The sequence below is a fragment of the Drosophila busckii genome, chromosome 2R, assembly GCF_011750605.1.
Source record: "Drosophila busckii strain San Diego stock center, stock number 13000-0081.31 chromosome 2R, ASM1175060v1, whole genome shotgun sequence".
Classification (NCBI taxonomy): domain Eukaryota; kingdom Metazoa; phylum Arthropoda; class Insecta; order Diptera; family Drosophilidae; genus Drosophila; species Drosophila busckii.
In genome coordinates this window covers 23,867,188-23,928,135 of record NC_046605.1, presented here as the reverse complement: position 1 = coordinate 23,928,135, position 60,948 = coordinate 23,867,188, and the positions used below count along the sequence as shown (strand labels likewise).

Genomic DNA, 60,948 nt, shown 5'->3' with positions numbered 1-60,948 from the left:
ATATTTGTATAAAATGATTACGTAATCATTGTCCAAACCCCCTCCCTCCTCATGTAATCAAACATAATCATTTCCTTCTAAAAACGTAGGCAGACAACAACGCAATGAACTTTGGCGCAGCCAACTTTGTGATACAGGAAAGATTAATTGTTAATGTTGTGTGCCATAAATCTCTAAACACAGCTGTTGCAATAGCAAAGCATGTGTGTTTGAACGTGCTAACTTTTGTGTGCAATTTATAAGTACATCAAAAACTAGCAAATACGCGATAAAAGTGAAATTTTTTAAATGCATTCAAAGTGTTAAACTCACTCTTGCTGTTCCCAGAATAATGAGAAATGCGTTGGCTGTCTTACAAATAAAAAATTTCATTATGTCTCAGTTTTTAAAAGAGATTCAAAATGAGTCCAGAGGAGCCCATCTATGAGACTTACTCTGTTTTGTAGATTATTTAATTCTCTTTTAAACGGATATAGTTAGAAAAGCCAAGAAGATTTGTGTGGCAAATGGCGTGAAACGGTTCGGAAAAACACAAGGGAGGGTTTTTTCTAATTTTTTCACAGCTACCATACCTGAGACAGAATTAGAAATTCAAAGAAAGACTTTAATGGATGAAATCAAAAAATGTTGCTATCAATTGAGCACAATGTGATAGCATTATAAATCAAATTTTAATTATTTTAAAGCAGTGGCACGCCCATTGTCGTCAAAAAATAAACTAAAAAATTATTTTAGCATGTGTTATATTATTTTGACATATTGTTTTAAAATTAAAAAAAAAGTTTTTTTTACCTAAAAGGGCGGTGCCACGCGCACAATTTTTTTAGCTAACCGAACTGTAGCTAACCGAACTGAAATATCTTGCTCCGTTCTTGTTATTTTGGGCTCTTTATAATTTTGGGTTCAGAAGCTGGTCAGATTTCGCATAGTGCTCTGTTCGCAGTTACGTTTGCATGGTCTTTACGGAACTCATGTGCATGAAATATTTTCTGAGGGTTCTCATATTTTCGGCATAGGTCGAAGCTTGTCTATCCTTTTTTGTTTTAATTTTTCCCTTAAATATTATGATTGTAAATCGGGTTGTTTCAATTTTAAATTCGGATATTAGAGTTGGGGGAAGGGAAAAAAGCGGAAATACGTCTTACGCTTACTAAATGTGTCACTGTACCCATGCATTTAAAATACAATATTCTTATACAAGAATCTCTGACACGGCCACCCTGACAAAGCACACGTCCTCGTGTGGTTCTATATGATCTAATAAATTACATTTTCATTACATTATTCACTGTATTGATTTTGATATTTTTTTAATCTATGTGACTATACATTTCCATCTCATTTACAATGTCGTCTAGTATTACAACATTCTATTGATCCCCGCCATAGCACGCCTCTGCTGCTATGGTGCGGTCACTGTTTCAGATATTCTGCAAGCCCCGCCATAGCACTTTTACTTACTACTTTTAACATTCTCCGACTCGGACATTCTGACCACTTACACATCCCGTATAATACAAAACAGAAACTCTTAAAAACATTCGCTTCCAACTTTATTTAACAAACTTCGCTTAGTTATTAGTTACAATCTTTCATTCTCTTAGATCAAAATAATAAGATACCAAATTCTCTCTTATTTTAACAATATCTTTTTCTTTAAATAATCTCATTTTCATTTTTATTTAAATAATCAATGTTGCGCTAGCGACTTGTCGCTGTATTGTTGCGAGTCACGATTTAACGCCTAAATATATGTATGTTGGAAAGCCACGAGAATTTCTTTATAATACTTATGTAGATTTATTACTGCCTTCTGCAGGTTTAGTTTTACTTCAGGTTTACAAGTAAGTTCGAGTATATGTACATATGTTTATACGGGATGGCCGGTATATTTAGTTAACACTAAAGCGAATAGATTGCGATCGACGATCAAAAGGTAAGTGAGCTCTTACTAATGAATAATTAAAGACACGGCCGTATTAATTATTATTAGTAACTAAAGTGATTAAAGCGATATGCCAAGCGGCGGTATGACCGGCTTGAGAAAGCGAATAAAGTTCGACTTGTTAGTTGCGACGATCCATTGTAAGTGTTTGGAGAGAATTATAGGCCTTATAATTCTTAGAGATAGATAAGGTCATAGAAGATTAGTGATAGCGAGAAGAACTTAATTAGAACGCACAAAGAGAGTGCGAGCTTTTATTAGTGCAGTGCCAAATGCACGCACAAAGAAGAGACTGCGTAAGTGCAAGCGCAAAAGGAGAGCGCGTGAATACAAGCGCAAAGAAGAGAGCGCTCGAGCTTCTTCAGCGCTGTGTAAAGCCAAAGTGCGAGCTTACACTAGATCAGCTATTCGTAGCTGAGGAGTCACATTTATTGGCCTTGCATGACCAAACAATCAAATTTTTATTTACTTTTCTTAAGTAACCTAATTTTAATTATTCTTTAAATAACATAATTTTCATTTTATTTTCTTAACCGATCCAGGTACCGCCTCGTAACATCGACAGCACAGCAGTGCCACACTGGTCTCTACAGTCTTTTTCATCCGTATACTTTACTAGTGCTACACTAGTCACTACGGTCTTCTTCACGCGTTTCACTCTCACCAATGCCACATTAGTCATCACGGTATTCAAACGATTCATCTAATGAACTTATTTCTTTTCTGTCGATATCCAGTTCGCTTGGTACCTGTCCTTCTGGTATTTTTCGTAAACTTTCGTGAGGATATTTATACTGTCTCTTGCTTGTTAAGGACATCAAAGTGTACCTGTCTTTGTTTACCAATATCAACTTCTCTCTCCTCATCACAAATAGGAACTAAACATAACGTTCGTGAGAACTTGCCTATTAATACTTCTAGAGGACTTGATTTCGTAACTCGATTAACTGTACAATTCAATGATAACTGTATGTTCCCCAAAGCGTCCTGCCACGACCGATCGCTAGATTCAACTACCGTCAACAAATTTTTCAAGGTAATCATTATTCTTTCAATCTTTCCATTGGCGCGACTAACACCAGTTGCTATTAAATGAAGCTTAATTTTCTGTGAGGTACAGAACTCGACAAATTTCGCTTCGGCACAGCTTCTGCCTTGGTCAGCCGCTAAACGAAACAAACAAAGCTTCTATATACCTGTTAGCATCAAGTTTAAAGGTATGATAGAGATGCAAATATTTCGTAAAACCATCAACCTGAACTATGATGTATTCTTTCCGATCGCTTTTGCCACTTATTTTGCCGGTAATATCTATGTGCAACGTGTGCCAAGGCCACTGGCTTTTGGTTTGATTTTGACACCCTACCAATAACACAACTATCTACGAACTTTCTAACCTTTTTTGCCATGCAGTTTAACCAGTAATGTTCATACACTTTGTCGAGAGTTTTCTTTCATCCAAGATTCATGATTGAGTCATGAACCTAACTTATGACTAACCACCTAAACGAACGTGGTACAATAGGCAAACAACGAGTCTTGGAATTCCTCTGAATTTTCCGATATAATATTTCTGCTCTCAATTCGTAAGTCTTCGCCATATCATCGGAGAGATCATAATTTTTAGCTTTGCTATTATTTCCTTAATGTCCTGATCACGCTGTTGTTCAGAAAATAGCCAGCTTTCAGAAATTTCCGTTAAGCTTATCCTCTTTTCAACGTGTTTATTGTGAGCCGACCTAATCTCAGGAATAAGCGGGTTTCTAGACAAAAAGTCTACAGCGCCATGCGCCTCCCTTCCCGATATTGTATTACGAAGTCAAACGTCTGTAAAAACGACCTCGAACGATAAACCCTAGGCAATAGCTGTAGCTTCTTTTGCAACGCTTTTAGCTAATTGCAATTTGCGTATGCGTATCAAATATAATCAACACTGGTTTTTGTGGCCATACAGTTATTATTTTTAATCGTAACAAGGTCGATGGTTTTCATTGACGTAAGTCATACATACATACCTCAAGCGTCTCCGAAAATTTCGCAATGCCGGAAATAAGAATGCTTGTATCTTACGTGCGTTGGGCCTAATTTCTCCATTACTTATTTGATACTCTATGTTTGTTTTGAGAAAAGAACATTTGGTTACGTTGAATGAAAATTCAGATTAATACTTCTAGTACCATACACGATCGATCTACGAGCCCAAACCACTTTTAATTCATACGGTAACGATATTTTGGAGTGTGTCATTTTCAATGCAATCATTAAAAAGGTTATTTTATTATCTTCACTTCGGTATATAACAATATATATGTTTTATATAAATAAACCTGAAATATAACTAAACTATAACTCCAAAATAATGCACAAAGCTCGTAAATACAATGCAAAAACGAATCAATGCAATTATTAAAAAATAATGAACACAAATAATTTACTAAATAATATTGGGTTCCGTACAATTAATAATGGTCACATAATGTCTGATGCCACAAAAAAAACTAGCTTTATTCCAAAATAGACTTAAATCATTTATTATATAAAACATGGTATTTATTATACCCAAAGTGAAGATAATTTAAAAATAACCTTTCTAAGAGTTGCGCTCTCATTCGTTGCATTAACTGTTAAAATTTTGACTTATTTACCCTTTGCAAAGCATTATACAATTTTGTATCATTTCCTTAACATATAAAATGCAATGCCAAAGCATGCAAATGCTATTCCATCAGTGCTGCTGTGCTATTAAATATACATGTCATGAGACGCAGTTTTAAACTCTTAAACTTTAACGACTCTCAGTTTTGACCTGCTAACTCTAAAAAAAACTAATTATCTAAATTGTAACTTCCAGTAACACTGTTACTCCGCTTACTCTAGCATAGTTATAAATGATGACGAGGCTGGTTCCGTCATCTAAAATTGTTAGAAAGATTGTTAGGTCGCCGCCCACTCTAAGCCCTTATTAGCAGTTCCTATAAGGAAACAAGTTTTTATTTCTAGGCTTCACCCGGATATTTTGGTTGAAGATGTAACTGCTTAGCAAGCAAAGATTCCTAGCCCCTTAATAACTGTAGAAAAATTAAATTTAAATATTCTAGACAAATATCTTCATTTAAATTAAACGTGCCACCGGAATTATTCGACTCTATTTGTTGTAGTTCTTTCTGGCCACAAGACTTGCTTATTTAAGAGTTTACGTTAAAAAGTAAAAGCAGACCAAGTGTATATAAATATAAAATCGCGATACTTTAAAAAATATAAGCGTACAGGGAATAGTGTTGATTTTTCACGATATTCAACTGCCAAGTCTAATTTTATTTTATTAATTTAGTAATTTAAAACAGAGACTGTAATCATTATAAGTTTTTTTTAAAAAAATTACAACTTAATGATTATTTTTATAATCTCACAGAATAATGATTAATATTAAGTTATATTTTAAAACTCAACCAGTAATCATTATGGCTGAGCAAAAAAATATAATTCAAAAAATAATGATTATTTTGTGAGTTTTATTTTCCGCTCAAAAATAAAACTCAAGTTACTCTTACAACATTTTTATAGAGATTATTCAATATATATTCTTGTTCCTTAGGCCAAGACCAACAAACAAAAAACAAAAAGAACAACAAAAAATTAAATTTTTAAATTAAAAAAAATTTTTATTTTTCAAGTCATTTAATGTTGAATTTATTTGTTTAATTTCACAAAAAGCAATTTTTGCAAAGAGTTTTGCGAGAGGTTGCACCACAGATCGGACAATATTAATCTGAGGAGCAGAAAATGCCCTTTCAACGCTAACTTGTGTCGCCGGAACGCAGTGTACAACTCTGGCAAGTTGATATAAATTTGGGTATTCATACTTTTTATTTTCCCAATACTGCATAATACTGAATGACTTCCTAAATCCGATTGAGGTAGCTTCAGGTGACAAATAGTTAATGGCCATTATCAAAATAAATTAAAAATGGCTTTTCTTGAAATAGATAATTATAATCCAAGGCAATTGATATAAATACTGATATTATGCAGTATTTGGAAAATAAAAAGTATGAATACCCAAATTTATATCAACTTGCCACAGTTGTACACTGCGTTCCGGCGACACAAGTTAGTGTGAAAGGCATTTTCTGCCCCAGATTAAATATTGCCCGATCTGTGTCCAACCTCTCCACAAAACTCGTCTCAAAAATGCCTTTTGTGAAATTAAACAAAATAAAATTCAACATTAAAGACTTAAAAATAAAATTTTTTTAATTTAAAAATTTAATTTTTTTTTGTTCTAAAATGTTGGTCTTGGCCTAAGGAACAAGAAGATATATTGAATTGTTCTATAATCTCTATAAAAATGTTGTAAGAGTAACTTGAGTTTTATTTTTGAGCGAAAACTCACAAAAAATCAATTATTTTTTGGAATTATATTTTGTTGCTCAAGCCATAATGATACGGGTTAGTTTTAAATATAACTTAATATTAATCATTATTTTTAATTTATTAATAAAATAAAAAATTTATAATAAATGAAAAACATAGTTTAAAAAATATAAGCATACAGGGAACATTGTTGATTTTTCACGCTATTCTACTGCCAAGTCTAATTATAACTTATTAAACTTACAACTTTACAGCGATTACTTATGTCGTTGCCGGCTTCAGTTTGCTTATGATCCTAAACAGTTCTATAATTTTGTAAATTCCAAACAAAAATCTTCTTTAATACCCAATTCAGTTACATATGAAAATACGACGTCAAATAATGATCAGGCATCAGCCGATCTATTTGCAGACTTTTTTTCAAACAACCTTATTCAGTCACTAACGACTCATCAATTCCCTATCCTTATAACGTACAAAAAGCTAATTTTATTCCAGAGCCTGTGATTACCGAAGAATTGATATTGCGTGAACTAAATTTACTGAAACCTGTGTTCAACTCCAGGACCAGATACCAGGTTGCGTACTTATTGTTAGATATTGCGCCGGTTCCATATACTTAATTTTACATAGACTTTTATGCATTGTCCGTTAAATCTTGCTCATTGCCTTCAGTCTCGAACGAATCATTCATTATTCCGTTACATAACGAATGGCCCTAAAAGTCACGTAAACAACTATAAGGTATTCAAAATTGGTCTCCTACACCTAAACTCTTTAAAAAAAAATTATTACATCTCAACTTATGCATTTCTGTAGTTCAAGCATATCACCTTATCAGCACGGTTTTGTTAAACAAAAGTCTACCAACACCAACTTACTTGAGTTTTCTTCAAGGGTGGTTAAATCTTTGCAAAACAAAATGCAGACTGATGTTATTTATACTGATTTTAGTAAATCATTCGATTCCGTTAATCACCGTTACCGTTAAACGTTCTAATGTATGCTGATGATGTGAAGCTATACCTATCGTTTAAGACATGTCAGGTATACTTATGCAGACAGATCTTGACCCTTGTCAATTGGTGTAAATACAACTTATTAAAACTTAACTTTCTAAATTAAATAATCCTTCCATAGACATCGCCCTCACATAGTCGAGTACCCACATTGATCATTACTGCAATAGATACAGAAAATGACTTAGTTATTCTCCTTGATTAGTGCTAAAGTTTGACAAGCATGTTTCTCTAACTGTCAGTAAGGCAATTCCTGCAGTTCTCAGCTTTATCAAAAGATGAAGAATTTGATCACCCTTACACAACTAAATTACTTTACACCTCTTGTTCGTCCGATTCTGGAAATAGTCTAACTACCAGAATAGTATTGAATCTGTCGAACAAAAATTTTTATTATTTACTTTGTGAGACTTTAACTGGGTTCCAGGAATTAATCTACCATCTTATACTAATTAATCTCCCATCGTTAGCTAACCGCCGTATTATGTTAGGCGTCGTTTATGATTAAATTTATTAATGGGGAAATTGACTCCTCATACTTGTTGAGTCAACTTAATTTCTCACTTAACGTTTGTACAACTAATTATTCACTGCATGAACCACTTCGACAAACTTTACTCTGTTATCAACACAGAGGCCTCTGATTGTATTACTATAAAATCTATTTTAACTTTTTTAACAATTAATAATTTACTAAAAGATTTATTTTAACTTATCTAAAAACAAAAACATAATTTTAAAAAATTTTTAAATTTAATTTTTAATATTTTTTGTAAGGAAAAACTGCTGCAGAATCTCACAGATTTTTTCTGTCTTAGGAGATAATAAACTATCGATTCAAGCCGCTAAACAATGGTTCATGCAATTCCGAAGTGGTAATTTTGTCACCGAAACACCCATGCCCGCCGGACGATAGTGACGGATTAAATCATAGAAAAGATCAATCGAGATGGTCATGTACCTATTAGAGGCTATTAGAGAGATCACAGAGAAGCTCCAACTAGGCACTTAAAGTCGAAAGAAAGAAAAAAGAAGCTAGATGTATGGGTGCCTCATGAGTTATCACAAAATAAACTTTCGGACAGTGTTTCAATCTGCCTATCTCTGCCGCACCGTAATAAACTCGACTTATTTCTGGACCAATTGGTCACTGGCAGTGAATAATGGATCACATATGACAACCCCAAGCATAAACTATCCTGATGGAAGCTCGGTGAGTCGTCTCAATCGATGACAAAGCCAGGATTGATGGCTAGAAAGGTTTTGCTGATTATATGGTGGAATATCAAAGAAATTATCCATTATGAAGTGCTGCCCTATGGCGAAACCATTAATACTGACCTCTCAACAACTGGAGCAATTAAAGATCGAACTGGAACAGAAGCGGCTAGCCATGGTGAAACATAAAGACGTAGTGTTCATGTGACTCGTCACAAGCTACGGGGGCTTGGTTAGAAAGCTTAAATGCATCCACCAGACATCCAAGCCCCAAGCTATTGCATTTTTTTTTTTTCAAAATTTTTTTGATGCTAGAAATTGAATTCAAAAGATTCTTGTAAAAATCGACTGGCTGAGTTTATTGCCCATTGGATTAAGGACTTATTCAGGAGAGGCATATAAATATTACCGTCAAATTGGTAGTAAATTAACGAAGAAAACATAACAACTAAAGTTGAAGGTACTCGCCAATTAAACATTTGTTATTAACATATTGGTATCAATGAAAAGGTCTTCAAAATCCCTTTTTAATGATACAAAATATGTCTTAGCCCATTGTATACACGTTGAAAAATTTGAATTTAAAAAAATACTGGTTTTTGAAACTTTTTTCCTAGATTATTGAGAATAAATATAGGGATGCAAAAAGTTGCTGCAATGAATATTAATAGTAACTGCAAAAAAAAATTTATAACATCTTTTTGCTTATATTTTTTATGATTCTTTGAAAAAAATTCTTTAGTATGAGAAGAAGGAAAAATTAGTCACTTCTCAAACACAATAATATTTTTCAAAAAATCATAAAAAATATAAACAAAAATATTTTTTAAACTTTTTTTGCAGTTACTATTAATAAAGATAGAGGCAACTTTTTGCATCCCAATATTTTTTTTTTAATCTAGAAAAAAATTTAAAAAACCTATGTTTTACAAAAGATTCAATTTTTTAATGGGTACTTAATGGGTTAAGACAAATTTTGTACCATAAAAAAGGGATTTTGAAGACCTTTCCATTGATACCAATATGTCAATAACAAATGTTCAATTGTCGAGTACCTTCAACTTTAGTTTTATGGCAATACTTTTGACTACCCATGTATATTTATTAAATTATTTTTACTAATATATTTATTTACTTTTGTTGTATATGAATTATGATGTTAGATTAAATAAATATATAATATATATATATCTCCCTGTAATGTTAATTATGTTATTTTTATACACTTTTGTATTTTTATGAAAAATGGGAGCTGTGCAAATGTATGTAATAGCGAAAAGCAAGCGTGGCAGACCTCATAAAGTATAAATATTCTTGATAAGCATGACAAACTGAGTAGATATAGTCATGTCCGTCTGTCTGTCCGTCTCAACAACTATAAGAGCTAGATCAATCAAATCTTGTATGAAGGTACTCTTATACCCGAGACAAATCACTTTTTTTCTATATTTTTCCCTCCCCTCTCCACAACAAATCGAAAAGAATGATTGATTAAATATTGTGGGTGTAACAATATTTAACGGAAAAGTCTAAAATAAATAACAAAAACGCTCCGCCATTTGCTCGACCGATGCGGACAATTTCAGAACGATCGACATGTTATCTATATAAATATTCAATATAGACAGCGGGGTGTGCTTGCGAACGTAGTCAGCATCACTGCCGGCGCTACAGTGAAAATGAGATGTGACGCGTTAGCTGCAGCTATGGTTTGTTTTCATGCGCTTGTGAGTGAGTGCGTGTGTTTGCTACGATGCCTTAGTCAACGTGTATATAAAAGTTGGTTGCGCCCAACATAAATCCGCCCACTTGTGCATTATAAATAAATATGTATATAAAATATAATATTAGTTCCACTCCCAATTTAACTTTTTAATCAAAAAGTATTGATAATATATATTATATTTCAAATTTTAGCGCGATATATTATCTCAAAAGTTCGGTAAATCGGCCACAACAATTCGCCGTATGAGCGAAACCTGAAGTGATATTACATCTGACTAATTTTGTGTTGCAAATGGTTCTGATATTACCCAAAAGGTATTTAGATAAAACGCGACATATCGCACAAACAATTGCACATGTTATTGCTTTGATTCGGACACTTCCAATATACTTTACACAATTGTTAAGAATTGGTGATTTATTTGATTATATTTATAATTATTTGTATAAATATAAGTTAATGTTAATGCAGCTTGATGTTTTTATTTTATCATGTGTTTGTATGAGTGTACACGTTATATTTGAAATTATTTTTAGACTTGTATGTAGAATTCAATATTTTTTATTATTTTCTTATTAATTGTCAATTTCGGATTGCAAAAACTATAAATTTTTTTAATATCCCCAACAGAAAATATTACATTTCTATTGCTCTAATTGTAGTGTGGTCTGTGTGACTTCTGTATGTGTCTGCTAAGAACAGCCTGTATAACTTTTATTCCGTACTACAAGTCGATGCGCTTTTATTGAATGTGGTCTTAATCTTATTGGCTTTCGCACATATAGTTTTTGTTGTTGATTTATATGGTTTATAACATACAACTGTCCTTCAGACTGTTCAATTATGATTAAGTGCTGCTGATGCTGGTGACGCTGGGGTTACTGATGTTGTTTCTCTGACAGTAAAGGTTTTATTCATATTTTACTTCACGATGTGAATCCTCTCTCTATTGCTGGCTGTTTGGATTCACCTGACCGTTAACGATCGGTAAAAAGTATGGGTGCGCCATTGCCTCTCGGGCCGTAAGGCGGTCCACATGATCATAGCGTAATAATTTATCAAGGAAGTCTAATGCTTCCGGTGACACCAGATGTTGATTATCAGAGTGAACAAACCGCTCCCACCTCTTACGTGAGTGACGTTGCAAAATATCGTGAAATCGCGGATCTAGATCAATATTATATTTATCCAGATACGCATACAGTTCTTCGGTGCCCAGCACCTTGGCAATGCGCACTAGTTGATCATAGTTATCGTGACCATGAAAAAAGGGCTCCTTGCGAAAAATCATGGATGCAAGCATGCATCCCAAAGACCACATATCAAGTGAATAATCATACATTTGATAATCTACCAGGAGCTCAGGGCCCTTAAAATAACGTGATGCGACGCGTACATTATACTCCTGTCCCGGATGATAGAATTCAGCAAGTCCCCAATCGATAAGACGCAGCTTTCGATTCTCGTGATCAATCATCACGTTATGTGGCTTCACATCACGATGCATTATGCCCATGCTATGACAATAATCAAGCGCCTTGAGCAGTTCAAACAGATAATATCGAATTTCATAATCTGTTAATGTTTGGTACAGTTGCTTAAAGTCTGTATTATTAACGTGCTCGAAAATCAGTGCTGGTGTACGGGACACAGGGTCCTTGACAACAGCTAACAGGGTTATTATGTTGGTACCACCTCGTAAGTTTTCCAAGATTTTGATTTCGCGCTTAATCTTCTTTTTTTTAACTGGCTTTAGTATTTTAACAACACACTTTTCAGTGGTTGTTATGTTGATGGCCTCAAACACTTCAGAGTACTTCCCACGGCCTAGTTTGCGAACCAACTGATAGTCATCCTGGTTGCCCCAATCGACCACATAATTCTCATAATCCCAGTACTCGTCTGGTTTGTGAGCGTTCACGTCTGTATAAACACGGGCGGCGCTTGGAAGTGTCATCTTTTTTGAATTTTTGTCCACCGTCTGATCCTCACCCGATATACTTTTCTGATCAGTTGATGATTCTGTAGTACTGGGATGCGCCCACACAGCAAGGTTGAAATTGTAAAATTGGCTAAAACGAAAATCGATTAAAAATTGCTTTTAAATACTAAATTTTTGTTTAACTAAATTATTACAAATACAAAAATTACAAACCTGAGATGAATAGGATGGCTATAAATTAGCTTTTGTGGATTGCACTGTGGTCCCTTATGGGACCCACTTGACGTTGCAAAAGAATGTCTTGAGCTGGAGCTTCGGCCTTTTCCAGAGTTCTTGCGGCCCAAACCAAAGAATGTCCCCAAACGCGGCGGACGTAATTTGCAACTTAACGCAAATTGACGACAGACCACGACAAGCACGTTACCTTTAATATGGAGCTGTAATTTATGTAATGTAAGATGTATTTATATATAGTTTTTATTTTTTTTTATAAGCCAAACAAAAACACCTTTTATTGGATAAATTTTATGCCTTTTTATATGTATATACAAGCATATATATTTGTATGTTGGTTGCTCATCTGTACAAGTCATGCATATACATATCTATTTACATATACATATGTATGTTCGCAAGTATGCACACTCGTCTTCATATGGCAGTAAAGTTATAGTAATGTTTTAATATATCAATTTGAACATACATCTTAAAAACCATTCATATTTTAACAAATATGAGTCCTAATTTAATTTTATCACTTCACATTTATGGAAAAATAGATAATTAAGCTAGTTGTGTCACTGGAAAACACAAATACAGCAAGATAAAAATTATTTCGGCGTAAAAGCGGAACGTTTTTCACCATTAACCAATATATGATGGTTTATTACAAATTGTTAATAAATAACAAGGCTATTACACATAAGTTTTTGTTACAATATACATATGAAAAAAAGGTTAAGTAAGAATTATCACTTTTAAGTACTTACATACTTTATGGCAGACAGCGTGGATGACGTGAAAATTTCCTTATTTTCGTTGATGAACCGATATCACGTATTAATAGTTCTTTGAACTAGATCAACTGCTTCTGCACTAACTTACATCTATGCGCATAAATATTTTATAAAAATTTGTGTTTAAGAATACACAATATATTTAAGCCAATGTGTTCATTTATATTCTGCAATTTTTTGATATTGCAAATATTATTAGTTTTGTAACCGACAACTTTTTTACCAGTGAAGGATAATCGAAAAATATATCGTTTAGTGCTTAATCTATAAGTAGTAACTGCTTATAGAACAGGCCAATTTATTGTTATTATTATCGATACATATATTTTTAGCTAGAATTAACAATATTCTAAAGCTGTAAATAAATCGATTACTTCTTTCTGTACGCTTATTCTTATACTGCTAGTATGTTGAAACACAATCTATAGTAGGCCACATCAATAGTGACAAATAATATTTTAAGTCATCGACAATAATTAATAGCATGACTTTTTTCTCACATATTTAAAACAGGTGCAGCGCTAAATGGCGTGCTGACACCTTATTTTCTGTGTGTGTGTTGGTCTGGGTCTAACATAACTATAACACAGCTTAAATACCTTCCCATAAAATATTTATAGATTTCACAACGAACTTACATTAATGGTCTTTCACCCTTAACTAATGGATTAATATATCTGCGTATGCTGATTTTCGATAGTATTACCAAGTGTTAACTCTAAGTAAAAAAAAAAAACACGACAACTACGCACAGCGGAATAATTTATATGTATAAATAAAGAGTGGAAAAGAAATCACTCGATATGCCACAAAATTCTGAGCGATTTAATGTCTGTCAGCTGATTATGGGCGGTCTCAATTTATAAATTATTAAACAGCGGAAATAAATTTTAGTGAAATTCAAACGAAAATGAAAATGCTCTCTGTTCCTTCCCTATGTGGAAGTGCATCGTCTGACTGAAAGGTGATTGAAATCTTGTCTTGCTGAACAAAAGAAGTCAAAGGTTATTCAAATGCACATATTTTTAAACGATAACAATGATTTAAATAAATTGGATATGTTTTCATAAAATTCATGTCAACCAACAAGCCCTTATAAAAATCACTATCTGCTATGCCACAAAAATCACAGCTGATTTTGGTTTAAGTAGAAAAAATTCTCTATAATAAAACAGTAGGAAACACAGAACTTACAGAGATTTAAGTTCTCAGTTTTAGTTTAGTTACTTGCACAAAACGAAAATGGCAATAAGAATATCATTCTTATAAAAAAAAAGTACAAATATTTGTTTAGTCTTGCAAGACCAATATATGAGCTCCTCAGCTACGAACAGCTGATCTAGGCCTAATATCGTATTTTGGCTTTGCACAGCGGTGAAGAAAGCTCGCGCGCTCTATTCTACAATATTACTTTCTATATACAATATTACTTTCTTTATACAATATTACTTTCTATATACAATATTACTTTCGCAATGTTTTTAAAAAAATTCTATAATTAATATTTATAAATTTTATTGAGCGAAAAATATAATAATTTAATGCGCCAAGTTACCATAAGATCAATGATTTATCTCTTGTTTTTACTTTTGATTTGCAAATTGCATATGTAAAGAAATTATAGATACAAATTATTCATATTGATATATAGCGTTGGCCTTTTTGATCAATAGATAAATAATTTAGACTGTAGCCAAGAATCAGCGTACCAGCGTACAAAAACATTCAAAGTAGAGGTGGAGAACAATCGATGGCACTATCGATGGCTGGGCGCTATCGTGCCACCATCGATGGTAGCAGAGACGCTCGATTGTGGCCTATCCACTCTAAAGATTCAATAAAGAAACGCCTTTCCATTTATGAGGAAAGGACAATCTGCAGATTGGCTACTATACTATATCCACGCTTTAAAAAAAATGGATTCCAGCAAAGATCAAACGGTGAGCAAGCATCCTCACTTTTTGAAAATGAACTTGTAAATATCGCTGTTAAAAAAGCTTCAATTAGTCTGCCCGTCGTGAAGGAAACTAGCTCCCAGGACTCATAACAGAGAACGGCAATTGTTTGTGCGGCGCACAAGCAGCGCACAAAACACCCAGAGAGATCCGAGAAAAAGTCCGTTGTGTTTTTACCCACAACGTAGCAAGCGCAAAGGAAATGTCCGCGAGTTCGATCGGCTAGCATATAAGCATAATGCGAGAAACAACATCGCTGCATTCTCGCCTGTCTGACATGCACGACGCGACGCGACAGCAGGAGCGAAACAGAAGCACTTCAGAAAATATTTTGACCCTTTTCTTGTGTTTTGCTTCGGGAAAGAATTGCCTGTGCACAAAATGCTGCTGAAATCATTTTTTCTACGCACAAGTAATTGCATTGTGGTCTGATCCACAATTTCGCTTGTGTGTGGCAGTACTACCATGGTGTACGCGTTGTGTTTTTCGTGGTGCGTGCACTCTTGCCGTTCTCTGACTCATAATACGTTTTTTTTTGGATGAGTCAGCCTTGGAAACGCCCGAGTGGATGCCATTTTAACGAACAGGCAATATTTCGAGAGGGCAATTGCCAGTCAAGTATGTCTGAAAAACGAATTACAGGTTCTATATAATTAAATATATTACTTTTATTTCAGGTGAATCAAACTGACTTTCCGGCGATAAAAAGCCTCTTTTTCAAATATCTTTGCATTCCCACTACGTCCGTTGAATAGGAGAGAACATTTACAAGGCAATGTGAACTCCCTTTTATTTCTCAACTTAAACTTTTGGCAGAAATAAATAAACAACAATAATAAACAATAATTTTCTCTCAAAAAAAATTTTTTTTAGAAGTCGGGCGATAGTATCGCGGACTGTCGATGGTTCAAAATTTACTATCGTCGAATATCGATGGCATCCTCTATCGATGGTTTTCCACCCCTAATTTAAAGATGCCACCAAGCTAAAAATAGGAGTGCTCAATAATTTTGGATAAACGAAATTGAACTCGTCGGTTTTCGAAGCTGTGAATGCTGAATTAATTTATTCCGAATCAATTTATATTATATAAACACCTCTGAATCGAGATTATTTTGAAGTATATCGGCGAAACGTATTGTTTAGTCGATTTGTCTTACAGATTTTTTTAATTGAAAATCATAAAGTAGGTTAGGTTTATCTGACACCTTACGGTGTCACACACAGACCATTTTTGGTCTTTAGTGTTGCCGGAGTCAGTCTGTCAAAAATAACATGTTACTAACATGTTGACATCCGTACACACAACTAAAATCGTGGCTGAAGGCAGCCTATGCTTATTGCGCGGCTATTTGATGGGCAGCCTACAATTTTGTGATGTCAAACAGACATCCGTCGAAAGTACGCAAAAAAAGAGGTCATTAAATTTCTTGTGCTCCTTTTATGTGCTTCTCTTTCGCCACCTGCTATCGCGTCGTCGCCGCTGCCAGTGCAGACAGAGCGAGACAACAAGCGAGATTTTTTCTCGCTTATGCTTATATGCCTGCCGATCGCATTTTGTTTGCGCGCACATTTTCCTTTAACCTTGTTCTTCGGATGTTTGAAGACATCCCTTCCGTTTCTTTGGATACGCGTATTCGTCTTTGCTCATGTCTTGTGGATGTGTGTATGTTGCTTATAGCCTCGTGTTGTGTTCGTGCGAATGTACCCATAACCATGTCTTGAGTATGCTACCACGCTATTTTACCTTTCAAAACAAAATGCGATCACTTTTATCTGGCTCATTCTTCTTTTCCACATACTGCCTTAACGGAATAATACTGTCAACTTATGTCAACACAAGTTGGGACATTTTATTCTGCAGAAATGTAAACATTTTATTTCTTCTCACATAGTGGTGTTGCAGGTAGTGTTGGAACCTATGACCACTAAGCATACAACATGCTTAGTGCTATGACGAAGCGTGGGATCTCATTTGCGAGTTTATGTCTATTTCAAGACAATTTTCAGCTTAGTCAGCATTAGAAAAAGACAAAAATTTACATCTTGTATCGACATGTAACTGTTCTCATTTCGATAGTAAAAGGCCACCGTTGTTTTTGTGTGACTCCGGAACTCCGTTAACTCTGCGCCTTTTTCAGCTACTCAGTAGCAACAATGGAGTTGCTCTTAACTAATGTAAAATAAGAAGGTAGTAAATTGACTGTGCGCGCAACATAAAGCAGATGTTCAATTTTTCATGGACGCATAATTCTCCGTCACGATTGTGCCAACTTTTTGATAGATGTTCCAACTATGCAAAAACTGCTAAGCGACACCGCAGTGTGATTTTTTGCCTTTAAAAATTTATGAGATGGCAAAACTAAAGATTTAAGCTCATAGTCATTGTTAATGAAAGGGCAAGTAACGGTTAAGTATCCTTCATTTGCGCGAAGTCCAACAATCGGCTGTTATAGCTAGGTGTTTCAAACTAAATTCCGTTTTTAACTTTTGTTTTAATTCGGCGTACTTGACTGGAAGGACCACATATCTCAGGTGCATCTTACTAGGTAACTTGTACCTTGGATCTAGTTTTGGTATTAGCTCGCGCACAACGTATCCCTTTCAAGGAACTCTTCCATATCAGAAGTCTCAGAAGGGTATCACTATTCACATAATCGGGATGTAAATTGCGACTTATATTTTAAATAAATATCCACGCAAACTTTAGCAACTTGCCTCCGCTTCTATGAAAAAAATAAGGGTCGGAAAAAAGGCGAGAAACAATCAATGAGGCCATCGATTCTTTTCTAGCTCTCTTTGTCAAACCACCCGACAATTATTTTAATGAAGAACTTTAATAACTTTCTCTGATTTAATTTGAACGCATCAAACACTTAAAAACAAAAAAATAAAGTTTTTTTCTTTTTGGCATAACATACTCGTATTTTAAAAGATGTTAATATTTAATTATGGAAATGTTGGACTCCCTTAGAGCAACCAAGTTGTACACATACATACGTGTATGTACATGTATATGTATTAACGAACCAAATCTTCAGGATTAAACATACCCTAAAATAATATTTATGTTAGTAACTGTTATATATAAATATGTACATATACATGTTTTTGTATATACAGTAACTTACACGAGCGCGTCTTAAAATCGAATCCTTGCTAGCATCATATGGATGGTCCTTAGAGGGAATTTCAAGAACAGCCGGTACCGGCGAAGTGTGCGCGTCAATTACATGACGAATAAGTTCAGCGTATGTTTGATTTATTAAGATTATGTCGATATCATCACGTTTTAAGAAACGTTTGAAACAATCTTCTATTTCGCTTACCGCAGTATCTAGAGTTGATAAAAAAACAATAAATTTATATACATATGCTTACACCCAATATGCTCATAAAGTGCATGGAGTATATGTATTGTGTATGTATGAAAATGCACGTTAATAAAATCAACTTACTTTTGTCCACTACCATAAAATTGGGATGGCGATTTTTGTTTATTTCACCGACGCCTCCAAGCAAAAACCCAACACAAGTATCCTTTGAATACATTAAAAATTAAAATATACATATGTATGTACATGTTTTTACACATATTAAGGGAAGTCCATATACACATACATATGCATGCATGTATTCACAACGGTGTCAAAGTGCGATATAGACTTGTTTTTACTTTCAGAAATATTCTCATTCTGCCTTTTGACTAAAATTAGTTATTTATTACCTCGTCTCCAATAACAGATATTAATTTTCCCTTAATAGCCGAATGTAAAGCCATTTTAAAATCCTTTCTTCAAACTACGTCTATTTTAATTTTCTTTACTGAATATGTGTAAGTCAGCTGACAAGTATCACGGGACGACAATATAATGGCCTAAAAATTCATATATGATGGTAACCCAGTTTTTATTTTCGTAGTATATGCTAATCAAAATACTGTATTCGTATCGATAAAATAAAATAAAAAGTTTATCTTAAAATTCTGAATGCACATATTGTTTGAAATATTAAGAAACAAATAAAGACAAAGTAAATTAAGTAAAGAAAAAAATTTATTTTCCGTATACAGAAGATATTTTATACAATATAACTACTATCGATGAAAATTTATTACAATACACATCTCTATCAAATCTCGCACATGTTTTTTTAAAATGTCCGGAATTGGAAGTGTTCTCGTATCTATTGCAAACGCAAATATTGACGTGCAGAATGCTTACCTAAATGCTCTTGATTTGAACTTTCGAGCCACAGTATGTAACATAGAATTCTAACTATTCTATTCTATTAAATGTAAACATATTTTAGGAAAACTCCATTTCACAAGTTCACACAATCACTTTGTTGCTTTCACGTAACAAAACTAGACACTTTGGGTTAAGATTTTTGATTAAATTTCTTAGAAAATGTCCTGAAAATGCTTTTGTCCAAAAAGTCACGTTATGGTTAACAACAACCATCAAGTGCTGTAATCTAACAGAAATTGCTTCATACGGTGAACTTATTTTCGAGTCGTTGGGTACGTTAATATCGTAAACATTTTATTTGTTGTTTTTCATATTATTTACTTTGTAGCGCGGCTTCTAATTAAAATAAAAAATATACCCGATGTGTCAAAGTGGTTTGCATCCACGTGTCTTTTAAAATTTTATGGGACCCTTAGGCTTTTGAAGAAGCAAACTACAGTGTCCTGCACGTCAGCAGCGCTAAATGCTTTGAAACAATGTATAAAACAGTATCCTGGTCCCAGTAAATCGGGCAAACCTATAATTGTGGAGTATTTATTAACGTTAATAGATCACAGTGATTCAGATGTTATATATCAATGTGGAGAATGTTGGCTATTGCTACAACAAGTACGTGGATTTTCTGATCACCTTAGAGGATTCAATGAAAAGACAGAATGGCTGGATTACCAAATGGGATTACTGGATAGCGTCCATAGTCTTTTACACGATTCATTTCCAAGCCTTTATAATGAGCTTGTTTTACCACAGGGTAATAAGAAATTTGAATTTTTTACGATAACATTGGTTGGAGATCCCATTGTTAGGTCTGCGCAGGCATTCCGCAGGCTTTGCAATCTCATTGAATATTTTAAAATTGCTCTATGGTAAGCTGAGCAATAACATTTTTACATTTTTAAATGATACAGTGAAAACTATTATTTTAGTCAACCATATCCCTCAACTAAACTGATTCGTCCCATGCCTATCTTGGAGTTTATACAGCGTGGCTTAGAATTAAGTTACGTTGATGCTGCGAATAATACAAATTTGGACGATTTATGTTTGGGGATATTCCTACCTCAAATTCATGTTAAGTTACTCGAGCTTTTAGAAATGTTGATTGACATGTAAGTAATTTTTAGCAGCTCAATGTTTAGTTTGGTATAATTTGATTAATTTAGCTGCCAAACTCATTTACGGATGAACTTCCGAATGATTACCAATATTTTGGTGGAGACACTTAAAAGAACAAGGAAGTCTTCATTGGGCGCAACTCACATTCATTTGTTGTAAGATTAAACTGAACAAAGGTTTTTTAATTGCTCTTCGTGAACTACAAATTAATTTTTTTCTCGTAGAAATTTGCGATCTAAGGTCTATAAAGTCTTCTTGCTTTGGATATCTGTTATCAGAGAGGGAAGTGGCTGCGAGCAGATTGTAGAATGTCTTGTAAAAGAAATAATGGAAGATGTCAAAATCAAACGAAAAGATGGTCATACTGTGGTAAATATTTAAAAAATTAATATATTCAGAAATCAATATTAAGTTATAATAATTATTCTTTAATATTTTAGAGTGTTTCAAAGCAAAAAGATACCGCCGGAAATAAACGTAAACAAAACAATAATGCGAAAGTAGAGACATCCCAAAAAAAAGAAACAGAACTATATTTAGACAAAGTTATCGTTTGTACTGAAGCTTTACGTTGCCTACAAGCAATTCTAATTTCTTCGAGCTATTTATTGAAGCCCCATGTTCTTAAGGTAAGCATTACATAATGCTTAACCGCATAACACAAATAGTTTTTGTTTTCAGGAGACCTATTTGACGATCTTTGAAGTCTGTGCCTCTAATTACGAAAAACGCATAAGTCTGGATAATATGTACAATAAATCGGAATGCCGTCTCGAAATGTATAGAGCATTATTTACACTAACAAAGTTAAGAAATCTTTGTCATCCCCCGTGTACGGAACTGATTCTGTATTTGCTTGACGCAGCTTGTACAAAAGATTCATGTTCTATCATACGTACATCCTGTAAAATTATGTTAAGCACAAGTGAATTAGTGATACATCCACATAAGGAAAATTTCGCATTTAAAACGAAACTGCAAAATACACTTACTGAACATCCTCATCTAAATGCTATGCTACCGAATCCCATTCATTCCGAGGAGATGCGGAAATGTCAAAATATGTTTACATCAAGTATTTTAAGCAAAGATGATGAACAAAAGTACACACAAAACTCCGGGGATAATCAAAATAATGGCATACGAATAATAACTAAGAATATATCTTTACAAAACGACCAGATCACTGTTGAAGATGAGTTTGTTGCAACCAAAAATACAGTAATCGACACCAAAATACCTGTATACACTTGCTCGAAACATACAAAAAATGAACTTAAGAGAAAGGATAATATTATTATACAGCAAACATTTCCTGTTTTGATTGGGGTTGAGAAACCAATTGAGCGTGAGGCGAAGATTAACCAAGAAGATAATGAATGCATAGATGAGTTGCAGGGGATGTTTGTTGACGAACTAAAGTAAAGCTTAACAAATGGATAAAATAAAAATAATTGAATTGCCATCCTTGTATTTTATTATGTGTTAACATACATTAACTTATTCTACCTATTTTTTGTATTGACGTTTTTAAAAATATTTCAGTTGACACTTGCTTAGAATCTAGAAATTTATATACCATCTGTGGTAGTTCACCTATTCTCTTTTTAGAATGCTATATATTTTGTATGTTGTTCAGTTGCCTTACTAAAGTGCTCGGATTTATTTGTTCTTTTTTATCCCATATATTTAAACTGTGTGATCATTAGATATATATAAATCAACAAATTTCATAATTGAAGTTTATTTTGAATATTTGGATGCTGTGAGATCTATATATTGTATGATACTATACATATATATTAATATAATATATATATAATATATATATATACGCATGTATAGAGTAAATGTTTATTTGTGTAATATTATTAATAAAGACATATATGCATATTATGTTTACGTTTAAGTGCTAAATGGGGTTATAATAGTTAGTATACCATTTATTATATATATATATATGATATAAATATTTGTGTTTATTAAAATGTAGCGAAAATATAAAAAATAATTTAAAATATTATTTTTTTTTTGACAAACCATTAATGTTGTTAAAATTTATTATTAAGCTGCAAGCATTCTATTCTATTCGTTCGTTAACAATAATATTTTTTTTAATTGTATTAACGTATTTTAAATGTATTGTATCAGTGTAAGCGGAATATCTTACAGTATTAATAGCAAAACTTACTTTAACCCTATGTTACTGTCTGCGCAGCAGTTAAGTTGATTAAATAGCTTTGCTTTTGCTAAAACCATACCGGCGTTTTCAGTGCGTAGACGAGCGATAGAATCACGACCTTTGTCTTCATCCAATATGGCCGAAACCTTAGTAGAAAAGCATCTGGGCTGGAATTTCGTACGACGCATTGGTGTCTGAAAATTTTCTTTGCTGTTGCTTATTAAATTTACTGTAGATACGGTATGAAAAACAGATTTTGACATTTCAGGGATTTGAATTCTTGAGCTCAATTTATCACATTTTTTTGATATAGGTGTTTTGTCACACGATAAATTTTTGAAAAATGATTCAGCTGGCAACCATTGCTCACAATCAATATCTTTCTGTAGCAACGATATCTGTCCACTCGTTTTTAAATTAAGAAGATTCACATTTTTGGAAACCATTAAATCTTCATGTTGCTCAGTTGCTGCGCTAATGTGCCAAGTTTTATTTCTCACTATATGTTGTGTCTTTTGTGGTGCCTTGATCCTTAAGCTAGGTGATCTTTTTGGATGTACATCGGTGTTTTTGCAAATTTTGAGTTTATTGTATAGCCTTTCCGTCAACTCGTCTGCTGGTGTGAAATTTGTCTCTTCAAATTCATGAAGAGTATTCCTACGAGTTTTATTTTCTATAATACTGTCCAAGGGCTCACAATTTTTTAATGAGTTTTCATGCCATTCTGTTCTAATAGGCACTACCAATCCCGTTTTACCATCACATGTTTTTTCCATAGTACAATCCTTTTTTGGGTCAACTGCTTCAATGGCTTTTGCTACGATCGCATTTGATATGAATTCCTTATCATTAGGACTGACGTCCTTATCCAAAATATCAGAAATCGATGTACAAAGTTTGTTTACCAGTTTGTCTTTCTTCTTATACTTAGTCCATCCTGAACTAGACAGGCTCCACCTTCGTTCCATGATAGTGTTTGCATTGTTAGTTTCAGTCCCGGCATTGTTGGTTACCTGTTTACCAGTTGTACTTTTTGTGGGCACCTTGATATCTCTATAAATATAAATCCAGATGAAAAATAGCTAGCACTAAAATACAAACATATACCTTGCATACATTTTTTTAGCTCTGAATGCATTTAGGGGCTCAGCGAATTTTCGTTTCTTCAGAAGTGCAACTTCAGTTTGTATAGGTAAATTCCTTTGTGCCTTCCTATTTGCTGCTCTATTCGCAGTGTTTGCACAAACTGTTTTAAGGGAACAGTCCAACTGATCAGAGCTTCCAAGGGTTGATCCCACAATCGTTTTGAAGCCATTGAAAATTTCTAAATAACTTTTATAGTTAATTCACTTAAAAGACATAATAATAAACTTACGACTTCGGCGCTTCTTCCTATTGCTTGTTCCACCGCTATTATCATTAACTTTTCTCTTAGGCGTCTGTGAAGCATCCGCTCTTAGCACTGTAATTTGAAGTTGATTTTCAATGTGCATAGGAATGGTGCCAATTAAATTTGCATTTTGAATAAGTAGTTCCACCAATTTAATGTGATTTTTAAAACGAATACTGTTTATATCACGGTATGGCATTACACTTGGTGAAATTACTATAGCCAAGTTCTCAGCACTCATTTTATTGACAGCTACATGTGTAGAGACCGTGTTAAGGAATTGCATAAAATAAGCTAGAGTATGCAATGTAAGTGGTTGCGACAAGAGACATGTGAGCTGAATAGCCCGTATGCGATCACGCTCCTCTATTTGAAGGCATCTGACAAGAGTGTCGTGGAGAAACTTTGGAATAAGTGGTTCGGGCAATTCTCGAAAGAAAAAACTTAAAATGTTAGCAATATCAATAACTCTGTGAGATTTTCCAAGTGGCAAGCCGGCTTCCAAGCAAGTCTGTAATATCGTATTTTATAAAAAATGCATTTTGTTTTTTATTACATGAAAGGCCTACTCGAATTTCCCTTTGTTTTACGGCAGAGCCAGCCTTACGAAATATTCCTTCTGTCTCACTGTTCTCCAGAATATAACTGCATGCTTCTGTGACAAACTGTGGCACTTGGACCACAGACCCATTTGCAAGAAACGCATCAGTCAATTTTAATTCTTGCAGCCTCTGTCGAAATAGTCGCTGCCCGGATGCATTCTAATAGTTACAACAAAATAATAGCTTATAACAATTTATCTGGAAAAAGCACTTACCGGAACCAATTTTGTTCGCTTCTCCTTATGCTTAATACCAATGTCTTTTAATTCGCTTAGAACTAGCGTTGACAAAAAATTTAAATTTGACATTGCTTTAACAAAAATATACTTGGCATTTAATCGAAAAAGATTTTTTAAAATGCCAAAACAAATCGAAAAATTGTCGATAGATGTAATCTACTTTAAAGATATTAGTGTCATTCCAATATAGATTTGAATGCTTTAAGATTATTAAGAAAAATATTCGTTCACTTTTATTTAAATCATATGTTTATGTGATGTATGTATACATAAAAATTTAAATATATACATTTTGTTAAATATTCCACAAATATACCAGATAATATTTAATTGCCTTTGGTACCTTGACGTGCCTTTTTAATTTCTAAAATACCTTTTCATATATCGATATATCGAATAACATATCGTTTTTATTCCATCAACATAAATAAAAAGTAGTAGTTACAAAATATAAAAAATAGATATTAAATATAAAAAAGTAGCTAAGAATGGCAAACAGTATTGATTATTCGTCTCTTGGCGATATAGAAAAGAAACTTAACTCAGCAAAACAATCTCTAAGTTCCCTCAATGAGAATATTCGCAGATTTGTTGGTCGAGGACCCAAAGACTCTAGGTGTGTGTTTTAAATAATTCCCTTTCTTAAGACGTATTATTTTATATGTTATGTTTAATTTTAGAATAGAGAAAAATGGTCCTGATGGAGACGGTAAAAAAAATGAGCAAAATCTAGAAAGAAGCGTACAACGCCAGTCCTTAAAACCTAAGCGGCGTACCCACGATTCAAGTAGTTTATTAAATCGAATTATAAAATCAGACAAGGATGAAAGTTGGTCTTCAAATACTCCCCGCGTAAACTCTCGCGTTATTCGTGAGCTGCCCTCGAGGGAAGAAATTGTTGAAGCTCAAGGCGTCGACTCTGAATCGAGAGCAAGAAATCGTCGCATGTTTGGTTCACTTTTAGGGACATTGCAAAAATTTTGCCAGGAGGAATCAAGACTAAAAAAAAAAGAGGACAAAAAAGCTCAGATCGAAAAAAAATTGGAGAAGCAAGAGATGCAAGAAAGAGAAATGTTCAAAAAAGAACGAGAGTCATTATTTTTACATAGAAAGCGTAAGCAGCTCGAGATCAAATGTTTAGAAAAAAAAATGGCTCGTCTGAAAGATTTCAAAATCTGGGAGTCGTCAATGATTTTTCAAAAACGACAGATAAGAACAAAAACGAAACCCCACATATTTTTTCAACCTCGTATTTACAATCCCCAAATGGAAAAGCTTCTTTCAAAAAGCAAATTCGAGCTACATGGTATAATAGAGAAGCGCCGAGAGGTATTGCAAACTGAATTGATGGATATTGAAAGTACTGAAAATATTGATGAGGAGTGTACATTGGATGAAAGCAGCATCTATGAAAAATATTTGGATTACGAGGAACATAGAATAGACAACAGCAATTCAAAAACATGTATGTATTTCTAAATTTTGTATATTATATTTACATTTCGAATATTTCCTAAATTATTATTAATTGCTATTAATTTGTTTTTGTGTTCCATTGCAGGTGACAGTAAAGTAAAAGAAAATATTCAAACGTCTATAAAGTTGGACAGATCATTTAATGGAAATACAGAAGGGCAGAAGACATGAAGCTTTGTTTTATAGGAATTTTTCTGTTTGCAAATTTTAACAATAAATAGCTTTTTTTCTCGAAATAATTTTAAATGGAAACTATAAATTTAATTTTGAGCATATTATGTCTTGAGCATATTATGTCTTTTATGTCGCGATTAGTATTGATATGTCAGGGGACATCAATATGCTAGTTCCGATAATTTTAAAAATACCATCACTATAATTATAGGCGTCGCTCGTCTCTACCGAAAATAACAGAATAGTACTTGGTTAAAAGCAGTAATTTTACGAGCTGAAATGGGTACGCTAACGGATTTTGGTCAAATTGCCTTAAAATGGGATCCAAAGAATTTAGAAATCCGAACAATGTCAGTGGAAAAAACATTGGAGCCTCTAGTTTTGCAGGTTACAACTCTTGTGAATACCAAAGGGCCAAGCAAGAAAAAAAAAGGTGAGTACAATGGTTTGTGGCAATCAATCCACTCATACATATACATATACTATGTATGTGAATATATCTGTAGAGTCTACAGTGGAAAAACAAATTTTCAATAAATAAACAATATTTAAATGTGTAATGGTGCCCTAATAGAAGCTTTCACTAATTATTGTTTCTAAATATGTATAATTTAACTTAAAATATATGTATATAAAAACTTATGCATAAATGTATGTATGTATGCATCTGTATGTACACGTATGTATGTATGTGTATTCATAATGCAATGTATGCAATATTATATGTACATACAGAAATCTTTGAACATTAGAAATTTGAAATAAGAACGTGAAGCTAATGTGAGTTGTTTTATATGAATGAAAATTAATAAATGAAATGTGTATCTTATCCATGCGGTGTTGTAGACTTTTTTTTTAACAGGACTGGTCCTCAACTAACTTTTCTGTGGTGAATGTCTCCGTCGCCCCTACATTACGGTATTGCTATAGCTATACCTATTTTAGTGGACGTGTGCAGGGACCAAGCAAAAAAATATTTTTGTTTTTTTATAAGCGACCCTGATAACAATAGGTTCCGAATGAATGGGAATATGTTATCCTTATTAGAATCCTTATTGTAGAACTACACTCTTACGCATGATTATTCATCACCAACCCAGGAAGCAAGTAACTTAGCCACAACGGCTTATAAAATGGGACTCAACTCACTATTTTAAGAAACCCGAATAAAATAAACATAAAGGCAATTGGTTACTCTGTGCTTATATTTTTGGGCAAGTAGTCCAAGCAAAAACAGCAGGGGACTCACTTAGATGGAGAGGCGGCTGACACGTCCAGCTCGATGACACGCTATAGGAAAGCTTAATAAGAGATTTACTGTGAAATGCAATAGTCGAGGTTCAGCTCTCGTCGTGATTATAACTATGCTTGGGCTTCTCTGCTAAACCACAGGGGAGCGTAAGATAAATACATGTGTATATGTATTTATTACGTTTGTACATACCTGATAGTACTAAGTACTGGTATATACTTACTACAAGAAGCGTATAGCATAATTACAAATATATGCAGCTAAAATGTTTGGCTAATTAATTTTGATGGAAAACTTACTAATTGCTGTATCTGTTTTACTTAAAATAATTCAAAAATGATCTAGGGAAATCAAAGCGTGCAAGTGCCCTTGTTGCAGCTGTTGAAAAGGCTACTGAAAATTTTATTCAAAAAGGTGAACTTATTGCATATGAAAATCCCGATATAACCCAAGAAATGCTGGCTGCTGTTGACGAAGTGCGGAAAACGGGTGATGCCATGAGTATAGCAGCTAGAGAGTTTTCTGAGGATCCTTGCAGCTCTTTAAAACGTGGAAACATGGTGCGCGCAGCAAGAAATTTGCTTTCAGCCGTAACGCGCTTACTTATACTGGCTGACATGGTCGACGTTCACTTACTGCTTAAATCGCTGCATATCGTTGAAGATGATTTAAATAAATTGAAGAATGCATCTAGCCAGGACGAGCTTATGGATAACATGCGGGTAGCGACTAAATCCATATTTATATGTTTTTAAGACTTGCAACATTTGTTACAGCAATTTGGACGTAACGCTGGGGAGCTGATTAAACAAGCTGCTAAGCGTCAACAGGAGCTAAAGGATCCGCAACTCCGTGATGATTTAGCCGCCGCTCGAGCTATGCTGAAGAAGCACTCAACAATGCTGCTTACAGCTTCTAAGGTTTATGTTCGTCATCCAGAGTTAGACTTGGCTAAAGTCAACAGGGACTTCATCTTGAAGCAAGTGTGCGATGCCGTGAACACAATTAGTGATGTAGCTCAGGGAAAATCGTCGCAGCCAACCGACGTTTACAGCGGAGCAGGAGAGCTTGCTGCAGCTCTAGACGATTTTGATGTATGTTCCAGAACTAAATACTTTAAAATTGTGAAACCTTAAAAAAAAATTTTAAATATAAAAACTTAGGAGGGCATAGTGATGGATCCAACATCGTACAGCGAAAAACGGTCCCGTCAACTGCTTGAAGAACGTCTGGAGAGTATTATCAGCGCTGCCGCTCTAATGGCAGATGCAGACTGCACGAGGGACGAGCGACGTGAGAGAATTGTTGCCGAATGTAATGCAGTTCGTCAAGCATTACAGGACTTGTTGTCCGAATATATGTCTAACGTAAGTGTAACTGTAACTAATAAGTTCATATGTTAATCGTTTTACACATTAGATGGGTCAGAAAGACCACAGTCCAGGACTAGATCGGGCAATTGACCAAATGTGTCGCAAGACCCGTGACCTACGTCGTCAACTAAGAAAAGCTGTTGTTGACCACGTCTCAGATTCATTTTTGGAAACATCAACTCCACTGATTGATTTGATTGAGGCAGCCAAATCTGGCAATGAGAAGAAGGTTAGAGAAAAAGCCGATGTATTTACTAAACATGCCGAAAAGTTGGTCGAAGTAGCAAATCTTGTCTGCAGCATGTCCAACAATGAGGATGGCGTGAAGATGGTTCGATATGCAGCAGCTCAAATTGAAAGTTTATGCCCCCAAGTAATAAATGCAGCATCTATACTCACAGTGCGACCGAACTCAAAGGTTGCTCAAGAGAACATGTCAGCTTATCGCCAAGCATGGGAAGTCCAAGTTCGCATTTTAACAGAGGCCGTGGATGACATAACAACAATTGATGATTTTCTAGCCGTTTCGGAAAATCATATTCTTGAGGATGTTAACAAATGTGTGATGGCTTTGCAAGTGGGTGATGCCAAAGACTTACGTGCTACCGCTGGATCTATTCAAGGGCGTTCGTCGCGCGTATGCAACGTTGTTGAAGCTGAAATGGATAACTATGAACCATGTATTTATACTAAACGAGTTTTGGAAGCAGTAAAAGTACTTCGAGAACAAGGTTAACTCTCTTCCTAAATATTTATTTCTTATATTTAAGCAAACGCTGCTTTAATAATTTCAGTCATGATCAAATTTGAGCAACGCGTAACCGCTGCCGTGGAAGCTCTCTCCACAAATACAAACAAAGATGTAGATGAGAATGACTTTATCGATGCATCTCGTTTGGTTTATGATGGTGTTCGCGAAATACGTCGTGCTGTATTAATGAATCGAGTAAGCTAATTGGAGATTCGTGTCATGGCTAAGAAGAGTTCTATACCTTTTGTTTTCTTTGTAGAGCTCTGATGATTTAGATACTGACACAGAATTTGAGCCAGTAGAAGATCTTACATTGGAAACACGCAGTCGATGTAATCTTAATTCACCCAAACAAATTGTTTAGAGAATACTAATTTTCTTTTTTTTTTTTTTTTTCATTTTACACAGCAAGCGCCCATACTGGTGACCAGACGGTTGACGAATATCCAGATATTAGTGGTATTTGCACTGCTAGGGTAATTAGGGCAATGTTTTAAAGCGAAACTTAATTTGCTAATACAAATAAGGTGTTTATCAAATTTAGGAAGCTATGCGTAAAATGACGGAGGAAGACAAACAAAAAATTGCACAGCAGGTGGAACTATTTCGTCGCGAGAAGCTTACTTTTGATTCCGAAGTCGCAAAATGGGACGATACAGGCAACGACATTATTTTCTTGGCTAAGCATATGTGTATGATAATGATGGAAATGACGGACTTTACAAGGTAATTTCTGAAGTGGGTTCATGGGTTTATTAACATTTGGGAATTGATTACACAATTCAACAAATTCAAAGCTTTTTCTGGGAGACATCCTAAAGATGTGAGCCTCCTAAACACGATTATGAATTTTACAAAACTTGTTTTAAATTTAGCAAACACAAGCTCAAAAGCATGTTCTCGGCCGAAAACTTCAGATGAATTTCGGACAAATAACTTTGAACATATTCACATTTAATTTTTCCATGCAAGCTTCGAGTGGCGATCAGAGAACGGCAAATGTGGCACTTTTTAGACATAAGAGTTGCACTGTAGAAAAAGAAGTGCAAGAACTGACTCGGACACAAAAAAATTTGATGTCCCAATGTACCCACTTGCACTTGAAACACATGAAAATACTTTTAAAGTTTTTCAAGTGCGCAGAAGACAAGGCAAAGGAAAATACGTTCGACTGGACTAGCCCTTTGCGAGAAATAATTTCGCTTTCTTGCAAGAGTGCTGACATTTATGCATGTGATTTAATGTGAACGTGACTTCATGTGAACGTGATGTTATATGAAATTGAATATTTATTTATTACCAAGCTCATTCACAGTCACTACTTTGTGTTCAGCCTTTGTCCATTTTCCATTTCGCCGCCGCGAAGGCAGGTAGAAACACTTGAAACACTTTTTTGAACTTTTTTCTTGTGCACTATGATCGCGACACATACAATATTTCTTGTGCCCATCAGCCACTGTTTTGCTAATATGTGTCAGTAGTACTGGCTTCTACGCACAGTGTTTTTTAGGGTGAGTGCACTATTGCCGCTCTCTGGTGGCGATGACGTAGCAGTATGTAAAACGTGATGTGACGAGTTAGCTATTAAGTGCATGTTTATGAACTTTCATGCGTACATGATTGATCATTAACTAAACTAAAAGTTTTCTGGTTGTATAACGTTATAATCGTCTATAGATCTTATAAGATCAACCAACTTTTATATACACTTTGACTAGAATGTCGCAGAAAACACTGCCATGCACTCACAAACACATACACACAAAACAGCTAACGCGTCACAAGCTCTTTTTCGCTGTAGCGTCAGCAGCGACGTTTGTATCACGCATCAGCAACGCGCACCCCGCTGTCTATATTGAAAATTAGAATGTGAATAACTCCTAAGTTATTATTCCAAACTTTCTAAAATTTTCGGCATCGGTCAAAACCATCACCAAGCGTTTTTGTGATTTATTTCAGATTTAAATATTTTTTTTATTCCTATATACAAAATTTGGTTGCTCTAGCTCTTATAGTTACTGGGAAACAGTTGCTCAAACATTCAGACGGACATTGCTATATAGACTCAGTTTGTCGTGCTGATCAAGAATATATATACTTTGTGGGGTCTGCCCGCCTCCTTCTCCCTGTATGTAATTTGCACAACTTCATAATACCCTTTTCCATTTTTTACAAAAATGTCAAAGTGTATAAAAAGAGACGTCATAAAATTATAACAATGACTTGTGTAGGACATTTTTAAAGTAATTTCAAAGAAGGTCTCTTTAGTATTTTGGTATATAGTAATTTTTAAATCTTTTAATTAATTTTCAAATTTACAGAGGACGAGGCCCATTGAAGACTACTATGGATGTTATCAATGCAGCTAAGAAAATATCGGAAGCCGGAACAAAGCTGGATAAACTTACCAGAGAAATAGCGGAACAGTGCCCCGAAAGCAGCACTAAAAAGGATTTATTGGCATACTTGCAACGAATTGCATTGTACTGTCACCAAATCCAAATCACTTCTAAAGTTAAAGCTGACGTTCAGAACATAAGTGGAGAGCTTATAGTTTCTGGGGTACGAACAATTCATTGATAATCAGACTAAATTTTTAACAAACTAATAATATTTTTAGTTGGACAGCGCCACCTCCTTAATACAGGCGGCTAAAAATTTAATGAATGCTGTAGTACTGACAGTAAAGTACTCCTATGTAGCGTCTACAAAATATACAAGACAAGGCACTGTTACTGTAAGTTTTGTTTTAATTTTATTGTTGTTCATTTACTTATGAATTATATTACATAATATTACCCTCATCTTCTTTTCCCCAGTCTCCTATAGTTGTATGGAAAATGAAGGCACCCGAGAAAAAACCGTTAGTACGCCCAGAAAAGCCAGAAGAAGTGCGTGCTAAGGTTCGCAAAGGGTCTCAAAAAAAAGTTCAGAACCCAATACATGCTCTATCTGAATTCCAAAGTCCAGCTGACGCTGTCTAAGGGTTAAAAATTCGAATAAATACACTTTAGTACTATATATCTACTTGATGACATTCATACATAACTTTATTGTGTATCCACATATTTGTATCCGAATATTTATTATTAAAAATATACATACATTTATTTAAAGCATAAAATTTCTGTGAAAATGATGTGTAATACAGTGTACGTCTTTTTATATCACTAATTGTAAGTAATCATTAAAAAGCTTTATCCATCAGGTTGCTTAATCTAGAAGGTTTTATTGCTATTTCAATTCAAATTTATCCATAAGTAAATAAAGTAGTGACTGCATTGAATATATTCGTTTAGCTATGTTTTGACAACCGGCAATCGTCAATCCACTTATGCAGAACATATTTAATGATGAACAGAATTTTTTTACTATTTAAATATAAATATATTAAGAAATCTTTTGCCAAATACTTGTGCCTTAATCTACATTATGAATTTTCTATGGATTAATGTATAAACAGACTTGACTTTATACATATATTTTTGTAAGCTTACAGATAGACCTAGCCAACATACATAATTTAAAAATTTGAATTGAAGAAATAAAAAAATACATAGGAAAACGGTGCGAACGTAATTTGGTCAAAACATGTATGCCAGAGAACGGCAAGAGTGCACGCACCACGAAAAACACAACGCGTACACCATGGTAGTACTGCCACACACAAGCGAAATTGTGGATCAGACCACAATGCAATTACTTGTGCGTAGAAAAAATGATTTCAGCAGCATTTTGTGCGCAGGCAATTCTTTCCCGAAGCAAAACACAAGAAAAGGGTCAAAATATTTATGCGTGTTTCTGTTTCGCTACCTGCTGTCGAGTTGGCGTCGCTGCCAATGCAGACAGAGCGAGATAGCAAGCGATATTGTTTTTCGCTTATGCTTATATGCTAGCCGATCGACCTCGCGGACATTTCCTTTGCGCTTGCTTCGTTGTGGGTAAAACACAACGGACCTTTTCTCGGATTTCTCTGGGTGTTTTGTGCGCTGCTTGTGCGTCGCACAAGCAATTTTTTGTTGTGTCCGTGTGCGTATTTTTTTTTTCCCGAGTTGTCATTGTGCGCGTATGGTCTCACACTTGATTTTTGTGTGTGCCACCATTGTGCTTAAAAAGTGCCACAATTGCCGTTCTCTGATGTATGCCGACTAGAATATATGAAAATGTTACTTCCGCAATTTTATCCGTTTGTTCTGCAATTTTCGGCAATGGTTCCGAGGTTTTTATGTGTGTATGTATTTCTAAGTGCGTCCGTGTCTTTGCTGCGATACCCTAGTTAGAGTGTATCAAATAGTTGCTTGTGTTCAAGACTTATACTTTCTTTATTTTTCGATGGTGTATGAGGAGGGAAGAAAATAAATAAAATAATAATATATGTATGTATAAAATGCAGACAATTTGTTATGACCAAGCAAAGACGCATAACTAATTAAAGTTGGCATCTTTGGCATCTGTCTGGATGTATGAGCAACAGAATCTCATCCATCTCATAAGAGCTAGGTGCTAATATATTCGAGCCAAATCGCCTTTATTTTATTTTGTATTTATTTCCTCACTTGCGCTAAATTTTGAAAGAACCTATGTTATAGATATCTGTTTTACATTTTAAAATTATTGAAGTCCCGTGTCTCGCCCCCAATCTGTGTGCTGTGTACGTCGTCAAAAACAATATTTTTATATTTCATAAATAAAATTTGATTTAGGTAGGCATGAATGCGTTTTGAAATAAAGAAATCGGCAGCACTCTTTTAATTTCAGAAGCGGTTCACCGTGCTTGACGCATTTAAACACTTGGCTAACATATACGATTGACTTCGTTAATTCCGGAATCCAAGGAATCCTATAGGAAATATAATTAGTTTCGGTAGTAAGCCTTAAAATACTTCTTTTTATGCATTTAACCATATCACTTAAACAATAAGTTTTAAGGACTGACTGTATTTATTAACAAATTTTCACTTAGTAACAATCAATTTATATTTTAAAAAGATCAGTCTTTAAAAGCAAAAAAAATGGATATGAAATATGTTAATGGTTAGTACATTTGAATTATAAATATGTATGCTTTTTTATATTGCAAATCTGATTTGTAGATTAGACTAGCACCTTACAATAAAGATTATGAAAGAACTTGGATTGAATTTCGTGCACAGCGCGTGCACATTTTAAGGGGTAGGGTATGCCGAAGCTGATCACGACTTTAATTTTACGCATTTAATCAATGAAAAAATTCTTAGAATATTTACATTTTGTTCATGAAAATAATTTGATTGAAATTGTTTATGAAGTCCATTTACCTAAATTCTATGTGATTAATTATAATTATTCTTAAGCTAACCACTGATTCAAACATGAATATGAATTCATGTATTATACTCTAGGTGTTAATACTAAAGGAAAGCAAATTGCGGGTAACGCAACACTGGCTGGTTTAATATGAATTGTTGAAAGATCTGAGCTATTTACATTATAGCTTTGTATTATATTTGCCAGCAAGACAAAACCAAAACCACGCACCAAATTTTGTCCAATACATGTGCGTTTTCCAATACTAAATGGTAAAAAATGAGGAATGTTTTTCTTTACTTGCAATTTTAACGGTTCGTAAGATAATTTTTTACATTTTTGATGATCGTGCCTGGTGATGTAAAGATTTTCTAAATGGGAATGTTGTGGGTGAACTGATCGGGAGTCATGTTCAAACTCAATTCCAGAATCAGAACCATCGGAGCTTCTTCGCTTCTCATGATGCTTAGATACCTTTGCACCATCACTACATTTATATTCTAAAAATCTCTCAGGGTAAAACTTGTCTGGGTTATTCCAATATTTCTGGCTCATGTTGAGTTCATAGTTATTTATGAAAATAATGGTGCCGCTAGTAACTCCATATCCAGATATCTTCGTATCCTCTGTGGCCACATGGGGAACAATGGGAGATGATGAGTACCGGAGTACTTCGTATATGGTTGCCATAGTGTAAGGCATCTCTTCCATATCGTGCAGTGTAATTCGACGTTTTCCATTATTTGATGTAAAATCTACTTCGTGTTGAATTCTCAAACCGATCATAGGATCTTTGGCTATATAAGAGAGTGCAAGCATTACCAAATTACCAACTGCTGAGTGGCCACCAATAAAGTCCTCCAGCATAAAAATGATTGTATTGCGAGAAACATTTTTATCTTCGATTAGACTTTTTAATAAAGCATCAGTGAAGTCATTATCTGGTTCATCAATGTCAATATTCAATTCTCTCTTGTTGATAACTCTTTTCAATATGAAAGCTCGGATTGTTGTTGACCAGTGGCATATCTTTTTTGTATGATTCTTGTAGAATGGCGACAGCCAAGGTAGAAAATCTAGTGGATATCCCTGGTTAATTTCCCAAAATATTTCATCGAAAAACTGCACAACTTGCTGAAACTCTAAATCGTCATAGTCAAACCGCGTAGAACACATGTATTGGCTAAACATATTCGCACATGCCTTTAATATAGTCGACTTAATGTCAAAGGGTTTTCCTGGTGCGACGTCATCTTTCAGTTTGTCCATTAAAACATCAATTTCATTGCTTCCAATTTGAGACATTTTTGAGAAATACGATGATGTAACACGTGGGGAGCAATGTCGTCGAGCAAGATTCCGACGTTTCTGTTGTAATAGTGACCAATCACAAAGTGCAAGAGCTGTAGAAAAATAAGTAGGAAAAATGCATTCATAAGCAAAAAATAAATAATAATATACATACTTATTATTTATATGTGATATGCGATTTTTGAATCATTTAAACTACATTATCTACAATTAAAAGTAATTCGTACACCACGGATTTAATTTTGAAATGTGAAGAAAAAAACATAATTTTTTGTAATATCCTTTAATATGCAGTGATGATTGAACTAGAGTAGTCTAGAGACTATCAACTACTTACAGTTATTCCGATCACCTCCAAATAATTTATTGTAACGTATAAAATCCGGCCGTCCTCCAAAAAATTTTCCATTTTTATTAAGTACTTCTCGAATTAATACTAAATTGTTGACAATTAAGCAACGTGTGTGACCAAGCATTAATGAATATATATCGCCATAGTAATGCGTTAATCTCCCAAATGCATTAAATGGATTTTTAAACCGACCGATTATATCCAAATTTCCAATAAGTGGCCAAGGATGCGGGCCAGGTGCTTGCACAAATTTACTTTTGATTTTCTGGGTGTTAGAGCTCCCAATATTAATCGTTGCCTTACGCTTGCTTTGAACGATTATTATCAAATAAGACACAAATATCACGACAGTTATTCCAATAAATGAGCTTAGCACAACGAACATCATTTTTGTCATCATTTTGTTTTAACTAAAAATGTTGTAAAAAGTTTCTTGTAAACAATAGCAAACGATACGCACAAGTTTTTGGCCGCTTTATTCTTAACTAAATGAAATGACGACGATTTTCCAATTTTATAGTCTTATCAGAGATCACAGATGACATGCATCGCTTGATCTGACATTTATTACACTTTAAAGCACTTTCTTCTCTTACGTTTTATTTAATGCCCCAAGTCAGAATGTGCGCAAGTACATTCATACATACATACATACATAAGTACATATGTATATGTATGTGGTTTTTGTAAATATGTGCATATTTGCTTACTCAATGTTCTTACATACATATGTAAATACATATATACATATACATATATGCATATAGTATATACCCTGCGGTTCGTTGACTATTTCAAACACAGCTAGTACTTATATCACCAGTTCACATGGCCGAGGCCTCGACGTCGACTATTCCATTTCAATACTATACTTCTAATCTGTTTTATTAGGGATACCGTACTGGTACTGGACACATCCAATGGAACAACAAGATACAATTTTTGTATAGGCGGACTGACTCACTAAGCTTTACAGTTTTTAGGTAAATTGAATCTTGTATGCTAATTAGAAGAAGAAACTATTAAATTTCCACAAGATTAGTCTTTGATTTCACTTACAGAGTTTATTCATAACAACCCAGGAATTGAACAAAACCCATCGCGTCTATGGCTCATTATTTAATGATAATTATAACTGTGTGAAGGGTCGACAATGTTGATTAGTTATTGGATATTCTTGAGTGGCCAATCAGCCAATTTAAATTGATGCACCGGCTGAGAAAGTATCCCAAGCTAAAACCGCAGGGACAGTGATCAGGTCAATATAGGAAGTTAGCCGGTTAGTTACACATACAAATGCCAACATATATGTATGTACGCATTTACATATACATATGTATTGCATTGAATTGTATGCACGGTTTGCGAATTAAAATTGTAAGGTACAAACATTCGTACACATGTATAGCGATGGTCACACATACAGGGTGCTGCAAAAAACAACGAGCATACATATGTACATATACTCTTACAATGAATGAAAAAAGAAGACTATTTTTCTACGTAGAAGCTACTTTGTATTCTGTACCAAGCTTACCATGTAGTACTGATGTACAGTACATACAAACATAGACCTTAATGGCAAATTTTTTTTTATATATGTATATTTTTTTCAATAGTTAGATATGCTTCGGCAACACAGTTTTTATAGCTCGAAAGCATTTACATATATGCATTTTAGAAAGTTCTGAAACGCATTTTCTTTACTCTTTCCAGTTTGTTTTGTTGACCCATTTGACTTTAAACGAATTAGATTGAGTATTGATTTAATTTTACTTTTACTTTATATAAAGTTGTAACATCAGCTTCAACTGCTTGAACTTCCGCAATGCAGTTTTGAACAATAACAATGCATTAACAATAACAATTCAATATGCATTGATTTGGAACTTTCTGCTTAATGGCTTTAAACCAAAGGGCAGGCAAGCACTTAATAGGTCTGTGTATGCATGTATGTATGTGTGTATCAGTTATGTTGTATAATAATATATATATCTCAAGACTCGTAGCCAGGGTTCTTTCGGGGGGGGGGGGGGAAGGGGCCAGCATTTTTGACTCTGATCTTGCTTTATTTTTTTAATTTACAAAAAATATTACACAACACAATGAGAAGTTTATATTATTTAAACCTCATATTTAACTTGTTTATTAATTGCTGAAAATAGTATAAGTTCAAAATTATTTTTTTATCAACAGAGCTAAAGTTGAATTTCTGAAATTTTTCGGGGGGGGGGGGGGGGGGGGGGGGGGGGGGGGGGGGCCTTTGGGCACCCCCCCTAGCTACGTGCCTGATCTATCTGTGTGCCATATGGAAAGAGCAATAGAGAATATTTTTTGTGTATTTTCAAAATTTTGTACAGAAAACATTAAACAATATATTATTTGATTCTCTTTTTTTTGCATATTTTTTGTATATTTTTTATATGTACTAAAATTGTAATATTTAAACGATATAATGTCTAAATACAAATACAAAAAAATCGATTTCTTGAGTATTAATAGTGGTGACGACATCTTTCTTGTATTGTTTTCCAAAACTCTGCTAAAATCATTTTAATTTTTGTTTTTCTTTTGATTTTTGACAATTGATATTTTTGTTAGTTTTCCTAAACTTTTTTTTTTAACATTTTTGTCGAAAGAAGAAAAGGAAAGCCCGAAGACTCCCTTTATTCTATATACCCTTCACATATACATAAGTATGTATGAATGTTCACATATTTAAATTTATATATGTATGTATGTACATGTGCAAATGTGAATACAAATGGACATGTAAAGTTTAGCCTGGCCTCAATAATTTGAAAAGTTGCACAGAAGTAATATTTAAAAAATGTATCTTTGTTTTCTAATAATCTAACGTACAACTAATATATTGATGGAAATCAGCAAAAATTAGAATAAATTTACAATATTTATATGGTAAACATTATAAAAGTTATTCAGTTTGTATCGGTTGAGTTCAACAAATTTTCTATAAACTTTAGAATTTGTTTCAGCAACAAGGAATCAAAATCTCAAATAGGCTCATTTACGTTATTATACGAATCAACTGAGAGACAAAAATTATACAACATACATATGTATGTATGTAGGTACATTTTTTTTTTTTTTTACTGTGAAATTTATTTAAAACTGTCCTGCGTGGACAACCATTAAATTGTGTAGCTATACATTGACAGGTCTTTATTTCATCTGTGGTGGGTTGGCTATAGGGGTGCATCTAGGTCGGTTCGTCCCAGGGGAGATCCAGTGGATGTACTTTGTGGAGCCTTCTGGGGTGTTCACTGTTATCCAGCAGGGAGATTGGTTTGTGGAGTCGATGGGTATAGCGTTTGCTGGCCTTCTTTATTTCTTCCTTCACCCAGGGGAATTTAAGCACTTCGTGAATAGTGGCGTTATCGTGGAAGATGTGAGCGTTGGTGGCAATACGGAGTGCTTTGTTTTCAAACGTCTGGATGGTGCGGATGCTTGATTTGCTGGCAGTTCCCCAGAATTGGATTCCGTATGTCCAGATCGGCCTTATGATTGCCTTGTACACCAACAGCTTTGAAGAGAAGTTGAGCTTAGATCTTCTTCCTATTAGCCAGTAATAGGCTTTGAGGCGCTCCTCGGCTTGTCTACGCTTCTTGTCGATGTGGGGCTTCCAGGTGAGCCTCCTGTCCAGTGTCATACCGATGTATGTGGGCGTGTCTTCGTGTGGTATTTGCACGCTGTCCACCAAAAAGGGATTCCGGAAAGAATTCGAGAAAGTTAATGATTTCAATAAAATTCACAGCAACATTTTGCATAAATTGAAAATAACTTTAAAAACAAGCCAAACAATATTTTTACAGTGATAAATAACTTTAATTAGCGTGTAGATCTTTATGACTACAAGGGGTAAATTACTCTCCCCAAAATATTCAAGATACACTCGCACAAGAAACCATCTTGGCGGCGGCTAAAAGTTGATCTTAGACCACTGGTTTCCTGATAAGAGGTTTTAAAATTCTTTGCAGATTATGAACTTGATGGACGGTTCCCTTTTTTATCGACCCGCCCTAATGTACATATATGGTGCATACCTTATGTACAAGAATGATACATGTTCCACACACTAATATATGCACATATCAATGAATTTAGACTGTTATTTGCAATTCAACTCTAGCGATAAATTATTTGTATTCAGTTGAACAACGGTTAATGTGAAGTATTAGATTACCAACAAAGATTGAACGAGTGCTTTAATTAACGAGGAACTTTGCTGTCGTCATTAGTTTTCTATGACTTACTCTGTATCCTGCTTCCTCTAAAAAGACAGCCAGCACACCCGCTGTCTATATTAAAAATTTAAATGTGATCGCTCGAATTTTCGGATTCCGATTTTCGACATCGCTCGAGAGCATGAAAAGCGTTTTTGTTATTTATTTTAGATTGTTCCGTTAAATATTGAAGGCGTAAATCATTATTTTCAATTTTCTGGAAGAGTGGAGGAAATAAAAAATATAAAATATAAGCTATTTGGCTCAGGCATAGGAGCTGATATTCGGTTACTCATTCATTCGGTCGGATAGATAGACATGACTATATCGACTTAGTTTGTCTTGCTGATCAAGAATATGCATGTTTTATGGAGTCTGCCACGATTCGCGACGCCAGCGACTGAGTCGGCAGCGAACGCTTGTATGGCGCGTCAGCAAACTCCCCCGCTGTCTATATTGAAAATTGAAAAGTAAATAATTCCTAAGTTACTTGTCGAAATTTGAAATTTTTAGCATGGGTCAAAAACATGACAACGCGTATTTGTGATTTATTTCAGATTTTTAATATTTTTTAATTGCTTAATATGGTCGGTATACATAATCCAAAAAATAAAATCGTTTGGGTTTGGATATGGAAGCACCTACATACAAAATTTGGTTGCTCTCGTTTTTTTAGTTGCTGAGAAACAGTCGCTCATACATAAGGAGGCGCGCAGACCCCACAAAGCATATATATTCTTGATCATCAAGACAAACTGAATGTTTGAGCAACTGTTTCTCAGCAACTATAAGAGCTAGAGCAACCAAATTTGTTATATAGGTGCTCCTAAATCCAAACCCGAACGCTTTTATTTTATTTTTTTATTCCCTCCCCCCACCATGGTAAATCCAAAAAAAAAAAACGATATTAAGTAATAAAAAATTTTTAAAACTCTGAAAAAAATCACAAAAACGCTTGGTTATGGTTTTTACAGATGCCGAAAATTTTAGAAAGTTCTGTTTAATAACTAAGGAGTTATTCACATTCTAATTTTCAATATAGACAGCGGGGTGTGCTTGCTGACGCTACAGCGAAATCGAGCTGTGACGCGTTAGCTGTTTTGTGTGTATGTGTTTGTGAGTGCATGCGTGTGTTTTGCTGCGATGCCCTAGTCAATGTGTATCTAAAAGTTGGTTGCGCCCATTTGTCTACTTGTTTTATTATATAATTAATTTATTTCGAGATTTTTAAATTTATTTTTAAATTCATAATGACTACGGTCCCTGGTTGAAACTAAAAAACAAACATACATACATATGTATGTATGTATGTAATTTGAGAAGAATATTATTCTCATATTCATGTGACACTTACTCTTATGTACATACATACTTATGTATGTATGTATGTATGTATATATACATACATATGTTACATGCATATTTATTCGTATCTCAGTATCCAGTGTCCATCTTCAAGTGAACACATACTTTTGTAAGACAGACATGCATACATATATACACATATGTATGTATATGCATATAAGATAGCCAGTCATATAAAGAGATCATATGTTTTGTTCTCGTGTGTGAATTTGCATACAATGGGCAATCGGAGTACGTGTATCTCTAATGATACTTGCAAATGAGCATTCCAAACTGACAGTCAAATGAAGCTTAACATATTTTGGTTTTCTTTCATATAAAAACAAAAGCAGCTATTGTGTGTAAACAAAACTTTGTAGCAATTGAATTCGAGGTCATAATAGCACGTACATATATCATATTGTCTTTCTGTTCCAAACTTGTAAACATAATGGAATTTTTGATAAAATCCGTGATAAATATTCGTTGGCTCTTCGATACAATCTTACGTTTAGTTCAATCTAACTATTTAATAATACTAATTGTAATTGGTATAATTTCTGTCTGCTTATACTGGCTTTTTTTTGTGCCTTTAAATTGGAATAAGGTAAATTTAAATAAATGGGTTGAATTATTTAAAGGAAACTTGCGAAATAATTATTTCATAAATTTCTAATAAAAAGCAATTCAATACAATTTTAAATTAATCTAAACATTTTTCAAAAGCATGTTGATGACTGGCTCTGTCAAAAAGGTGATAATGGGTACCGTGGAAAATATAAGTGCGCTACAATCAATCGACTACGCAAAGCACGTAAAGTTGGAGCAAAGGAGCTGCCACCTCCATATCCAAATGGTTGGTACGGAATTCTCGAATCGTCGTCTATTAAGCCAGGTGAATCAACATTTGTTTCCTGCTTGGGAGAGCAATTTGTTGTTTTCCGCTCTGAAGAGGGTACAGCCTTTATTCTTGACGCATACTGCCCACATTTAGGAGCGAACTTGGGTATTGGTGGTCGTATTAATGGAGATACTATAATATGCCCATTTCACCAGTGGAGTTTTCAAGGCACAGATGGATTGTGTACTAATATTCCCTATAGCAAAAATAGTAAGTGAATGATGAGTTTTATTATCTTCTAACGTCGGCTTCTTACATTGTTTAAAACACAGTTCCTCCCGCTACAAGAATAAGAAAATGGATATCTACTGAACAAAATGGTTTTGTATTCCTCTGGTACAACGCTGAAAGTTCCGAGTTACCATGGACTTTACCCATATCTCCGGAAGTTGAAAACAATGGGTTCGTTTATCAAGGGCGCAATGAATTTTTAGTAAACTGTCATATACAAGAAATACCTGAAAATGGAGCAGATCTTGCACATTTTAAGGCAATACACAACGAAAGTATTATCGCAGGAGGATATAATCCAAAGAATAGCATTTTTCGATGGCTTGGACAACATAGCTGGCATGCGAGGTACGTGTAATATATATTTCAATGCTACCATTGATAAAATACATACATGCATTTACTTGTATTACAGCTGGGATTATACAAGGGAAAAGCATATTGCCGAAATAAGATTAAAGCACTCATTAAAATTTTATCAGAAAATAAACCTTTTTGAAATTGATGTTGTAGGCAAGCAGGTAAATCCAGTGTGCTTCAATTAGACAGGAGTTAAGCATATTTACTTACACAGATTGGTCCTGCATTCGTACATCTGACTCTTAAGTCGTCTATATTTGGGGAATGTCAAATTTTTCAAACAGTAACTCCAATTGAACCCTTGGTACAGAAGGTGGTTCATAGATTTTATGCTACCCGAAAGATGTCCCCAATATTAAAAATCTTAATATACGGCGAAAGCGTTATGGTAACTATTAAATATGTATACTTATGTTTTTATTCAAAGCTGATTACTGTTTTTTAGTTTGAGCGTGATATGAATATGTGGAACCAAAAGCTGTATCGCAAATCTCCTATTCTAGTGCCGGAAGATGCTTCCATTAAGAAGTTTAGAAAATGGTATGCCCAGTTTTACACTGAAAACAGCAAAGTTTTTGGATTAAGGGATAACAATGATTGGTAGGGAACAAAAAACTTAGCAATATAATCTCAAAAGGCCGTTAGCAAATAAAGTTTCCATCTAATAGGTTATATTTTATGTTTATTAATTAATTCTTACTGAATAGCACCTAAAACTAAAAATATTTGAGAGTCCTCTTAAATAAATATTACATAAAGTTAATTTATAATTTTAGAAAAATTTATAATTTTACTAACATTTTTAAAAATTTGGCATGTGATTACATTTAAAACAGGCGAGAAGTGACATTTTTGGTTTCGTTACCTCGGCAGAAAATACATACATTATTCAATTCATTCTAAGGAATATTTGAGCGTCTTAGATATTTTTTATAGTATTGTTTAATAATAGAGTTTACTTGTATAAAAAATCTATTTCTATGGGTTAGCCATTTTTTAAAATTTTATCTAAGGTCACAGGGCTGTGTTGTGCACCCCGTGGAAATTCTATAGTCATACGGAACTGTCTCGTTTTATCATCAACGGAGTTTGGACGGTAGCTTCATCGTCAGAATGGTTTTGCTCAATTGCGCTTATGGTATTGCCCGGAGATCCAACATAGACCCGGCTGGGCTGAGCTTGATTCATATGATGTAATGCTATGGTTCGGCCTTGAGATTGAAGAAATGTGTTTGAAGACGAAATCATTGAACTGTTGGATGCTGATGACGATGATGCTGCATACTCCCCTATATTTTCTCGAATCGGTGGGGGATGTGGTTTCTCTGCTGATAGTTGATGAAACGTTGAAATTTGTGGTATATGACTGTTCCCTTGCATAGTCCCAGAAAATCTTGGCCATTCATTTGGATACGGTTGTCGTGGAAGTGTACACTGAGCAATTGCGTTTGAATAAACATGTGGCGTTATATTCTAAGAAATAATAAAAAGTGTTGAATGAATATATTTAAGAATTACTGGTTCCGGATAGTGTCATGAAGAAATTTTATACCATTGGAAAGGTTCCTATCGAATTTGCATTTGATCCTTGCCTAACATTTCGCAGAGTACAATAACCAATATTATGAGCAGCACATAAAGCCCTTTCCGACCCTTCCATATTTTGACTTAAAGGTGTATTCACTATGACATTTCTACGAACATTGCAACTTGTATCAATGGTTGATATGTGCTGTTTTTTTCTACCACTTTCAAGCTAAAATGAATGTTTTTATTGTTAAATGTTTATGCTTTTAGATAAGTACATTTTACCTGTTCCTCAAAATCAACTGCTTCAGGCACCACATCTGGGTTTTTGTCATCAGCTTCGTCAACATCCTTGCTTGCACTCTGTTCACTGGGTCCTGGTGATAAGTCTCTTGACTCATTATCGTTAGACAACTCTTTTTGTCTTCTTCGTGTAGTGGCCGCGCATGGAATTCGTAGAGCAAGAATAATAGCTAAGGTGGCAACAAACACGGCCAATGTTAGGCCAATAGTTAATGACACCATTGGTGAAAATAATAATTCTGCGCGTGGCTTATTAGCTGAAATAATAAAGTAAGTTTAGAATTGTAATCACACAGGGCTTTGGGGGTTTTGCGATTAACATGTCGCATGCTTTTAAATGGATTTTTTGTGCTTGTCACGAATCCGAGATCGAAAATTACCCACCACATTACGTAAAAAAAACCGTTGTTGACACCCGTAAAATAGAGTTTACAGCCATTTTTGAAAAATTAGTTCTTTTGACCTATTATACGTGATCAGCACAAAAAATCCATTCGGAAACACTATGCTTATAGTGCGCAGAGAAATATAAATTACACAATTTTACTAACATAAAATACATTATCAATAAATATTATAAATAGTCTTGAATACTTTTAGTTATTTAGTCATATTTACTTTGTTCGAACGTTAGCTGCTTTTCTGGCATTCTTAGCATTGCTGCATTTATTATTGTGGATTCAGAACGTCCTTTAGAGTTGTATGCAAATATTGATAATACATAGACACTACCAGGAATAAGTCCAGCAACTGTAAATCTTGGTTCCGTGGATGTAATATTCGCTTTAATTTCCTAAAATATTTTTAAAACAGTGCTCTATTAGTATTTAATTCGACTACATACAAATGTGAAATCAATTCAATTCCGCTGTATATCTTAACAATAACCAAGAATAATAACACATACTTGACTATTAGAATCATAGAGCTCTAATAAAAATAGTTGAGGTAATCCCCCATTAAAACCTTCGCTGCAAGTTGCGGTTAAGGACGTCATGGATATATTTATAAGCGTGCAATTGTGTACTTGATCAGGGCGACCTAAAAAGATAATCGAAATTTTTTATTTCCCTTTGACATATAAATATATGAAACTATTCATATCTGATTTTTAATATTACCTGCAGCAATTATGTGAAAAACGCATGGTACTCGCTGTCTGCCTATTTTATTGGTTGCCACACAAAGCAATGTACCATAGTCTAGTTCAGTAATCGGAGTGTACGTTACAATTGATGTTGTACCTAAAGCGCAATGTTTATTTGCATTTGCAAATAGCTAAATATATATAAATGGATATTTACCTAAGCGAGATATATGATTTGTGGCAACATCAATACTTTCCGCCGAATTATTAAAAGTCCAACTAAAGTCTACATCAAAGGGGTTAGCGTCAACTATACACTTTATTTTTGCATCTTCCTGCTTGGCAACTCCATAAATTTTTGGTTGATTTTGAGCACAAGTGGGAGCATCTAAATTAAAAAATTTAATTAATATGAATTTTGTGAACTAATTAATTACACGAGATATACTAACATAATATATTTAGCGCAAAAGACTCACTGATCCCTTCTCCTTCCGCATTAAAGCCTACGCAGGAATAATTACCGGCGGTAGCCCGTGTAACGCCTTGTAAAACCAAAGAGTGGTTACTTATAATAACACCTTGCGAAATATTATGCAATAATGGCTGATTCTTAAATAGAAAGAAATAATAGGTATAAAATACTTAAATATCGAATGTTGAGCTTACATTATGGCGCCATTCTATGCGAAACACCTGAGGATGTGCCACCACAAAGCAGTCAAAGTAAACATCCGTTCCCTCACGCAGTGAATTGGGGTCTAAAGATGTTCCCAAACGAACATATGCCTCAGGAATATCTAAAATTAAATAATTAGTGTTCACATGATTCTCTTATTTATCGCACTAGTTGGAAAAGATTAATAGAAATTCCTCAAATCTAACAGTTTATACAAAAATAGAAAAGGGTATCGTGAACATGTTCAAATACATGTAATAGGCTTTAAGAGGCGTGGCAAACCCCACATCAACTGACTGGGTAAGATATTATTTTATAACTTGCTCACATTATTTAAAATATTCTTTACCAAAGTTCGTAATGAAGTTAGGTATTCCTTATATTATACCAATATTTCTCAGCGGTTAGTCTCCTGGAAGGATCTTGGCTGGCGAATATTCCTTTTCAGATTCTAGAGTCAAGTCCAGAAAGGCCTTTAAAAAATTCATATGGGCCACTGTAGTTTTTTTTTTTTTTTGTTTCCGTTTTGTGTATCCTTTTTCGTTATGATGTATTTATAAATATCGATAAATGTAGTATTCCACTTTATGCATTTTTGGCGATTCGACCTACGATGCACTCAGCAAAAGACGGCATTAACACCTATGCAATCTATAAGAAGCACTCGAGAAATGAATTACCTAAGTTAAATTTTTAATTTGCAGTTAGAGTGCAAGCAACAGTTAAATGGAATCAGACATTTGCTGTCCTAAGTAAGAGCAGATTCTTCACCTGTCCCAACCTTTTAAACACAACCCCAACTACTGCTTGGCTTCATTAGCGTTACTTACACTGAATGTCGAGCTTCCAACCATCTTCTAATGGATCCGAAGGTACAGCATGATTGTACGACTTACAGGATAAGTACTTTCCTGCATCACTTTTGCTTAAAATTATTGACAGTGTACTTGTAGTTTGATTCCCATCGCTTGAAGTCTGAAAACATTTTGTAAGTATATTTCATTGAAGAGTTTAAAAATTTTTTGTCTAATATAATTTAAAACAAGAACAGACTTAAAAACTCATACATACTTCATACCAATCTCCCAGCACGTTTTCGCTCTAGCGTCGGCAGTAATGTTTGCATGGCGCGTCAGCAAGCGCACCACGTTACGTACTACTTCGGGATTAGGAGTTCCTAGGTACATAATTTAGTTGCTCTAGTTCTTATGGTATCTGGGTTCTTGTTACTAATACAGACGGACGGACAGACGGTCATGGCTTAACTCAATTGCAGTAATTATATGGCGAATTAAGAACTTTATGTTAAATCGATTTTCGACGGTTATATATATAATATATATATTTAATTTAAATTGGTTCTCTGGGACCAAATTTGGTTTAATTAGGATAAGCTTACCGTTTCAGTAGTTTTCTCTAGCCTGATGCCATTCTGCCACCATGTTATAACAGCAGGGGGTCTTGATCCAGCACTTTGGCACAGTAAATCATATCTCCGTCCAGCTGATAAGGGCTGATATGCTCCTAACAATCTGATATTCAAAGGCGCGACTAGAAAAATTCATCAATAAAATGATGTTTATTTTAAATCTTTCATTTCAGATAATACCAATACCCACAATTCATATCGATTTGGACAACGGCCTCCACAACCGATGCCCTTGGATGATTACTAGCTCTGCAAGTAATTCTGGAATTAAGGTCCTCACGAGCTAAGGGTCCAAGAGAAATTTCGTTTTGAAGAGCCCTGCCTTCCGTCAAATAAGTGGATCCACTTGGAATTTCAATTCCATCTCGGTACCAAAAAATTGATGGTGTGGGAAAGCCTGCGCAATTTTTAAGTTATTAAAAAACTTCTTAATAAGTCTCGTTTATTATAAGGAAACTTACCTCCAACAACTTGACATTTTAATGCGACAACATCCCCTTCACTGTATGGACCCACTACAGTAGATCTTTCTACGTTTGCACTATCTCGTATAATAACTTGTTTGGCTGGTGCTGTTAATTAATTTAGCATACATTAAAAATTTTAGTGACATTTGTAATTTAAACTGCACATTGAACACATTATTAGTCAGGGATATGAATACAAAAAACACTTACTTATGATATTAAGCTTTATTCGAGAATTGTATGTTTGAGCTTTAAGAAAGTCTACACGACATCTATATATTCCAGAATCAATCGCTTCAGTTTTTTCAATGGCAAGTTTACCAGGCTCGTTTTCAAAAACAAAAAATGCTCTGTCTCCAAAAACAACATCGTCCGACCATCGTTTTGGCCCTCTCGATAAACCAGCCCGCATATCCACGCTAAATAAAAATATTGTTTGATTCATTCATTCATTGAATCTTTAGTGACGTTCTATATATAAAGCTTTTTTTACCTGTAAATTGGTGTGCCCTTGTCTTCTCGATACCACAATACTAAAACTGCCTCATCTCCATCATATGTAGTGACATTACATGGAAGATAAACATTTTCTCCAAGTAATGATTCGATTATCTGAATTGACGCTAATATACACAGAACGAAACAAAAAATAGGTACTTAATTACATACATGGAAGAATTCTAAAATAGAGAATATTAATTTATTAACGTGTGAGTGATACGATCTGGAAAAGATTTACCAATAAAAGCGCATCGTTAGAGAATAATAAGTACATAGTTATAAGCTTTGGCATTTGTTAAAAAGGAGTAAAAGAGAATCTTTAAGTTGTGAAAATATGTATATCTATCTTCTATCTACATATATAACGGGTGATCGCTGTACACCCGAGACCATAGGAGAGACGGAGCTGATATTTTCACCAAAATTTTATCAATAATATCTAAGGTGTTTTACAGGAGCAAATTTCCGGAAAATCTCTATTTTCTCTAAACAAAAATTTAAAGAGATAAAAATCTGAAATTTTACCTTAAATTATCCATGTAAAGGCAAATAAATAATTCTCGATAAATTCAAAAGTTATAGAAAATTAAGAAATGCGATCAAGTCCTTATTTAATCAAAGAAACAAACGTGATCGAAAAATCTAAAAGCGATTGAAAAATTTAATACATATAATCGAAAAATCGGAGGCACAGTATTTATGAAATGCTTTTTATGTGTTTGTAATACAAATAAAACATTACAAGCTTTGTATGTACATATTTCAAAGGTCTAAACAAACATTTTATTTTAACTCTTTAACACTTACCATTTTTTGATCCGTCAATTGTATTAATAAAACACAGTAATAACATTACCACTGGCAGTTCCATTTTTTAAATACTGTCCAGTATGTAATTTACTTAGAGACTTTTTGAACTATGCGTCCATTTGTTTCCACAGCACAAAATGTAACTTATGTACATATGCTTGTAAATGTATATGTATATATTATACGCACCAATGTGTACTATCTACCATACATTCACACATATATGGATACATGGACGTAAATGTATATACATTCATGATTAATTCCAAATTAGTATCTATTTTGCAGCATTTTAGGATATTCAATTTTATTTAACACACTGTACAATTCCATTGAAAGACGTTCATATGTACATATGTTTGAATGTATGTACATTTATAAACCTACAAAAGCACAGATTAATATTCATGAAAGTGATGTTTTTTAGCATTGCAAATTTTTAAGTTTCTTAAACATAAATACATATGTATGTATGTTTGCATTATTGTATATACACATGTATACATACATACATACTTGGATATAGACACATGTGTATGTATATATGTATGTATGTACATACATACATACGTATGTATCCATATACACATGTTTGTAGAAAGGTAATAACATCGTATAGGATGCTTTTTATGTACATTGTACATACATATGTTTGATATTTGATAAGTGCCTGCACAAAAAAAAAAACATACAAAGGATTGAAATTATACGCATCTCAGTTAATATATGTACATATGTTTGCAGATTCATATGCAGGTAAGTGATTGAAAGAATAATGTTTTCACTGATAATTTAAGTTTTAATAATCCTTTCTGCAGCCACAAAACTCAACTAACAAATTCCAGCACATTACACCTGTCAAATTTGGCCAAAAGCTTATTCACGCACGCGCGAGAGAGCAGAGCTTTTGATGTAAACGTTGGAAGCATGACCTTTGTACGAATGCATAATCTAGCAAATCCTTACATTCATATAACATCTGCAATGTTAAAAAAGCTTTCAACTCATGTAAAGTATCGGAGAGCGGCAAGGGTACCACTGTCAGCGCTCAACGCACACATGCTTATGTACATACATATATACATTTGTGCCGGTCATACATACATCTGTACATATATGTACATACATCGACAAAATCAGTTGTTATAGCATTTTTCAAACCTCTATATCCAAAGAAAATATGAAAAAAAACTTCTCAAAAAAATTTATTATCTATTATTGTTTTAATTTATTTTTAAGATTATTTGTGATATTTATTAATCTTGCTTAGATATTATTTCATTTATTGTTTTTCACTTTAGGCTTTAAAATTTTTCCTTTTTCTTATGCATTTTACTTCTTTTCTACTTTGTAGACCTCTAACATGATTAATTAGTAAAATGGTAATAACGATTATGTATGTATATATGTACATACATATGTACTTTACGCATTGCTTGTAAGCTTTGAGTTTCGCAAGTTACTAGACTAAAGCTGAACAACGGTAACACCTGATCAACGGCGGTTCGCTTGGTTGTAATTCACATTGCGTTTCTTTAAGTTATAACGCTTTTTATCAACAGCCACAGAAAATCATATGCAACATTTACTTGATTACTCTATGTATATAACAGAGATGTAAAAGATTCAAATCAGTTTTGATTTTTATTCATCTTGAATTAACATATTTTTTAATACATTGATTTTTTCCAATCTGCATTTGAATTACGCTCAATTAGAATCTTAACTAATTAATTACGTTGTTAACCTTTTTTGAAATTCTATTTGAATTTTTATTTTGATATATTCACCTGATTTAATTCAAACTGAATGCATTGTTTGAATTTTAATTCGAATTGAATGCAGTTTATTCTTTAAATCAAAATAAATGTTTTTTTTTTTTAGGTAATATGATCTTAAAATCTCTATCACTTGGGTCTGAGATAAGTTAATGTTGAGCCATATTAATATAGTATAAATAAATATAAATAGAAAGGTCATTACATTTTTAATTTGCCCGTATAAAATCATTTAAATTTTATAAATGCTTTAATATAATTGTTGCGTGCACTCGAACTTAATTTAACGAAGAAATCTGTAAATTCTTTTTTTTTTAAATCTCTAAATTAAATCGACTATACTTTGTCATTCGCTGTCAGATTTTAAAATCATCTCAATTCGGCCAGATGCCACCAAGTTCTTACATGTCATACTCAATACTTTTCTATGTAATGTGTTTATGTCATAAGAACGAGAATAATTAGAATTTTCGATTGACTTAAGTGCAGCTTTATGATATTGCGTGCTTAATTCGTATATAATTCAAAATTATTGAGCACAACTATTTCCAACTAGGTAACAACTTTAGCTTTGTTGCTCTTTAAATAAAATGTACTTCATTTAATTTTATCCCAGTTATTTTGGGATCAAGAAATCTATATATTCTTAATTTTTTTTACAAGCAAATTAAATTTGCTGTTCACAAGCAAAAGAACAAATGCTGAAACAGCTGATGCTTATTGTTGTTTTTAGCGTGCACAGTTTTTAAATTCTTTCAATTGCAACCAACAGGTCCCAAAAACTTTTTTTATTTTATCATCTTTAAAAACATAAATAATATAAAAGAAAACACATTTTTGGACATTTTTTTGTATAAATGGTAGCAACTTTTTACTACCGTAACATTAAATCTCGGAAAGTTTTTACAGTTGTGTCAAGAGGTTTCGAAATCTGTTTGAGTGATTTTGCTTAATTCAAAATAATGAATTAACATACTTATAATATTAAAATGAACACTTTTCTATCATAAAGAAAATGCATATTTTTTCTTTAATAAATCTATTGTATTTTTAAATTTCTTTATTCGTTTTTCAATAGTGGCAATCTTTTAGCTGCCGTCAGACGATATCACGTTATGTTTTTTTTGCGACTGCGTGAATACGCAGTTTGTTTTGCGGTCTCACCAAATATCAAAGCAAAATACAAAGGCTTTTATGCATTTTATTAATTGTTTACTCCAAATAAGACACTCGAAAAAACTTAAAAAAAAAAGTATTAATAAAAATGTGTGCTACCCTGGCAACTTCGCAAAACATTCGATTAATTATTTATTCGATTGTATAAAATTTGATAGAATGAAAGAAAATTAAATGTTTTCTACAATTTACAATTCCAAAATTTAAAAGACTTTCTGGAATATACTATGGGAAGACGGAAATCTAAGAGGAAGCCTCCTCCAAAGAGAAAAAATATTGAACCTCTGGATCAGCAGTTTAATTGCCCGTTTTGCAATCATGAAAAATCTTGTGAAGTGAAAATGTATATCGCTTACTGGATGGAGTTCAAGTTACTAAATGATTTTCTTTTCACAGGGACAAAGGAAGGAATACGGCTAAAATAACATGCCGTGTTTGCCTAGAGGACTTTCAAACTGGGATTAATTTTCTTTCCGAACCAATTGATGTGTACAATGATTGGGTTGATGCTTGTGAAACAGCAAACTAAATCTACTATTAGTTTTCATTCGATTTATTCTATTTTGTAAAGTTAAACAAGTACAAACATTTTCGTATCTCAATGTACATAGCAATACATACATACATTGTAGAAAGTAAACCCAACTTGGTATGTTTTGCTTATATAGGTAAAAATTTAAATGTGTAGAAGCGCACAATGACACATGTATTTGCGAGTCCATAGCCATTAGCTTTGCCAAAGTTATATGTCTGGGATATAATTCAACGACCTCAAATATTGGCATTTTTGTGTTTAAGTTTTAAGTACATGTCAACACCGCCGACATAAGAAAACAACGCGTATTTGGAAAGCAATCTGAATATATATTTTCATCAAACTGACAATATAGAGCTTAACGCTTCCTATGCATGTGCTCGCGATTCTTACGTTTCCATGCGGCACGTCTGGATCCACCGATGGTCTGCGAGTATCTGTAGCCCTTGCCAATGCCACGAGAACTCTTTCCAGCTGAAGTCAAGCCACGCAACTCGCGATGCTTGTGCACATGCTTGCATATCCAGTTAATCTTCGGATCACGGCAAATAGCATTATGATGAATATCTACCAAAATAACTTCAAAGTATTTGTATGAAGCGTCCTGAGCCACCCAGTAAGAGTTAAGCACACGTAAACCTCCAAGTCTACGGCCAACACGTTCCTATAACACAAAAAAACAATAATTACGTAGTATAGTTTGAATGTACTTTTGTGAAGATGCATATATGATTTTGTATCAGACATCTAAGGAAGTTATAAACATCATGATTAATCAATGTATGTTGACATTAATCTATTGTCATCAAACGGAAACCGGTCAAGAAAACAAATAAAAAACAATTTTAAAATCTTCGCACCTCAGCAATGGATTGTAGTCCACGATAAGGCTTCAGTTGGTTAACACCATGGCTTTTTGGCTTGCCATAAGTACAACCTTTGGGAACTGGACGCTTGCGACCACCGCGACGTACACGAATTCGGTATATAACGAATCCCTGCTTTGCACGGTAACCCAGACGACGCGCCTTATCCGGACGTGTGGGTCGTGGTGAACGATGTAGTTTGGTCAACTGGCGGTATTGCCAAACGCGAATGCGGAGCAGATAGCGCATAACATCACTCTGCTTTTTCCTATAAAGCTCTTGCATATACCGGTAGGCACCCATTTCCAAAGTTTGATAGACCTAGTAACAAATGGAAGTTGTTATTTTTATATTAATAACTTGTCACATCATCGGTCTATATATTCAAATTTAGTGTCTTGCATTTTTACAGCCTAAAAGTATTTCAATTTAATTAGTTGTTTTTTCAGGATGACACTTAATTTAACTGCACGTTTTCAGCTTCGATATCCATAATCTGCACCTTGCTTTAATAAGCATTAAGAGTGGTGCATGGAAAATATCATCATTCTTTAAACAAATATTCAAATCTGCCACTGTATTTACCTGTAATTAAATAGTAATAAAAAATAATATAGAGATTAAAAATATTGATGATTAATTTTTTCAAAGATTAATAAAACAAGCCAAAAATGTTAACCCACCTCAGAAGACGTCCGAAATCCAAAAGACAGGAAATATGTTAAGTTGGTTGGAGCTGGAGATGTTATCAAATATCGATTCATCCGACCATTGAGGTTTTTGCGATGTTTTTCTGATATCGATGTTTAGATGCATATTCAAAACATTGTTTAATTAAACAGTGTTTACAAAACACTAAGGCGTGTGGTTTTTTAATTATGTCCGAGAAAGCCTTATTACATTTACTTGTGCGGCCAACTATTTTGCGAAAAATTATGACAGAAATTACGCAGAAGAGTAAAAAAACGTCAAACTCATGTTCAAAATTGAGACTTCGAGCAAAAAAAAAAGGTCGTAAATCTACCGAAATCGACCAAATGCAGTCAAAAAACAAGAAAAACTATCTAAAATACATAAAACATTAACTAAGAAACGACAGATTTCTTGATAGTCGCTGTTTGCTATTTTTTTTGTGAAGAAGCGCTTCAAATATTGACAAATCTGTCAAGCTAAATTGGCAGCTCTGGTCGCAAGCAAAATAACAAAAGTTGAAAAGTTGTTGATACACAACATGGCTGTCATGCGTAGCATCACTAAGCATACAACAGGCTTAGTGTGTGCTTAGTGATAGCACTAAGCATACAACACATAGAGGCGTCAAATCGACTAAAAAGTGGCTGGATAAAATTTCTGGACGATTGGGCTCCAGGCAAACTTCGTGAACTTTCGTGCTGAGTTCGCGATCCGAACACTCATTGCCGAAATCAAAGCAGAGGCAACCAGTGTTTCGCAGATCATTGCCTAAGTGGCTTACGCTTGAGGGTGGGTACCAGTGCTGCCAACTTAGCCTTTTCCCTGCCAGATCTAGCAGTTTCAATCGTCAATAGAAGAAAAAATTGTAAGCTAGCAGGTTTCGAGAATTCTGGCATTTTGCGTCTCAAACCTCATGTTTCTAGACGATTACAAAAAAATCGCTGACTTCACTTTTTCATCAATTTTTCAATTTATTCACTGTATATTTTTTCTTTCTCGGAGTCAGCCTTTTTTGCCCTAGTTTCCGGCCAGAAACAGAAACTTTTTTCCTAATCAACTGTTGGCAGCACTGGTGGGTACGCTGCGCAGCGCGCTGATATTATTTCTATGTATGCGTGCAGTCCTTAGAGCATGTGTGTGAAGCAACAGCGGCCGGCGCACTTATAAGCGATTGGAGTGGCCAGTTGCAATGAGGCCACATTTGAATGTATGTGTGCATATGCAGTGAGTGTTCGGGTTGCGAACTCAGCACGAAAGTTTGTCTGATGCCCAATCGTCAAGAAATTTTATGCAGCCACTTTTTAGTCGATTTGACGCCTCTATGTGTTGTATGCTTAGTGGTTTTCTGTGAAGTGCGGTAGATGCTGGATTCTTTCTACTTGTTCAATATTACTGCAGCTTCGACAAAAGTCGTCACTTCTCAACATTAGAGCTGCAAATTATATTATTGATATATTGATCATACTTTTCGAAGTTGACTTTTAATAATTATTTCTTATTTTTTGAAATTTCATTTAATTTAGTTATGTAAAAATTGGTTTTGTAAGACTAATGGCATTTTACATATGTGGTATCGCCTACCCGGCTGTGAAAATCGAGAACGGACTAGGAGGCACCATTGAACACCAATTTAGCGCAAGCCTAGGAAACTGATACGGGTGTAGAAAAGCCTAATTCAATTTTTTTTATTTAAACCTTTCCTTTTTTTTTTGAATCTTCTCTTAAATTGAGACTAACAATAAGTATACAAATCTTATAACTAAACATTATCTAACAGTCTCTTAAATTGTTTTAGGATTGGACGTTCCTAAATTCTATCGCTGGTTGGTACGTCATTACGACAAAGACGGGAGCGGTTGCATAGCCTTGTTAGTCCTAGCACGGGAATTAAGAAGCGAATAAAGCGTGATATAGTTTTTTTCCTTGTGTTCGCCTATTAAATCTCTTCTTTTTTTTTTTTTTTAAACTTTGCTGTTTTTATTGAATTTGTCCCTCTTAAATTGAGACTGAAACGCAATTAGTTAAACAAATCTTATAACTACATTATTTAACAGTTTCTCTAACTGTTGCAACGTTCTAGATTCATATCAGCTGGTTTGGTAGTCGTTACGCAACGCCAGAACGGGACGCGGGCTGCAGGGGGCAGGCCTTGTTAGCCTCGCGGCGAGGGGATTAAGGATGCGAAGGAAGCTTGCTGGGTAGTATTTTACCTTTGTGCTGCAGGGCTATTAGGAGGTCTCTGACTGGTTGAAATAATAGAGGGGGTGGCTTGTGTTGTGGTGATGGTGTTGCGGTTGGTCGAAGGTACCACGTGGGTGCCGGCGTGTGAGGTTGCGTGAGGAGGGGAGTGACTGGACTCTCTGGACAATATCAATATTGCTATTGCTGGCGTTCCCCCATAGTTGGGAGGCCATAGGTCCAGATGGGCATAAGTACGGAATTGTAGAGCAGGACCTTATATTCAAGCCTGAGAGAGAACCAAATGCGTTGATAAGCCAGTGGAGGCTATTGGCTTTTTTGTTTTTATTGTTTTTGTTGCTTGTCTTGCCTTCGATGTGTCTACGCCATGTGTAAGGGTTCCCCCCCTTCTCCCCCTATTGGTCTGAAAAAGGGGTTGGGTTAACTCCAAAGATACGTCACTTCGTTTGGCTTGTGGAAGTGCGGATTGTTTATTTGTGAGTCGGTGACATTTTTGCCTGTTTTAGGTGTAAACGTAACCAGTTTTGCTTTTTTGTGCTCGGTTTACGTTTATTCGCCAGTCAGAAAGCCATTTCTCTCTTCGACCATATGAAGAGCCATTTGCGCTGATAGGGCACCTCGAACGGCTGAGAATAGTATATCGTCAGCAAAGGTGGATGTTGTTGGAATAACAGTTGTGTAAAGGACATATAGTGTTGGTCCAAGTACGCTGCCTTGTGGGTGTATCCTAGCTCTGATCTACATAGTCGTCAGACATAGTAGAATTGCATCTCACTTGCAAATTTCCTGTTATATAGATACGACTCTAATAATGTGTGTGTTCTTATGCTTTAGTCCTTCTAGCCAGACTCTATCGATGCTTGGATACATGCCATATCTCTCAAGATGTTATGCGATTGACCTGCTCGATAGTGCCGTGTTTTTCTCGAAACCCAAATTGATGTTATGGAATTTTGTTATGGATACTTAAATATGGATTTATCCGATTCAGCAAGCATTTTTCAGAGAGTTTTAATAAGCATGATAATAGGCTTATGGGTCTGTATGACGATGGAATTGTGTGAAATTTGCTTGGCATCGGTATCATTATTATTATAGACTTTTTCCATCTCTCTGGGAAGTAACAAAGCTTGGTGATCTTTGGGGGAACGTGAGCAGAACCAATATAGACATCATACATCGCACTCAATCAAAGATCCTGAGAAATATCATTGGGGCACCATGGTAATATATCATTCAAATACGAAACCAAAACATCCACAAGGATATTGGCATTCTCGCACTCATTGAAACACTAAAAAAATCGTCGCTTACTCTTTACGCCACAGTCAACGGCTCGATACTGACGTTAAGGCTTCGATTTCTTTCGTTGACGAGGGGTCTAGCGGGGGTCTACTGGCAGAATACAACTTTGTGTCTTGTATGCAATGCACATTATATATATTGTATACTCTTTGATTAGAGAAAACAACCAATTAAGCGAACTAGAAGGCTCAATATTTGGTAAGAAGTCTCAAGCCAAGATCATCAATCACTGTAAGACAATCACAATCACTGTAAAGACAAAAAGCACTTGGAGTTGCACGTACGATGTTCGTTACACCAAGCGATGTCTATTGAAGACATGAATTGTATTTTCGGATGTTTCTCAAGAAATGCTTCACCTGATAGCACCTGATAGCAACCTTAATAGTGGTTGCATATTCCTGCCCTCTTGTTCTTAAGGGCTTTTTGATGCATTATTTTTTCCAATGACTGTGCTTGGATGAAGACTGTGATCATAATTACTGTTATAATGAAATGCGCCACAATTTAAATCAATGTTTGACTGAGCTGTGCCTAATTGAACAATATGCAGCCGTCTTTCCTATGAATAGCTGCATTGATCAAATGAATAATTAATTAATTAATAAAAATATATAAAAAAAACTAAAAAAGATGAATCATAACGACATTCGTAAGCAAAGACAGCGCGAGCAAGACGAACGCCGGCTTTCGCTTCAGCGAAACAACGCGAACTTCTCTTTCGTGGCCGAGCCAACTCAAAATACTGCTGATGCAGTACTTTTCGAACGGTCAATTACCCCTGATCTAAAATTCGACCACTTGCAGTTAACAAGTGATCGAGCTCGTTCTTGCTCTCCAGCTCTACCGTCTCAGAGCACCGAGTGCATTTAGCAAACATCGAACAAGCAAAAGCTGGCAAGCAATGGGCCGAGAGACATGCTCTCACCTACGGTGACTAGCACAACAGTCTCTCTAACTACAGCAACAGCAACTACAACAACAACCGAACGGTATCGGTCGCCCGCTCAATCCCATCGTTGGCAACACTCGCTCCCTTTGTGTCATCGGAAGAAAAGCCCCCGTATGAATCAACAATCAAAACAAAAGCAACCAAATACCAACTCCTCGACTAACAACGCAAGCGATGCCCCGCTCGTGCAGACTGGAATGGATCGCTACATTCAAATTAAAGCGGAAGTTAAGCCCCCTAATGCCAAGAGCGAAAATGACCCACAGCAATATGAAAGCAGCTTCAAGCGAAAAACTTAACACCACCAATAGATTTCAAATTCTAGCAGACAACTCAGATGATCTGCCGCCCGAAGAAGGCGTTGAAAAGAAGCCAAAGCCACCTCCGATATATATACGGGAGAAAAGTTCCAATGCCCTTGTGAGCAAAATTATAGAGCTCATTGGACAAGACAACTTCCACATAATTTACCCTTGTACGGGGTAATATTCGTGAAACAAAAGTTCAAACGAAGTCAGAAGAAAGCTATAGAATATTATCCAAGCATCTAAACGACATTAAAATGAATTTTTACACGTATCAATGAAAAAGCAGAAATAACTCAGGCCCTAC

The 60,948-nt window shown here is 34.5% G+C and overlaps 10 protein-coding genes, 1 long non-coding RNA gene and 1 other non-coding gene across 17 annotated transcripts; 6 read left to right on the top strand and 6 right to left on the bottom strand.

Annotated features, from left to right (window-relative positions):
• Window positions 1-10,849: 10,849 nt before the first annotated feature.
• Window positions 10,850-13,328, bottom strand: LOC108601664 (casein kinase II subunit alpha). Of its 2 annotated transcripts, none has more exons than XM_017989565.2 (3): window positions 13,214-13,328; window positions 12,438-12,661; window positions 10,850-12,354 (listed from the first exon to the last, which is right to left on the bottom strand). In XM_017989565.2, exon 3 carries the CDS (start codon window positions 12,237-12,239, stop codon window positions 11,229-11,231), a length of 1,011 nt encoding a protein of 336 aa, XP_017845054.1. In that variant the 5' UTR covers window positions 12,240-12,354; window positions 12,438-12,661; window positions 13,214-13,328; the 3' UTR covers window positions 10,850-11,228. The 2 variants fall into 2 exon arrangements, with proteins under 2 accessions (XP_017845054.1, XP_017845055.1); XM_017989566.2 differs by having other exon boundaries at window positions 13,218-13,328.
• Window positions 13,329-15,662: 2,334 nt separating this feature from the next.
• On the top strand, window positions 15,663-16,041 carry LOC117134696. Its single transcript, XR_004458799.1, has 2 exons — window positions 15,663-15,813; window positions 15,873-16,041. It is a non-coding gene; the product is annotated as an uncharacterized LOC117134696 (long non-coding RNA).
• A 2,050-nt stretch (window positions 16,042-18,091) lies between these two features.
• On the bottom strand, window positions 18,092-25,080 carry LOC108603399 (V-type proton ATPase subunit F 1). 4 transcript variants are annotated; one of them, XM_017992183.1, is made up of 6 exons: window positions 24,951-25,080; window positions 24,703-24,894; window positions 24,119-24,644; window positions 23,851-24,067; window positions 22,753-23,796; window positions 18,444-18,532 (listed from the first exon to the last, which is right to left on the bottom strand). In XM_017992183.1, the coding sequence occupies exons 1-6, from the start codon at window positions 25,041-25,043 to the stop codon at window positions 18,481-18,483; spliced, it is 2,124 nt and encodes a 707-aa protein (XP_017847672.1). In that variant the 5' UTR covers window positions 25,044-25,080; the 3' UTR covers window positions 18,444-18,480. The 4 variants fall into 4 exon arrangements, with proteins under 4 accessions (XP_017847675.1, XP_017847672.1, XP_017847673.1 ...); XM_017992184.1 differs by having other exon boundaries at window positions 23,860-24,067; XM_017992185.1 differs by lacking the exon at window positions 18,444-18,532 and adding an exon at window positions 18,654-18,735.
• Window positions 19,348-22,020, top strand: LOC108603398 (proline-, glutamic acid- and leucine-rich protein 1). 2 transcript variants are annotated; one of them, XM_017992181.1, is made up of 8 exons: window positions 19,348-19,451; window positions 19,507-19,717; window positions 19,774-20,311; window positions 20,372-20,554; window positions 20,609-20,716; window positions 20,786-20,930; window positions 21,002-21,190; window positions 21,243-22,020. In XM_017992181.1, the coding sequence occupies exons 1-8, from the start codon at window positions 19,353-19,355 to the stop codon at window positions 21,984-21,986; spliced, it is 2,217 nt and encodes a 738-aa protein (XP_017847670.1). In that variant the 5' UTR covers window positions 19,348-19,352; the 3' UTR covers window positions 21,987-22,020. The 2 variants fall into 2 exon arrangements, with proteins under 2 accessions (XP_017847670.1, XP_017847671.1); XM_017992182.2 differs by having other exon boundaries at window positions 21,230-21,349.
• Window positions 25,081-25,424: 344 nt separating the features above from the next.
• On the top strand, window positions 25,425-26,679 carry LOC108603401 (pinin). The gene is made up of 3 exons (XM_017992187.1): window positions 25,425-25,590; window positions 25,655-26,439; window positions 26,536-26,679. Exons 1-3 carry the CDS (start codon window positions 25,463-25,465, stop codon window positions 26,619-26,621), a joined length of 999 nt encoding a protein of 332 aa, XP_017847676.1. The 5' UTR covers window positions 25,425-25,462; the 3' UTR covers window positions 26,622-26,679.
• Window positions 26,680-26,840: 161 nt separating this feature from the next.
• Window positions 26,841-33,099, top strand: LOC108603397 (catenin alpha). The gene is made up of 12 exons (XM_017992180.2): window positions 26,841-27,057; window positions 28,222-28,598; window positions 28,653-28,970; window positions 29,040-29,243; window positions 29,296-29,980; window positions 30,044-30,195; window positions 30,260-30,332; window positions 30,409-30,476; window positions 30,545-30,726; window positions 32,322-32,562; window positions 32,621-32,737; window positions 32,820-33,099. Exons 1-12 carry the CDS (start codon window positions 26,904-26,906, stop codon window positions 32,982-32,984), a joined length of 2,736 nt encoding a protein of 911 aa, XP_017847669.1. The 5' UTR covers window positions 26,841-26,903; the 3' UTR covers window positions 32,985-33,099.
• Window positions 33,100-34,999: 1,900 nt separating this feature from the next.
• Window positions 35,000-37,518, bottom strand: LOC117134680 (cytochrome P450 307a1-like). The gene is made up of 2 exons (XM_033293138.1): window positions 36,935-37,518; window positions 35,000-36,689 (listed from the first exon to the last, which is right to left on the bottom strand). The coding sequence occupies exons 1-2, from the start codon at window positions 37,347-37,349 to the stop codon at window positions 35,371-35,373; spliced, it is 1,734 nt and encodes a 577-aa protein (XP_033149029.1). The 5' UTR covers window positions 37,350-37,518; the 3' UTR covers window positions 35,000-35,370.
• A 5,434-nt stretch (window positions 37,519-42,952) lies between these two features.
• LOC108602354 (cholesterol 7-desaturase) lies at window positions 42,953-44,701 on the top strand. Its single transcript, XM_017990453.2, has 6 exons — window positions 42,953-43,144; window positions 43,264-43,648; window positions 43,711-44,017; window positions 44,085-44,190; window positions 44,244-44,417; window positions 44,475-44,701. The coding sequence occupies exons 1-6, from the start codon at window positions 42,989-42,991 to the stop codon at window positions 44,631-44,633; spliced, it is 1,287 nt and encodes a 428-aa protein (XP_017845942.1). The 5' UTR covers window positions 42,953-42,988; the 3' UTR covers window positions 44,634-44,701.
• Window positions 44,702-44,843: 142 nt separating this feature from the next.
• Window positions 44,844-51,173, bottom strand: LOC108604760 (hemicentin-1). Its single transcript, XM_017994350.2, has 16 exons — window positions 50,830-51,173; window positions 50,015-50,144; window positions 49,732-49,940; window positions 49,516-49,626; window positions 49,245-49,451; window positions 49,025-49,176; window positions 48,456-48,600; window positions 47,616-47,746; window positions 47,399-47,558; window positions 47,164-47,334; window positions 46,981-47,103; window positions 46,767-46,900; window positions 46,478-46,652; window positions 45,842-46,116; window positions 45,582-45,785; window positions 44,844-45,502 (listed from the first exon to the last, which is right to left on the bottom strand). Exons 1-16 carry the CDS (start codon window positions 50,891-50,893, stop codon window positions 45,083-45,085), a joined length of 2,811 nt encoding a protein of 936 aa, XP_017849839.1. The 5' UTR covers window positions 50,894-51,173; the 3' UTR covers window positions 44,844-45,082.
• Window positions 51,174-53,940: 2,767 nt separating this feature from the next.
• On the top strand, window positions 53,941-54,427 carry LOC108601650 (transcription elongation factor 1 homolog). Its single transcript, XM_017989550.2, has 2 exons — window positions 53,941-54,129; window positions 54,183-54,427. Exons 1-2 carry the CDS (start codon window positions 54,014-54,016, stop codon window positions 54,313-54,315), a joined length of 249 nt encoding a protein of 82 aa, XP_017845039.1. The 5' UTR covers window positions 53,941-54,013; the 3' UTR covers window positions 54,316-54,427.
• Window positions 54,428-54,629: 202 nt separating this feature from the next.
• On the bottom strand, window positions 54,630-55,946 carry LOC108601649 (60S ribosomal protein L15). Its single transcript, XM_017989549.2, has 3 exons — window positions 55,871-55,946; window positions 55,182-55,508; window positions 54,630-54,985 (listed from the first exon to the last, which is right to left on the bottom strand). Exons 2-3 carry the CDS (start codon window positions 55,488-55,490, stop codon window positions 54,680-54,682), a joined length of 615 nt encoding a protein of 204 aa, XP_017845038.1. The 5' UTR covers window positions 55,491-55,508; window positions 55,871-55,946; the 3' UTR covers window positions 54,630-54,679.
• LOC117134745 lies at window positions 55,663-55,743 on the bottom strand. Its single transcript, XR_004458821.1, has one exon. It is a non-coding gene; the product is annotated as a small nucleolar RNA Me18S-Gm1358 (small nucleolar RNA).
• Window positions 55,947-60,948: the final 5,002 nt, after the last annotated feature.

Excerpts from the sequence above, each read along its gene's own strand:
- LOC117134680 (XM_033293138.1), bottom strand. The coding sequence starts at position 37,349 with ATGATGACAAAAATGATGTTCGTTGTGCTAAGCTCATTTATTGGAATA. Across the intron at positions 36,690-36,934 it reads TGGAGGTGATCGGAATAACT|CTCTTGCACTTTGTGATTGG; the intron begins GTAAGTAGTTGA and ends ATTTTTCTACAG.
- LOC108603399 (XM_017992183.1), bottom strand. The coding sequence starts at position 25,043 with ATGTCAAATTTAAATTTTTTGTCAACGCTAGTTCTAAGCGAATTAAAA. Across the intron at positions 24,895-24,950 it reads AGCGAACAAAATTGGTTCCG|AATGCATCCGGGCAGCGACT; the intron begins GTAAGTGCTTTT and ends TGTAACTATTAG. Across the intron at positions 23,797-23,850 it reads GCTAAAAAAATGTATGCAAG|AGATATCAAGGTGCCCACAA; the intron begins GTATATGTTTGT and ends TTATATTTATAG.
- LOC108601664 (XM_017989565.2), bottom strand. The coding sequence starts at position 12,239 with ATGACACTTCCAAGCGCCGCCCGTGTTTATACAGACGTGAACGCTCAC.
- LOC108601649 (XM_017989549.2), bottom strand. The coding sequence starts at position 55,490 with ATGGGTGCCTACCGGTATATGCAAGAGCTTTATAGGAAAAAGCAGAGT. Across the intron at positions 54,986-55,181 it reads GACTACAATCCATTGCTGAG|GAACGTGTTGGCCGTAGACT; the intron begins GTGCGAAGATTT and ends TTTGTGTTATAG.
- LOC108603398 (XM_017992181.1), top strand. The coding sequence starts at position 19,353 with ATGTCCGGAATTGGAAGTGTTCTCGTATCTATTGCAAACGCAAATATT. Across the intron at positions 19,718-19,773 it reads ACTTATTTTCGAGTCGTTGG|CGCGGCTTCTAATTAAAATA; the intron begins GTACGTTAATAT and ends TTTACTTTGTAG. Across the intron at positions 20,717-20,785 it reads GCAACTCACATTCATTTGTT|AAATTTGCGATCTAAGGTCT; the intron begins GTAAGATTAAAC and ends TTTTTCTCGTAG.
- LOC108602354 (XM_017990453.2), top strand. The coding sequence starts at position 42,989 with ATGGAATTTTTGATAAAATCCGTGATAAATATTCGTTGGCTCTTCGAT. Across the intron at positions 43,649-43,710 it reads TATTCCCTATAGCAAAAATA|TTCCTCCCGCTACAAGAATA; the intron begins GTAAGTGAATGA and ends TTTAAAACACAG. Across the intron at positions 44,418-44,474 it reads TATACGGCGAAAGCGTTATG|TTTGAGCGTGATATGAATAT; the intron begins GTAACTATTAAA and ends ACTGTTTTTTAG.
- LOC108603397 (XM_017992180.2), top strand. The coding sequence starts at position 26,904 with ATGGGTACGCTAACGGATTTTGGTCAAATTGCCTTAAAATGGGATCCA. Across the intron at positions 27,058-28,221 it reads GCCAAGCAAGAAAAAAAAAG|GGAAATCAAAGCGTGCAAGT; the intron begins GTGAGTACAATG and ends AAAATGATCTAG. Across the intron at positions 28,971-29,039 it reads CAGCTCTAGACGATTTTGAT|GAGGGCATAGTGATGGATCC; the intron begins GTATGTTCCAGA and ends ATAAAAACTTAG.
- LOC108603401 (XM_017992187.1), top strand. The coding sequence starts at position 25,463 with ATGGCAAACAGTATTGATTATTCGTCTCTTGGCGATATAGAAAAGAAA. Across the intron at positions 25,591-25,654 it reads CGAGGACCCAAAGACTCTAG|AATAGAGAAAAATGGTCCTG; the intron begins GTGTGTGTTTTA and ends GTTTAATTTTAG. Across the intron at positions 26,440-26,535 it reads CAACAGCAATTCAAAAACAT|GTGACAGTAAAGTAAAAGAA; the intron begins GTATGTATTTCT and ends GTTCCATTGCAG.
- LOC108604760 (XM_017994350.2), bottom strand. The coding sequence starts at position 50,893 with ATGGAACTGCCAGTGGTAATGTTATTACTGTGTTTTATTAATACAATT. Across the intron at positions 49,452-49,515 it reads AAAATGTCAAGTTGTTGGAG|GCTTTCCCACACCATCAATT; the intron begins GTAAGTTTCCTT and ends AAAATTGCGCAG. Across the intron at positions 45,786-45,841 it reads CAGTTGATTTTGAGGAACAG|CTTGAAAGTGGTAGAAAAAA; the intron begins GTAAAATGTACT and ends CATTCATTTTAG.
- LOC108601650 (XM_017989550.2), top strand. The coding sequence starts at position 54,014 with ATGGGAAGACGGAAATCTAAGAGGAAGCCTCCTCCAAAGAGAAAAAAT. Across the intron at positions 54,130-54,182 it reads AAATCTTGTGAAGTGAAAAT|GGACAAAGGAAGGAATACGG; the intron begins GTATATCGCTTA and ends TTCTTTTCACAG.